Source organism: Triticum urartu, chromosome 2, assembly GCF_003073215.2.
Source record: "Triticum urartu cultivar G1812 chromosome 2, Tu2.1, whole genome shotgun sequence".
NCBI lineage: Eukaryota > Viridiplantae > Streptophyta > Magnoliopsida > Poales > Poaceae > Triticum > Triticum urartu.
In genome coordinates, this window is record NC_053023.1 from 385124300 (window position 1) to 385196388 (window position 72089).

Here is a 72089-nt window from a genome sequence, read left to right on the forward strand (position 1 = left end):
CTAGGCCTTGCATTGCCATACTTCGCCACACATTTTTGCCAAGCTTGCCTAAAGTTTTCAGAATGAAAAGGAGGTACACTTGCGCACGGCTGTCGCAGTCGCATCGCACCCTCACACAGTCGCTCTTGCATGCCGCAAACCCAACCAAGGGAACACAGCCTCACTGACACGTGCTATTGCATGTGATCAAACCAAACACAACCATCCTACTATTGACACATAATTTTCTTTCATACAGTATGTTTATCCAACCGCATGTTGAGGAAGATCCGTACGTCCCGTGCGGTGGTCTGTTGGGGAGAAGAAGAGGTGAAGAAGAAGAAGGGTTAGGAGACGTAGGATATTCATCCAACCGCCTAAAATGGTCAACTGACCCAAATGATGAAAGTCAGGAGACTTGCATAAATATATGTTTTTACACGGCAAAAGATCCCTAAAAACAACAACATAAATTAAAACTATCACTACTCGTAGAACGAGGCTGTCTCGTTGTCTTTGGCTGGCGGCGTGAACTAGTTGTAGCTGCTGACGTGTGTCTCTGCACCGTGGTTGTCCTTGGCCTCCAGCTACTCGTTCACGCGGAGCATGCGGGCGCTCTGCATAGACGCGGGCACCGCCTGGTTCAAGTCCAAGACATCTGGTTCCTCCTACAGGAGGGCCTCGATGGCAGCGGCATCTGCGCGCTCCGCGTCGAGTTGAGCCTCTTCCGCCAAGTTCAAGTCCAGGATGTCCCGTTCCGCCTGTAGGAGGGCCTCGATGGCAGCGGCATCCGCGCGCTCCGCGTCAAGTTGAGCCTCCACCACCTGGTTCACATCCACGACATCCGTTTCTGCCTGTAGGAGGGCCTCGATGGCAGCGGCATCCACACGCTCTGTGTCGAGTTGAGGCTCCGCCTCCCGGTCCTCCTTTAGGATCGCTAGGTTGAACCGCTGGGCCTAGAAAGTAGGCGTGTTCGGTCAACTAACAATCACACACAACGTTTGACAGAGAAATATTTGCGTTAGGCCACCCTGCACAAATGTTTCCACACAAAAAACTATGTGTGATATACATACGAACGGAAATATTTTTCTGGGATTCACTGTGTGGGATGTACGTACAAACAGAAACGATTGGGTTTCGATGCCTCGCCAGATCGCACACGAGCTCATTTTGCCCCAGCCTGTGTGCCAGGAGGGCCTATCCCCGACGGTTTCTGGGTCGTGTGGGAAGGACCCCCCTATCGCCCACACTCACTTGCGCCGGTTCCAAGCACCGTCATGGAAAGGGGTTAAAACCGTTTGTATAGCATGTCTTGGCACCAGTGTTGGGGGACCCGGACGCCAGCACGAAGTCGGCATCTAATGTCTCATACGCATCGGGGGCCTTCTGCGCCGCGACCTCCGCCAGGAACATTGGATCGGCTTCTTCCTCCTTGGAGCTTGGCTCCAGAGAACTCGAGGATTGGCCCGTCGCAAAGCGAGCTTGGGAACGGAGGTTTGTGGCACCGACCGCCGCTGTGATTTCTGCATGGCGCTCTGGCGTCAGCATCTTGTAATACGTGATCTTGCGGTGCACCATGGCTTTCCGGCAAACTAGGGGATGGTTGATGCGGGCTAGGGGATTGAAAGGTGGTGGAATGGCTTGGAGAGGAGGTGTGGTTCTGGGGAAGTGGTGACCGGCTGGCAAGTAGCTGGCGTAGGCCGAGCAGTGAAGGTTCTGGTGTGAATAGTGGTTCCGGTAACAACCGGTCAATCGGTTTTGAATGTGTGGAGTTTGCAAAGCCAGATGGCTGGAGCCTGGAGAGTTGTGGGGTGGGATGGGATGGAGTGGACCAAAGTTTCCGAGTTTCACGTGGCAGACATCCGGACCTCCCGACCATTGCTGTCGATGACGAGGCGCTGGCTTCGTAAATCTCAAGATGACTAGCAAGATGCCCGTGCATTGTACGAAACATCAGGATGCATTTTTATGACATCTCGAGAATTTCATCAAAAAATGATATCTCAAGAAAGATGAGAGATAAGGTGAGGAGGAGTGGGGCGCGGTGGTGATTGGTGGTCAGACTTAGCGGAGGCATGGGGATGGACGACACCGGCAGCAGGCACCATGCCAGATTGTTCTAGAGGCTTCCTTTTTTAATTACTCATCAATGAAGTTGTGGAGATAAGGATGAACGATTGAGGTGTAGGTATCCTTTTGCAAAATTGCCATGGTTTGCTTTCTATCCGTCAGATATAGATCAGACAGTTTATATTTCAAGATGGCAGGCACACCATCATCACTGAGAGCAGAGATAAGAGTAGAGATAGAGGTATGCCGGCCCAGTCTCTCGAAGGTGCTCACAGGGGTAGGGTGTGTGTGTGTGTACGCTTATAGGGGTGAGTGCATGTGTGCATGTATGAGCGCTTGCATCTGTACTGTGTTAAAAAAAGGAGTGCTCGAAGTATGCAAGTTCATAAGGAACGGGCGGTGTACATCACTCTTGTCGCGTTTGTCTTTCTCCCGTGCATGCTAGATCCTCCATGTCGCTCACCGAATGGAACGCACTTCGTCTTGCGTTTTCCCTTGTTTGTGGGACCGCAGTTGAGAGCAAACCGACACCCTCCCCCTCCCTGCCCGCGTCATTTATACTACTAGAAGAGAGAGAGGTCGGCTGAGTGTTACTAGTACTCCCTCCGTTTTATGCGGAGTAAATAAAAATGGAACGAGTATACTACTAGTACTATGAGCACAGCATACTCTACTGCATATGTTGTCAGTACTCCACTAGTACTACTAGTTCTACTACTATTGTACAGGGAGCTTAAAAAGTTACCATTGGACTGGCTATACATGGCAAAATCCTAGTAGGAAGATCATGCGCGAGAACAAGCATATTCACGTGTTTGAAAACCAATTGGAAACCATCTCTATTTGGATACAAATTTAGGAGTATGTACGAATCTAACAATATTGATTGGGCGTTGTTGAATGTTGATACTTTTTTCTGTAAGTTTGATCAAAGTAGAGATACTTTGACTACACATAAAACTTATATGTAAACTAGAAAGGATCAGAGGGAGGATATTGTACGTTCAAAAGCGAAACAAACATTGAATACCCTTTATATATGATTTGTTGATGCTATGATCACCGGTTCATTTTGAATCCGCCTTAGGTATCACACATGCACCCACTCGTTCTCTCTCGGTTTCATCTTGGGGTCCGGAGATCGATTGAAAGAGGACTAGGGTGGGTACAATACGTTCGTTTCGCTTTTGAACATACAATATACTCCCTCCGATCCACACAGACCCCTGGGTCATTTCTATAATAGAAACACACCAAACCTTTATCTCCTTGCATGAGACGGACTTGATCTCTCAACATCAATCGATCTCGTCAAGATGTGTCGGGGCATGAACCGAATAGAATGTCAAAACTAAGATGGGAAGCGACACGTAGTGGAGGCAGAGTGAAACTTTAAATGAACTGTTTATCTGTATGCAAAGAAAAAATATGAACATTTACAATAGCAAATCTATATAATGTGAAAGTATATTCAATAATGAATCTAATGGTATTGATTTGTTATTGTATATGTTACTATTTCTATCTAAAAACTTTGTCAAAGTTTACAAAGTTTGACTTTGAGAAAAGCTAAAATGCGTAGTAAATAAAAACAGAGGGAGTACGCGGGGACTAGTATATACTCCCTCTGTCCCAAAATATAAGAACGTTTTTGACACTAGTGTAGTGTTAAAGATGTTCTTATATTTTGGGACCGGGGGAGTAGTTACTACTGCCAGAACATGGTAAGTTGGACCCCTAAATGCGGGCAGAAACCACGCACACCTCGATTATTCCATCAAACAGTCTGACACCTACATTAGCACACCATCTGACTACTTAATCAAGTGTTATGCTTCACTAGTTGAAAAGGAAAAGGGTGGTACCGTACCCAAAACCACCACACTTGGGGCTAGTGTAACAACTCGGTACTGTACCACATTTGAACAAGGTCACAAAAACCACCTGTTCTGTACCTAATGCGTAAAGAGAAGCACTGACGCTCAAATTTGGCCGGGAAAACAGGGAAACCGACATGTGAGGCACACCTATCGGGATGACGCGGCGCAGACTAGTCCAATGGAGGAGCTGGCCCATGACCTCCTCACCACCAGCAACCGTTCATGTGGGTCATGGGGGCCAGCAACATGGCGCAGCTCCCACGCCGCCTCTGGACACGGCGACCGCGGTGAGTGACACGCTCATCGTCGCTGGACACACTCGGCTTCAGGGTGCCGAGGGTGGCGTTAGCGTTGTGGCACGCCCAGCAGATGAACACCCAGACCCGGCTCATCGAGAATGCACGCTGTGACGCGTCCGCAGAGTGTTCTAGCGCAGTCAACTGCATCCCCAGGACCTGAGACCATGTCGGGATGTCTTGCTTTTTTAATGACATGTGAGGATTGCATGTGCGCAAAGGGCATCTCCAACGTTGCCACGACCACAACTGACTACCCTGACACACCAAAAACCCTCGTCCCTCGCGCCGTCGCACGGTGAGTTCCGAGCCGGCGCCAGCAGCCCGCATTCATGCCGTCCACCGTATGTCGTCATTAAGAGGCTCGGTGCACGAGGAACCAACTCCGACGACTTAATGACGCACCCGGACACTTGGCCTCACCGGAATGCGCTACTTAAAGCGGCAACGCCTAGCTAAACTCCACATCATAGCGCATCCTCCTGCTACCTGGTACCACATCCACCATGACCGCGAGCGCGAACGCTCTGCGGGAGAGCTTGTCTTTGAGGATGAAGTTCGAGGTCGCCGCCCTTGCTGAGATCGCCGCTCGCAACGCAATAGTGGCTTAGTCGGATGCGGACGCGACCGCACAAGCGGTGGCCACGCTGGCGGCCGACGACGGGAGCACCATCAGCCACACGACTACTTGCCTCCATCCAACATTCGGTGGCACATGTGGCAGGTGAAGCAACGGACCTACCATATACATCATCATCGGCCTCACGTCCACCGGCACCTCCAAGGTCGGGGACTCCTCCGAGGATGAGTAGGGCATGGGAGGCGGCAGGGCATGGTGTGCCAACTGGCCGGCCGTCTCTCGTGTTCTACTCTTCCTCGCTGGAGACCGCACCTTCACTTCACGGGTCTTGAACCCCACCCCCGTACATGGAGATGGTAGATGGAGGACGTCAGTCGCCGCCGTAGAAAAGGTTTAGGCTCGGGTTTCTTTTATTTTTCTGTCCTATAAAAGTTCAAAATGTAATGCAAATCTGCCATGTTTGAATGAATCTCTTCCAGTGTATATGAACTTTCACAATAATTGTTAGATATATTGTAGGAGTATGAAAATATAAGGAATGATGATTCGTTTTTGTGTTTATAAACTTAGAAGGTTTGACCCGTGACAAAGCTAACATGCGAAGTAAATAAACACATAGGGTCTACATACACAATTTATCTTAGGCACTCCAATAGTACGTCCACTACACATTCACGCATTTCACATCTTTCTACATCTATGAGATGAAAGGGTTAACATAAATTGCCTCTCTCTCCCCCTGATTTTCATGGTGGTAGGCCCCTCCCTCCCCCCGATCTCCAATCAACAGCCCACACGTTTCACATTATGTTAATTATGTAAGTGGGATTACGTAGGTGTAGCATTAATTGTCCTAAAAAACCAACTAAACCAGCCTCCTAGCATATCACACGGGAAAAGACCCGTCCGCGCAGTTTTTAGTCAGGATTACCAGATTACTGGTAGTAGTATTGATGGATCGCACGAAGCACCAAGTTTGAAAGTAAAAAAAGACGGTACACTGACAACACGCCGGTCGCGGTCGCATTGCACCCCTCACATAGACGGTCCTGCCCACGGCTCACGCAAACGGAACGCGCTTCAGCTTGCCTCTTCACTGACACGTGGGACTGCACTTGGAGAAACCGACCATGCGCCAAACTCCCCCGCCCACCGCATGAAAATTCCCCCCAAATCCCAAATTCAACCGCCCTTCTGCCAACTAGCCAATAGTATTCCCCAAACCCCCCCCCCCCCCAGCCCCCTCCACTCCATTCGCTCCACCAAAGCCCCCGCCGCGCTGATACGTTAGCGTCGCGGTTTGTCGAGGGGACACACGGCGATCTTCTCGCTCCCACAAAACGCTCTCGTAGACTGTCGTCCTCTAGCCATGCTGCCACCGCTGGCGACAATCTTGTGGAGACGCATGGCGGCCAGCTTCTCCCACGGTACGCGCATTCTAGACCGAGGCCCCATGCATGTCGGAGTAGCGCTGAATGTTAGCTGATAGACGTTGTTAATCTCACTATTTGCTGAAATAGTTTACAGTAAATATGCTCTCCTTAAGAAGCTTCTTTGCCCTGTTCAGCACTCAATCTGCTTAGCTGAGATGGCATGCCATGCCCAATTAGTTGCTAAAATATCCTGCCATATATTTATTGTGATGTCGATTGCCATGGTCTAGTAGCCAATCTGTTAGGTGAAATAGCTCTACATAGTTTTATACTCGATCTTTGTTGCTGAGATGGCCTTCGATGGCTGTGTGCTCGGCCTCATTGACTGCTGAAACAACCTGCCATAATTTAGCACTCAAATATGTTTGCTGAATTAGCTTTACATATATTTCGTTACTTAGATCTACTTGTCCAAATATCTTGTCATAGCTTTAGACATCGACCTAGGTATTTTTTTCTGGACTTCATAAAAAAGCATATATGTTTTTCCCATAATATCTAGTAGAAGAACTAATTTGTATGTCTAACAGATGGACATGACTTGGATAACTTTTGCTCGAAGATTCTCTGTTGCATATGTCGAGGGGGTTGAAAACTTCATGAACTTTATCAGATCTAAGTACGATGGTCCGAAATCAGATGTGCTCTGCCCATGTAGTAGTTGTATGAATTCAATTATAAGACCCCAGTAAACTGTGCAAAATCATCTACACTTGTATGGGATGTCGATCACATATACTAGGTGGGTTTGTCACGATGAAGCTGTGAATGTCAATGTTACTGACAATGTGGAAGCAGCAGATCACCATCTTGATCGGCCTGATGCTCAGGTGGAAGAGGAGGAGGAGGTGGTGGTGGCAGAGCTAGTGAGTTTGACCAACATTGAAACAATGCTACGAAATACCCACACATTTCATGAACTTTCACCTGCAGCAGAAAAACGGTGGGCCCGCATGTTGGAACAATGAAACGTGGTTGTCACCCCAGGAAATAAGTTGTCAGTATTCTCAGCTATGGTCACCTTTCTTTAGGCGAAGACATTTGAGCGGATGACCAACAAATCATTAGATGCGATGTTGGCTGCTTTCCACAAATCTTTCCCAGATGCGTCTGAGCTGCCATACACCTACAGTAAAATGAAGATTTTCCTTCGTGAAGTTGGAATTGGATATGATATGATCCATGTTTGTAAGAATAATTGTGCTTTGTTCCGGAAGGATTGTGCCAACTTAAGTGAATGCCCAAAATGCAAATCATCAATATGGAAAGCTGGTGATGATGTGAAGAGGATTCCTCATAATATTCTGAGACATTTTCCAATTATACCAAGATTGCAGAGGTTGTTTCATGATGCTGAAACAAGAGAGGATGTACTATCGCATTCTAGGAACCAGGAGTACAGAGATCGGAATGTAATGAGCCATCCATCTCATGGTAGTGACTAGAAAAGCTTCATTCAGAAACACAAAAAGTTTGCTGCTGACCCGAGAAACATTAGACTTGGCTTAGCTTCAGATTGATTTAACCCATTTGGCCACCAGAGCGCCACATATAGCATGTGGCCAGTGCTTGTTATCCCTCCAAATGTCTACACCAAAGAATCAAACTACATGATGGCCTTGCTTATCCTAGGTCCAAAAAGTCCTAGAAAGGATTTTGATTTATTCATGGAGCCTCTTGTGGAGGAACTTCAACAGCTATGGAGGGGTGTTCTCACTCGAGAGCTATGGAGGGGTGTTCTTTCAGCGTGCGGTTATAATTTGGTGCATCCATGATTATACGGCTTTGGGCACTATGTCAGGGTGAACGACACATGGTTACAATATGATGTGTTCGCTGTGACAAGAATCCGCTGTCATACGCAATACTTAGCAATATTTGTTACATTGGACACCACCGTTTCCTTGCCAAGGACAAGCCATGTCCTACAAAATACCGAACACATGTGTTCAATGCAAAGCATGAAAACTGTGATGCGCCAAAGAGGCTCACCGCCGATGAGTTGCAAGTGGAATTAGAGAAGGTCAGGTGAAAGATTGAGGATGTCGCCTAGAGGGGGGTGAATAGGCGCTTTAAAATAATCACGGTTTAGGCTTGAACAAATGCGGAATAAACCTAGTGGTTAATTTGTCAAGCATAAAACCTACAACAACTAGGCTCACCTATGTGCACCAACAACTTATGCTAAGCAAGATAAATAACTAGGTGATAGCAATATATATAACAAGAAACAATATGGCTAGCACAAAGTAAAGTGCAGAAGTAAAGGGCTTTGGTAAGAGATAACCGCGGCGTGCGGAGACGGCAATGTATCCCGAAGTTCACACCCTTGCGGATGCTAATCTCTGTTTGGAGCGGTGTGGAGGCACAATGCTCCCCGAGAAGCCACTAGGGCCACCGTAATCTCCTCACACCCTCGCATAATGCAAGATCCGTGATTCCACTAAGGGACCCCTGAGGGCGGTCACCGAACCCGTACAAATGGAAACCCTTGAGGGCGGTCACCAAACCCGTACAAATGGCAACCCTTGGGGGCGGTCACCGAACCCGTACACTTTGGCATACCTTGAGGGCAGTCACCGGAACCCGTCAAATTGCTCGGGGTGATCACCACAACTTAATTGGAGACCCCGACGCTTGCCCAGAGCTTTACACAACAATGATTGAGCTCCGAAGACCACCAATCGTCTAGGGCACCCAAGCACCTAAGAGTAACAAGGTCAAGGGTACCAAGCACCCAAGAGTAATAAGATTCTCAACATATAACTTCCACGTATCACCGTGGAGAACTCAAACCGATGCACCACATGCAATGGCAAGGGCACAAGGAGTGCCCAAGTCCTTCTCTCTCAAATCCCACCAAAGCAACTAATGCTAGGGAGGGAAATGAGAGCAAGAACAAGAAGGAGAACACCAAGAACTCCAAGATCTAGATCCAAGGGGTTCCCCTCACATAGAGGATAAAGTGATTGGTGGAAACATGGATCTAGATCTCCTCTCTCTTTTCCCCAAAACTAGCAAGAATCCATGGAGGGATTGAGAGATAGCAAGCTCTAAGAGGGTCAACAATGGGGGAAAACACAAGCTCAAAGGATGAGGTCCAATGGGGAAGAAGAGCCCCTTTTATAGGTCCCCACGAATCTGCCCGTTATGTGCAGAAAACTGTAGGACCGGTACAACCGGTGCATGAACTGGTACAACTGGTCAAAGCAGAGGAAAAACCAACCTGTAGGAAAAATCCCTAAGCAGTACAACAGCCCGGGGAACTGGTAGTACCGGTCAAACTGAACTAACTGGTACAACCGCTCCACAACCGCCAAACAACCACTCCACAACAGAACACATACCGGTGGTAGAGCGGTACAGGGCCGGTACAACCTTCCGACCAATTCTGGAGCTGTACAACCGCTCCAAACACCGGTTGTACCGGTCAACTGGTACAACCTCTCTAAGGGGTGGTACAACCTCTCTATGTAAAACAGGTAAGATCAAAACAGCCACAACTTTCGCATATGAGCACCGAATTCGACGAAATCAAGTTTGTTGGAAAGCTAAAGACAAGAGAAAACGTAATCTTGATAGAAATATCAAGAAATAGCAATTTAGAAAATACCCAAACTAAAATGGTGAGAACCCTTTCTCAATTAAGACCGGTAAAAACTCCAACACCGAAAACACAAAAGAAGATGCATATGAAATCGGTTTTTGATGAACTCGATCTTGTCATGAAGATGAACATAAGATCCAAATCTCACAAGGAGAAGAACCAAAAAAGAACCAAGAGAGATGATGGAAGGATGCAATGGTTTGAGCTCTCGATGAACGATACGATCAAGCTACTCACTAGAGAGCCCCCTTGATAGTACGGCAATCAATCCTACAACTCGGTCTCCCAACTACCACTATGAGACCGTAAAACAGAAAACCTATGAAGGGCAAACCTTTGCCTTGCACATAGTCCACTTGAGCTACATGATGACGATCTTGACTTCCTCAAGTTGGACCACCTTTCTTGATTGTGTTGGCTTGATGAAGACTAGTTGATTGCTCCCCCATACTCCACTATGGGAGAGCCACTTATTGGTGTCAAAACCGGCGGATCTCAGGTAGGGGGTCCTAAACTGTGCGTCTAGGATCGATGGTAACAGGAGGCAGGGGACACGATGTTTACCCAGGTTCGGGCCCTCTTGATGGAGGTAATACCCTACGTTCTGCTTGATTGATATTGATGATATGTGTATTATAAGAGTTGATCTACCACGAGATTGCAGAGGCTAAACCCTAGAAGCTAGCCTATGGTATGATTGTTTGTATATGATCTATCGACTAGCCTGTCCTCAGTTTATATAATGCACCAGAGGCCTAGGATAACAAGAGTCCTAGCCGAATACGCCGGTGGGGAGGAGTCCTTGTCTTGATCACCAAGTCTTGTGGAATATTCCATGTAAGCGGCAGCTGTCTGAACTGGCCCATGAGTATACGGCCATGGGGGTCCTCGGCCCAATCTAACAGATTGGGAGACGATGTGGTGAGTACCCCCTAGTCCAGGACACCGTCAGTAGCCCCCTGAACCAGTCTTCAAGTTAGGGACGCTCCTCGATTCTTCTAAACTGTTCTTCATCTTCGGTTGTTGGTCTTGAAAACTGGTTCAACAAATCTTCTCATCTTCGATCTTGAGGATCGCCGAAATGCATTCAACAAGTTTACACGTCGGGTATCCGAGGAGCCCCTTTAAGTTTCCGGCCTTTATCAATGCCTTGTTATTTTTATGCCACACCTCGGGTTTGAAGTTGTTCCCGGGAGGCAGTGTCCTCTTGCGTCCGAGCTCTAACGCCGGAATGCATTTGAGGTATCTTTTGCAGCCGAGCACCAATGTTGAACTGCTTCTGAGCTCTAACGCTGAAATGTGTCCGAGCTCCAATACCGGACTATGTCCAAGCTCCAACGCCGGACTATATCCAAGATGTCATAGGTCATCTTGGTCCAAAAAAGTTGAAGGAGTTTAGCCGAGCTTAATGCTGGAAATGCCCTCTATGGAGCCAGCCACTAGCGCCCGAGCTTTATGCCGGACTACTTCCGAGGTGGTGCACCACCCCTACTGTGGGCCAATTTTTTGTCAATATTTTTTATTGGTGCAATTTATTCTCTGCTGAGATATATAGCCAGTAACCCTCAACGTGTGTATCAGTTTAAAACCCAAGATGCACTTGAAGGATAATGTAAGACCACTAATCCCAGCAGCCGCTGAGACTCAGGTTGATTTGCAAAATCGGCCTGAGAATCAAGTCCTATCACGGCAGAATACTTCGGGATACAAAAAGCGGCGTGCTCAGTCCTCGAGACTCAGGTTGGGTGCGGCCGACCAACCTGAGGATCATAATCTCCTCGGAAACTGTATTGCACTTAAAATTTTCTGCATTGGATAGGCAATGCAGTAGCCCCCGAGACACTGGTTGGGTGGCAACACTAGATCAGGGGATCGATGTGCCCCTTTAATATTTGTAAATAATAAGCCCAAAGCCCAGTAGCCCCCGAGCCTTAATGCGGACATGGGTGGCCGAATTAAGGATCGATATCCATAGTAAAATCACAAATTATGTGTAATGACTCTATGTATCCAAGTACTTTACGTCATTAATGCTCAGATCCGCATTGTACAAAACTTTGGTGACCGACCATCGGCTTCCACCTCCTCGGCTAGTAGCCGAGGAGTGTTTGTCCTACTTTATAAAGCCTATATGAGGGCAAAGATTTACAACAAACAAGGCAATCTGGCCATACGGTTTTATAAACAAAGATACGCAGAGAGATATGTTATATTACAGTTTAACATAAGAAATGTCTTCTAAAGAAAATAGTCCCGCTATCGGTTCCTTTCTTTGGGTTGTCATGCTAAGCATGATCATGAAACCTGAGCCCTAATGTAAAATCTCAATATTGAGGATTTAGTTTGGGAGGCCAGTTACTAGCCCCCGGTAGTGTTCGGCGACAGTCGAGGTCAAGCCATAAACACTTCAGCCAATGTTATGAATGGCCCGTCATTTAACACAGTCATCGGATCACTGACCAGTTTACGCTTATTATGACAGTCAGTTTTCAGCTTTCGCCACTAAGGTGCTTAACCATGTGAGCTGGAAGCACAATCGCAGTGGTTCTCCCTTTGCACACCTAGCCGAACAAAGCGGAACGTAGGAGGAAAGCACAGGAGCCGGGCAACCCAACTATTGACCGAAGACACAATTCGAAACCGATGCATATATAGCAATATCCGAGAATGTTTTTGCCGAATCTCTAAAGGTGTCCGGCGTTGCACTATGAGACTTGTGCTGAAAACACACAAATAGTTTGAGAGTGCCATAATCTTGGAAAACAAAAAAAACGTCAGTAAAAACTTGACGTCCGAACAAGATCAAGTGTCCGGTGCCAATCCAAAAATTGGAAAAAAAAATTGTGATTCTGTTGTGCTTTAACATGACACACCTGATCTCAAGATTTCACGCAGGTCAGCCTACGGCTTCAAGCTCCTCATCCCAAAGGCAGAGTACTTCTCCGAGGTCAGTTTAGCAAACTAAACTCAAGCGGCTTTCAGAGAGAAGACAGGCTATCCGGCTATTGACCATAAACTCGAGTCGAAAAAGGAGCGGTAGAAAAAGACTTTGCAACGACCAAGAAGAAAACACATTTACTATAAAATAGCTCATATAAATTTTAAGAGCCCCCAAGTAACTTGGGTAAAAGAATTTTATGTATAATGATTGTATGTACCGAAGTACTTATATCATATATGTGTTCACCCGAACTTTAAACGCGTCTTAACCGACCGTCGGCTTCTCCCTCTTCGGCTAGGGGCCGAAAAGTGTCATGTACTCCACCTCTCGAGAGTATCGACGGTGTTTACGATGACCAGGCAATCAGGCCATAAGGCTATAACAGACAAAGCGCGCTCAGGGAACTTATGCTATATTACTGACGAAGTGTAAGAAGCATCTTCAAAGAAAATAGTACCCCCACCGATACCTTTCTTTGGTGCTCATTATTATTATGAGACTTGTGCAATAGATTTTTGTACTCATGAGTTCCGTTGTGTGCCGACCATTATTGAAAACAATAAGAGTGCTAGCTTTTGGCTTCACCCAGTCTGAGGTCAGAGCTCGGATGACCCGGTCGTGACAATCGCAGAGGTGCTCCTTTTACTCCCTAGCTGAACAATCGGGAACGTAGGGGTAAGCACAGGAGCCAGGCAACCCAGCTTGCAAATCGCTTAAGTCAATATGGTGCATATTGTGGCGTAATACACGAACAAGGAACAAAGCCGTACAAGTATAATCATATGCAAGAGGAAAAGCTCCATGAAGGAAGCCCCCAAGTAAACGAGGTATTTGAATTTGCTTGCAACAAACAAGGCTTTGACAAAGAATTTTGTCACAAACAAATTTTTGCCAAAAAGTATAATGCTTGGTCGAACCGAACAAAAGTTAAAAATTTAAAACTTTGAGCATGAAGGCAACTTAGCTGGTTAATGTGTTCGGCATTGATGACGCGGTCCAAGCTTGATGCGGGACAAGGTTCCACCCCCCAAGCCGGTCCCGAGGTGGCGGAGCAAAGAGCTCGACACTCCGAAGTGGTGACATAGCACAGTCAATGCAGGCCGGCAGAGTGATGCTGAAGTCCCCGGCATGGGGTAATGAAGTGTTGACGAAGCCCCCCGTCCAGCCAAGGTGACGTGGTATGTCAGTACGCCGAGTTGACGATACTGCCCAACCCGGATTATTTTCCTGTGCACATAGAATAGTGCAAATCGGAGATAGTAGTAATAATAATAATTTAAAAAAAATAGTTGCATAATAAATAATTTATGCAAAGTGAGTAATAAAAGAAATACGGCCTGGCGCCGAAGTCAATGTCGATGCAGGGCGTCGGCGTGATGCGGTAAAGGCGTGGCAAAGCCTGAATTAATAGGTCGGTCCGAGTTCCGGATGCAGCGTTCGTCGGACCATGTACGGAAACTGACGGAACCACCATGCGACCCTCGTTAATGCGGCCACCATTTGATAGACCTGTGTACATATGATGGACAAACTAGAGTAATAATTCCTTGGGAAAAATGAACCCAAACAAGCAAAAAAATACTAGGATTAATAGCACCTGGTTTACTTGTTGTAGCAATCCGAAGAAAGGTGATTCCCAAAATTGGGACTCGATCCGCACACCCATTGCCTGATGGGCGATAAAGCGACGGCATGGCAATGCTGGCAAAGGTTGGCTCGCCGAGGCAAAGCCCTCGGTCCAGCTAACTTGACGGAGCTGGTCGGCTAGTGACACCGAAGTCTCCGGAGTAGGTTGATGAAGAGATGGTGAAGCCCCCGGTCCAGCCGAGATGTCGAAGCCTCGATGTCAGCCGATGAGTCGAAGTAGGTAGGCGTGATGGACACCGGTTTGAAGAAGCAACAGTGCGGCCCTATCGATGCAGGTCGTGACGTGGTCAATGTCGGCTTGATGAAGTGACCGTGCGGTGATGCCGGTGTGCCCGCTCCGTGTAATCCATGGGGCGGCGATGTTGGTGATGATTTATCCTTCGCGATGCCGGACTCCTGTTCGGCTTGCCGAGATGATGATCCGAAGAAGTTGAGCTTGGCTCAACGAAGTGACGACCTGTCTAGCGCAGGTCGGCAGCCGTGGAGCAATATTGCCGGACTGGTTTGACACCAGCATGATGGTGAAGATCATGTTCAAAAGATTTTAAAGTTAATGGGATGTGTTCGGGAACAAAACACAATACCCCATACAAAACTTCCTTCAAAAAGGATGTCCGAAATCCCGTTCATAAAAAAGACGAAGTCGGGTCGGATTCGTTTTCGCGCAGAAAACAGATCCGAAAAGTGATGCACTAATCGGAAGGTTCCCGAAGTTTGGACGGTCCGATCGAGCTGAAATTTAGAGGGGTGGTAGATATGGGAATTCCGCAGCCGTTCAACGGTTGGATCTTCCAAAGGACGTCCAAGCTAGAAGCTGGACACCACGCCCTAAACTCGTCCAGATTCCCGTCCATATTTGACAGGGCTCCGGTATATCGCGGATTGCCAGAGATTCCTCCATCGGAACTGGAGAATTTTTCCAGGGTTGTTGTAGACTCAATTCTGCACAATTCCACCAAAAGAATCATTAAAACGACACTTGAGGGGGTGGTGGCAGCGGATACAAGTTCGTTGTCCAGAACAGCACAGTCGCCCGAGGGCAATGTTGACGTTGAGCCCCCGAGCTTCATGGACGATTCCTCCATGATCTTGATAGATATCGGAGTTGGTGTTGATGAAGGCCCTCATCCGAACATGACGATCGAAGGCAGGGCACAGTCCTCGGTCAAGCCAAGGTGACCGGCCGAGCCGGTGACAAAGAAGTCGGCGTCACAGTTGACCTACGGGCGAGCCATTGATCCTTTTGCCAATCACACAGCGGAACTCTCAATGAAAGTACCAATGTCGGTGTCAAAACCGGCGAATCTCGGGTAGGGGGTCCCGAACTGTGCGTCTAGGATCGATGGTAACAGGAGGCAGGGGACATGATGTTTACCCAGGTTCGGGCCCTCTTGATGGAGGTAATACCCTACGTCCTGCTTGATTGATATTGATGATATGTGTATTACAAGAGTTGATCTACCATGAGATCGTAGAGGCTAAACCCTAGGAGCTAGCCTATGGTATGATTGTTTGTATATGATCTATCGACTAGTCTGGCCTCGGTTTATATAATGCACCAGAGGCCTAGGATAACAAGAGTCCTAGCCGAATACGCCGGTGGGGAGGAGTCCTTGCCTTGATCACCAAGTCTTGTGGAATCTTCCATGTATGCGGCAGCTGTCCAAACTGGCCCATGAGTATACGGCCATGGGGGGTCCTCGGCCCAATCTAACAGATCGGGAGACGACGTGGTGAGTACTCCCTAGTCCAGGACACCGTCACCACTCTTCAGCACATCTTCACAATTCCATTGACACCACAATGGATGACAAGTTTCAAGCTTGATTGCTCCCCATACTCCATTATGGGTGATCCACTCTTTGTGTTGCTCGACTTGAACTTGCACACTACAAACTTGATGACGATCACCACTTGATGTAATACTCCATGGGTTGTATGAGATCTTCCTCTTGACGCAAGACCATGGAAACATACCTAACCCCACACAGAACTTTGACGTAGACCATGCGTTAGTACACAAAGCGTAATCGACAATGCTTACCATCCCATGGGATCACTTGGTCCCTCTCGGTACAACTTGTGTGCTTTGTGTGTTGATAAACTTGAATCACTCTCGGTAGTTAGTCTTGATCAACCTTAAATCTTTCCAACTATCTTCATTAGGACGATGTCTTGAAGGTAAACTTGAATGTTCACACAATCTTTTCTTCTTCAAGACATGCTTGCAATAATCTCAACTCTCACTTGACCAATCTTTGGATAATTCCTTGAAAAGCATTTTGGACATCTCATAAACTCCTTGAAACCAACACATGGACTTCAAGACAATCCCATGGACAAATCCTTCAAATATAACTCAATGCAACCATTAGTCCATAGAGAATGTCATCAATTACCAAAACCACACATGGGGGCACCACCTTTTCTTTCAATCTTGCCCATTTTGGTAATTGATGACAATCACTTTCAAGAGAGTTTATATAAGGAATTATGCATCACCATGCAATGCATCAATTCACCAACTAATAATGAATGCGTATGAGATGCAAATGCTTAGGAACAAAACCAAGGCAAGAAATAACTCACTAAACTTATCCACAAAACTCTCTGAAACTTCTCCCCCATTGGCATCGATTGCCAAAATGGGCGAAAAGCTTAGAAGGCCAATATAAAAAGTGTTCCTCCATAAATTGTGTATTTATCAACAAAAGAGTGGAATGAATACACATATATATCCAACGGTAAATACTTGGAGAAGATAGACTATATTGAGGAGATTGATATGCCACAAAGACATAGCAAAGAGAGAAACAAGCAATCATGCAATCATGCAATCAAAAGATACCAATTGAAGCAAGCAATCAAAGGATAGCAATTGAACCAACTAGACCAAAGATCCTATGAGCCACAAGAACAAAGAATATTACGATATGAGAAAAGGAGTGTTCTAAAGAAACTAGAGAAGCTCCCCATGATTTGTGCACACATAAGAATTTTTGTATTTGGATACACAGTACACAAAATAGGATCATAGCTCCCCCAAAATCAATAGAAACTCGCAACAAGTGCAAGTGAGCATATAGGAAACAAAGCCTAGCACTTGCAACAAACAAATGGTTGGGCAACATGTAAAAGAGGCAACTTAAGAATAGGCTCAACCAAAATGATGTGTGAGAGTCATGACAAAGCACTCGAGAAGACTAATATAAGGATGAGCATAAAGCATCAACATAGTCTTGGATAAATGAGATACACGGTGCATGACATGTCCTCCCCACACACACCCAACAATCAAATGGGTTCACAAGCTCACTAAAATGTGAATTAACAATAAGGCTTGCGACAACCCATGGTGAAGATAGAAGATGATAGCCTCATCAAGACGAGGGATACCAATTAAGATGGGAAAAGCCTCATAAGGACAAGCATGAGAAAAATAATCTTCACCACACAAGAGTGTAACCAGATGAAAAGATATAAGATCCACACTCAAGACAAATCCTTTCATGGAGCCACCACAGAAATACAAAGGAAAGAAAGGTGGACGTGAAAGAATAAGGAAATCCACTAAAGATGTAACTTCTATCAAGTGTATAAGATTCTAGGTAGATGAAATGATATCAATCCAGAAAGAAGGATGCAGACAAGAAATGGTTACTCAAGGGAAGAATAGGATACCCAAACGGAAGTCATAAAATATACTGATAAGATCTTTGCTTGAAAAGCATATCACAAGGCTAAATATTGTCTTATTGTATATCAAAGAATTCCTCACACGAATATCAAAGACATCACAACTAGCAAGAAGAGATCATTGTTGGGATGCTTTGAGAAAGGAAACATGTATCACAAGATGGAATGAATATCATGCCAAGATGCAATCTGCACAAGGTTGAATGCAAGAAAAGAGTGCATGGATAAATACTTGTTACCGAGATATCATTGGAAGGACATAGAAGAAACTAATTGAAGGTAGTAGATAGTAGTTCATTGAGCATCCTAGCTTGACTCCAATAAGCACATGGTGACACCACCTTCCTTGTGAGTGAGCCGAGCATCCAATGCATCTCCAATTGTTCCTAGACCAACAACACAAACAAAATGGTACCCAAACTCATTGGGACCAAAGAGTTAGTGAACCAACAATACATAAGACAAACTCCACATAAATATGTGCATATAGATATGCAAAAGAATTTCATGCACATCTCATCCAATTTGTGACTTGGTGGAGTTTGCGCTATATATTGAGTCAAAGAAAGAAAGCATACCAAATAAAATACATGAAGTAAATATGCATGATCGAAACTTTCAAGGACCGAAACAAAATGAAAAAGAAATAACAGGTGAAAATAGGATACCAAAAGGAGAAATAATCACTTGGAAGATATCAAAGAAAGATACAACAAGGAATGAGATATCCATTGATACATACAAAAAGAAAGATATCAAACTCTCAAAATATAGAATGGTTGCAACCAAACCAAGCCCTCTACAAAGTTTCATGATGGCACAAAGTACCCAAAAAACCGACTTGCCTTCCACCAACACAAACTTGATAAGGATCATAAGATGAGTGTTTTATTGCAAATAGGATAGCTCCCCCAAGAGTAGTGCATTATAGAGAATTTGCATTTGAATAAAAAATGCACAACATGGGATCACCACTTTCACTATCTCTAGAAAACACTAGACAAGATCAAGAAATTAACAAGATCCACAAGTGGTATGGAAGACAACGGGAGTTGACCCAATCCTTGGCAAGAGATAAGGAAAATAAAGGCAAAAGCCAATCTAAAGATGATCAACAATTTCTACCACACAAGTGAGTACCAATTGTCAAAAGACAAGAAGTATTTGGAATAATTCCCGGTGGTTGATAGCAAGGATATCCAATATCATCTTTACAACAAACACAAGAAAATTTGCAACTTCTAGAGCTAACATGCCACCTAGGAATAAGATAATCTACAATATCAACTCTAGGTGACAATATCTCAAATGTGTACATTTTCTAGGCTAGTAATATACACATAGCATATTACTCCCCCATAATGTGATACAAATTAAAGGTAAACAAGAGTCAAATAAAATGATCCAACAAGAGATAATTAATATTTAGAATTTGAACTTATCATGAGAAGACATACCACATAGCGACCATATAATCTTGAAATATCAAAACTAGATGGTATTCCTCATGTACACACATTTATAAGATTGTGACGTGCACAAAGCACATCACTCTCCCAAAATGGGATGTTCCATTAATCTCTCACAAGAGCCAAAAGGATACAAACAAGATGCAAAAGGCTCAACACAACTCTCACATGTACATGATGTGCAAACCAACATACACATACTTGATTACTCAAGACAAGCAAATTGGAAGCACAACATATACAAACACATGCAAGGTACAAACGAAAACATGCAATAGGGGCAAGTAACTTTCAATGTAAACAATTTAAGTACAAGTTACCCCAAGGAGGCACATTGGATATAAGATAGAAACTTGATAACCAAGTTGACTTGGCTTGAGACAATATGAATGATGAAGATCCCTTAATTATTCATGATGTAGCTAGCCAAGTCTCCAATGCCCCCCCAAAAACACCTATTGATCAAGTTTGAGCTAGTTGGTCCCCAACCAAGTTGGGTCCTAAGAGGGTAGTCACAATTGGCTTGGAAACCCAAATGGTTGTTTGCTTGAAACCACTTTGAGTACCAAGAAACTTGGAAAACACGTTGCCAACATTCCTTCCCAAGAGAATAGATATCATCAATAATAATTGGGTTGGATAAGTTACAACTAGTGCATGAGGAAGCAAGGTGACCTTTCTCACGACATAGATAGAAACGTCTACTCTTCACTTTATTCTCACTTGATTTCTAAACTTGAGAAGCATTAACTTGAGTCTTCTTGGGAAGTGGCCTTTCTTCAACTTGAGGTTGCGCATGAGAATGAACTTTTGGCCGCTTCCCTTGTTGCTTGTCACTAATGGCCTTCTTCTTCAATGGCCAAGATCTAACATGATGCCCTTCAATTTTGCACTTGAAGCAAATAATCTTGGCCAAATTCTTGACTTGTTTTTGGCCCTTCTTTTTGTTCATCTTGGACTTGTTCTTCTTATTGGAGTTGAATTCAAGTCCACCTTTAACATTTGGGGGATTTTTGTACACTCAAGATATTGTTGAGTATGGATTACGCTTCATGACACTTCTGCAAGTCTTTATTCAAAGAAGTGACTTGGGACTTGAGCTCTTTGATTTCCTCTACATAGTTAGTTTCAACACAAGTACTAGAGGAAGTATAAGCTTCATCGTTAGAGCAACAAGGCAAGGAAAGAAATTCATCACAAGATGTACCAACATTGTGAGTAGATGAATTAGAAGGACTAGCACATGGCAATATAGCATTTTGACTTGAAGTAGTGCTAGTATCCACATGAGGCTCACTAGATGTTACCTTAGCAATCATTTCCTCATGAGCTATCTTTAGCACATTATGGGATACTAGAAGATCATCATAAGAGCTTGAGAGCTTTTCATGACTTTCTTCCAACTTCCCATAATCGCTAGATAGCAGCTCAAGTTGAGCCCGTAGCTCAACATTCTCCTTCAAAATGGATGCTTCACAAGTAATAGAGTTAGTAGCACAAGCATCATCATTAACAACAGGAGGAGAAGAAAACGTGGCAAGCTCTTTTAAATAAGAAGCTTCAAGTTGAGCATGAGACTTGGTGAGTTTGATGAGCTCACCCTTGATGACCCTTGAGGAATTTTCGAGGTGCTCAAAATTCTCAAGGAGTTTAGCATGAGCAACTTCAAGCTTAGCATTTTTAGTTTTGAAATCATTGGCCACCTCAAGTGCTCTATCATGAGGTTCCTTTATTCTAGATAATTCTAGAGCAAAGGTCTCCTCAAGAGATTCCTTGGTGGTTCATTCAAGTTCAAGAGCTTGAGAGAGGTCCGCGATCTCATTAGCGTAATCACGCTCATGACCTTCCATTTTATCAATGGTGACATCTTGCTCCTCGAGATGAGATTCCAACTCCTCAATGTTTTTCTTGCCCTCAATGGCAATAGACATGATTTCCATGAAGTTGGAACGAGCAATTCTATTCTTATGAAGAGCTTTAAAAATCATTTCTCCCTTAATTTTGAAGGAAGCAACATTATCATTCTCTTCATCATTATCCTCATCATCACCATTCTTATCATCATCAATATCATCACAAGCTACATTGGCATTCAAAGTGGGAGATACCTTTGAAGCCTTAGCCATAAGGCAAAATGCAATAGATGATGATGTAGGATCCCTTGAAGCACCATTCAAGGCTACATCTTGTTCCATGGGGTGTTGGGACAATTCTTCAGGGAACTCTGCAATAGAAATATCAGGATAGATGCTTTGGAGCGTCTTAGAGACAAGATACCAATTATCCTATGTGACATTGAGAAGATATATTGTCTAGCCTTCTTTGATGTGATGGTGCATTTGGCTCTTCATCTACCTGATGAGGAACTACTTAGAGGTCCAGTACAGTATTGTTGGATGTACTGTATTGAAAGGCGGCTAGGAACTTTCAAAGGCTATGTTAGGAACAGAGCTAGACCTAAGGGTTCCATTGCAGAGGCCTAGATTGCTACAGAAGCGTTGACATTCTGCTCAAAATACATTGAAACAGCTGATGAGCTTAGCAAGGAGGTGGGTGAAGACAATCCCGAGCTCAATGTTTTTGATTGTTCTGTTTGAGTTACAGGGAAGAGTCGACAAGACGACAAACCTAAAGATTTGGACAAAATAGTTTGGTATGTGTTGTATAACTGTCTGAGATTCTACCTTATATCGAGTAAGTGCTAAGTACTAGAGCTTATACATCGTAATCTACTAAACTTGCAGCACATTCTTATATATTTAGACGTTTGACGCAATCACTATGTTGTGCATCATCTACAAAAAGGAGTTACTACCGCAAAATCCAAGAAACATTGACAAACTGGTTATGGCAGGATTTGCAAAACGGTTCAAGAGCCATGTAAGATGTTGAATTGCACTATCAATTTTTTTTAATATATTGAGTACATAAGATGATCAGCTTGTCTATTTTCTAACCATAGGTTAAGAAGATGCGGGAGGATGGGCACGCAGTTAATGATGCCTTTTACGCACTAGCAATGGGTCCTGATACTCGGGTAAGACATTGTGAATCTTGCGTTGTTGGAGATGTGTGCTACAACACCCTTGCACGTGATGAAGGCAGGAAGACACAAAATAGTGCCATCATGAGCATGGATAAGTACATCCAAGTGGCAACTGAAATGTATGCTAACATAAAAGACATTGTTCAGTTGAAGTATATCTCCAGTTTCGAGGTTCATTGGTATGTGGTTCTGTTGTGCGTCATTGTTATAACCTATTTTCCAGGATCGCAAAACCCAAAGCTAATGATTATTTCAAATCCATCAATGTCAAGGCGGTGTACCAGACCTACGAGCATTTAATTTTGGCAAATCAAGCAACACATATATTTTTCTTGAAAGACACATTTGCACGTAGCGATGACTGGAGAGTATTGCAAAGGTTTGAGCAGACGAATTCGTTTAATGAAGTTGCACAACAAGATGATGCTTACACTGCTCCTGATATAGAAGATTCCATAGATTTTCCTAATATCTTTGAGAACCATCACGTCAATGATTCTGGCGAAAAGATTGCCTATCGGGCTATGGACATACGAGAGTTGATCAATAAGAAGCCAACTTTCGAGGACATCGAGGATGAAGAAGAAGATGACATGGGGGGAATTATGATTCAAACTGATATACATGCTGAAGATGTTGACCTTGCTGCTGCGAATGATGATCAGATTGCTTTTGTTGTATTTGCCTATCAGAAGATGTTTTTTATCTACTTTGTGAAATTGTGGTTGCTAATGACAACTGAAACCTGATGAAGTTGTTGTTTAGTATTTTTTTGTGAGAACATCACTTATTATGTATGTTGATTTGTGTGGTGATTGTATGAGGACTAAAACATGATGACATTGTTGTTTAGTTGTACTCATATTTGGCTATGAAACTTGTATTTGATGACATGGTTTGTTGTTGAACTGCAATTTGCTCGACGTCTTCAAATGGAACAAAGCTGACCCGACACGGCCTCTGCTAATTTATTTATTTATTAGCAAAACGGCCTCTGATATTTATCTATTTATGAGAAAAGGGGGATACCCCCCGCTTTTCGTTAATAGGAATCATTAGATGTTCACAACACTACGCCCAACCTGCTAAATAGGTTTCATTCATTACTAGTTTCAGCAAAGTGCTCATGTCATAGCCACTGAATACATCACGAGTGCTACATACACTTCAAATAAAGAGACAATCATCCTACAGAGCACATTGATTTTTCCCATTATCTTCACAAGCTCTTTCATCTCCTCATTACTGTCATGGCCGTTCAGCAGCTGTTGCTTGGCCATGATCAAAGGAACCGCATATTTCACCTTCTGCTCTGCATCTTCCTCTTCTGCCGTTCCTTCAATTACTTGTCCAACACCACAACCTGTCAGTATTGGGATTCCTCGGCTAACCATATAATCAGCATATTTGCATTCCCCCACATCAGCAACTTCCTAGAAATACATATCACACGAATCTTCCCTTTTCTACACGATTCAAATTGGAAGATCATCAACCAAACTGTTAAAAAATCAGTAACTAAAAGCAGCGGAACAACACTTAAACATATTATTACCCCATGATTCGGGCATTTGTGGAAGACTCGGCCAGGGTTGAGGATTGTGATTGAGACGCTACAGATGACTCTGCATGATTTGCAGCAGTGGCACCGAACCAACGGTAGCGGGTTGCTTTGAGCAACCGGCTGCAGTGCATGTGCCAACGAGGGTGTGATGAGACCGACAGGCGATGGTACAGGTGGAGACTTGGCGCATATCTGGTTGTTTCCTACTAAAGAGCAGGTGGACGAGCTGCCAGCGGACATGGTTACTGTGGCGAGAGCTTCTGATGCTAGGCAGAGTAAGTAGAGAAGAGGAGAAGCGAATGTGGGACATGTCAGTTTCATTACTTGAGTAGAATAACACCATATATAGTTATAGTCTAGGTTTGGATCGAACTAGCTACAGGAGCACATCTCTCTTTTTTTCTAAAACTTAGCATCGTCTCTTTGCGGGTACACTAGCTTGTTCTGTACGCCTTCTCAAGTCTTTAATTTTTTTTGCGAGGATGGAATTAGGAGAAAATAGAGGGTTCGTGGCACTCGAACCCAAGACCTCTCGGTTGGAAACCAAGGGTGCTAGTCACTTATGTGGTGAATGTTCCCTGTGAGGAGGACGGCAGATGAACGCATTTTCCCTGCAGTTTTAGTTCTGACGCAAGATCAAACGATCGCAGTTTCCGGAATGTTATCTGGCGAACGAGCCCAGTTTTTCTTTTCTTCCTATATATAAAAAGTATGCTACTTGGTGTCGGCTTAGTTAACAAACGATTATGCGAACCTTGACTGTTAGATTGACATTCAACGTCTGTCATGTTTCTTCAGTCTCTTCTTCCTCCAGCCGCCAAAGCCAAACCAGCGCTGGCGGGACCGCCTACTCCCACCTCCCACGGCTGGCTGTGCTGTCGCGCATGCATCGTGGCCACATCACACCCTAAAACTCTGTGCATCTTCCCCGGCTCTTGTTCATTCCCGTCCGAAGCCTCACCGTCGTCCTCCGCCTTGGTTCGCTCATCGTTGCGCCGCCCTCCAGTGTTGTCAACATGGTCAACAACCGAGAGGAATAAGGACATGACTGTACATGGTGAGGATGACTGTAGGGACCCACCAGGATCATGGCAGTAGGCATGCAAGTGCCTCCTTTATTACAAGAAAAAAAGGGTTCCTCCTGATGGTTTCCTGACATTTGGGTCGCATGGCACTATCAACATAGTCAATAAGCGAGATAACTACACAAGGAGCGGCACACACCCGGGACCCAGCATCGCGCAGTATTTTATTTTTTATTTTTTGTTTTCAGGGCAGAGAAGGGTATCAATTGGGTTGTGCGGGAGCTGTGGCCCATCTAGCCCAGGCTTTTATTTCATATGTTTACCAGATGACCAGCCCAGTTTTTTTTCCTTTTTGAAAATAGCTAGCCCAGCTATTTTGTTTTTTGCAGAATAACCAACGTAGGCCTACTTGCTTTTCTATGCCCTGCTGGGCCGGAAATCTTTCAAGACGAGGAGGGATGCATTCGGGCTTGCCCAGAAAATGGGCTATATGTAATAAGAAATGGTCTATAAGTAATGAGAAATGGGCTGTAAAATGAAAAAATATAGCAAACACGCAATTAGTTCCAAAATACTTTTTTCTTTCGAATTTTGATATTTTAAATTTCATTGTTTCTATGTGGGTAAAATTTCATTGGATTTAAATTAAGGTTTTAGTTTTTAAATTAATTTGAATCTGGTTAGAAATTTTTGGATGTATGTTGTTTGGGACAAATTTGGAGGCTGACTTGTGGGTCTACTAGGTTGATGTCTACAAAAGGATTTGTCAACTTAGTCCACAAACGATTCTAGTAGCAGTGACCGTTGGATGTTAATCCAACGGCCGTGCTGCTTCTTCAATATCTAATCTTGTTGCTCCAGCCACCCAAACCAGTGCCGGTGCCACTGGCTGCTCCCGCCTCCTGTGGCTGGTTGTGCTGCCGCACAGGCCACACCGCCTCACCCTACTTCATCCCTGGCCAGGCCATTTCTCTACTCACCCACACCTCCTGTTATTTTCCAGCGACGGCAGCCGAACCAGTAAACCCTCGTACTCCCCACCGTGTGCGAAACCACTGCCAAGTCTTCCCCGGCTCCGGGTCATTCCCTTCCTAGGCTGACAGCTGGGTCCATGGCTGCACACAAGGAAGTGCCCCCTCATTACGCACAAAATAATGATTCCTCCACCTGACGGGAGGGACCCACCAGAACGGCCTCTGTGTTTTGCGAAAAAAATGTTCCTACCGCTGACAACCAGGACCCACCAGCTATATCTTCGCACGGAAGGAAGTGCCTCCTTATTACGCACAAAAAAATGAATACTCCCCCTGCTATCTGGGGCCCACCATAGTTGGAGGCTGACTTGTGGGCCTACTAAGTTGATGTGGATGGAGTGCTTTGTCAACTTAGTCAATATGAATGATTCTAGCTCCAGTGACCGTATGATGTTCATCCAACGGCCGTAGTGCTTCTTCAACCTCTGGTCTTCTTGCTCTAGCCACCCAAACCAGCGCCCATCCTGCCACCTGCTCCAGCCTCCCGTGGTCGGCTTTGCTGTTGCGCAGGCCTCACTGCCCCACCCCACTCCCATCGCTGGCCTAGCCATCCTGTACTCACCCAGACCTGTTGTTATTCTCCGGCGACGACAGCCTCACACTACAGCTTAACCAGTAAACCCTCGTACGCCCCTCCGCATGGGAAACAACTACCGAGTCTTCCCCGACTCCGGGTCATTCCCTTCCTAGGCCTCGTCGCCGTCCGCCTCCTTGGTGCTCTCGGCGCGGCGTGGTCAACGTGGTCAAGGAACGACTTACATCACAAGAGGACTATACGTGGAGAGGCTGATAGGTGGGTCCATGGCTGCAGCAAGGAAGTGCATCCTCATTACGCGCAAAATAATGATTCCTCCACCTGACAGCAGGGACCTTCCGGAAGGGCCTCTGTACTTTGGCTTCGCTGTATTTTGCAAAAAAAACATCCCCCCTAATAGCTGGGACCCAGCAGCTACATCTTTGGACGCACGGAAAGTGCCTCCATATTAGGTGTGAAAGAAATGAATCCTCCCCCTGACAGCTCGGACCCACCATCAATATCTTCGCACGCAAGGAAGTGCCTCCTTATCCTCCCTGACAACCGGGACCAACCTGGTCGAAGCGTACATAGCGTTGTCACGAACGTCTACGTACATACTCGTCGATCGGTCTCTGCAATGATGAACTATGGCTGAGCAAGCAGCAACACGTGTATTAGTAGAGCCCCCCACATAGCAGTTCAAGCATTCCCTTCTAAACCGTGTACACGTACGTACAGTGACACGCCAAAAAATACGGCCATGTACGTACATACAGGCAGGATCTCGAACGTGTACTCGCGCATAGGTACGGCCAGGGCTCGTGTACATGGAGAGGCAACGGATGGCAGCAACGGCGTCCTGTTCATAGGGCAGCCAACCGGCTGGGTCGGAACAGAGAAACAGCGTCATGTTCATCGAGAGGCAACAGACTGGGTCGGAATGCATCCTGTTCAACGAGAGCCAACCGGCTTGGACGGAATAGCCGAAACGGGGTCAAGCGTACCGCAGTATGGAGGAAACGGCCTTCTGTTCGACTGGTTATGGTCGAAACAACATCCAGTTCATCGGGAGGGGTGTGGCGTACCACAGTACGGAGGAAACAGCCTTCTATTCGACCGGCTGCGGTCAAAACGGGGGTCCTGATCATCGGGAGGGGTGTGGTGTACCACAAAACGGAGGAAATGGACTTGTCTTGGAGCACTACAGTCGAAATGAGAGTCATGTTCATCGAAAGGGTGTGGCGTACCACAAAACGGGACTCCATGGCCTACTGTTCACCCATCGCCGACTTCCTTCAGCCTCCACATGCACTGTTCGTCCGCCACGTCTTCCTCCTTCCTCCACCAGCTACTGTTCATCCACGGGCTACTATTCATCCAGCCCTCAACCGACTACTGTTCAACCAGCCCTTCATGGGGTCTGCTACCTCTTGAGCATGCGTTGGTTTTCCCTTGAAGAGGAAAGGGTGATGCAGCAAAGTAGCGTAAGTATTTCCCTCAGTTTTTGAGAACCAAGGTATCAATCCAGTAGGAGACTACACGCAAGTCACCTAGTACCTGCACAAACAAACAAGAACCTCGCAACCAACGCGATAAAGGGGTTGTCAATCCCTTCACGGTCACTTATGAAAGTGAGATCTGATAGAGATAATAAGACAAATATTTTTGGTATTTTTTGTTGTATAGATTGAAAAGTAAAGATTGCAAAAAAAAACGGCGACTGAAATAGCTATTTCACTAGTGGCTTCCCTCAAGATAGCATATATTACGGAGGGTGAACAAATTACTGCTGAGCTTGATAGAAAAGCGCATAGTTATGATGCTATCTAGGCATCATGAACATAGGCATCACGTCCGTGTCAAGTAGACCGAAACGATTCTGCATCTACTACTATTACTCCACACATCGACCGCTATCCAGCATGCATCTAGAGTATTAAGTTCAAAGGAACAGTGTAACGCATTAGGCAAGATGACATGATGTAGAGGGATAAACTCAAGCAATATGATATAAACCACATCTTTTTATCCTCGATGGCAACAATACAATACGTGCCTTGCTTCCCCTACTGTCACTGGGAAAGGACACTGCAAGATTGAACCCAAAGCTAAGCACTTCTCCCATTGCAAGAAAGATCAATATAGTAGGCCAAACCAAACTGATAATTCGAAGAGACTTGCAAAGATATCAAATCATGCATATAAGAATTCAGAGAAGAATCAAATATTGTTCATAGATAATCTTAATCATAAACCAACAATTCACCGGATCTCGGCAAACACACCGCAAAAAGAATTACATCGAATAGATCTCCAAGAACATCGAGGAGAACTTTGTATTGAGATCCAAAGAGAGAGAAGAATCCATCTAGCTAATAACTACGGACCCGAAGGTCTGTGGTAAACTACTCACACATCATCAGAGAGGCTATGCTGTTGATGTAGAAGCCCTCCGTGATCGAATCCCCCTCCAGCAGATTGCCGGAAAAGGTGCCCTGATGGGATCTCATGGGTACAGAAGGTTGCGGCGATGGAAAAGTGGTTTTGTGGCTCCCCTGGATGTTTTCAGGGTATAAGAGTATATATATATATAGGCGAAAGAAGTAGGTCGGTGGAGCTGGAGGGGCCCACGAGGGTGGGGGCGCGCTTGCCCCTTGGGCGCGCCACCCTACCTCGTGGCCGCCTCGCTGCTTCCTTGACATACACTCCAAGTCTCCTGGATCACGTTTGTTCCAAAAAAATCCTCGTGAAGGTTTCATTCCGTTTGGATTCCGTTTGATATTCCTTTTCTGCGAAACACTAAAATAGGCAAAAAACAGCATTTTGCACTGGGCCTTCGGTTAATAGGTTAGTCCCAAAAATAATATAAAAGTGCATAATAAAGCCCATAAACATCCAAAACAGATAATATAATAGCATGGAACAATAAAAAATTATAGATACGTTGGAGATGTATCAAGCATCCCCAAGCTTAATTCCTGCTCGTCCTCGAGTAGGTAAATGATAAAAACAGAATGTTTGATGTGGAATGGTACCTAACATAATTTTCAATGTATTCTCTTTATTGCGACATGAATGTTTAGATCCGAAAGATTCTAGACAGAAGTTTAATATTGACACAAAAATAATAATACTTCAAGCGATGCTAACCAAGAAATCATGTCTTATCAAAATAACATAGCCAAAGAAAGCTTATCCCTACAAAATCATATAGTTTGGCCATGCTTCATTTTCATCACACAAAATGCTCCCATCATGCACAACCCCGATGACAATCCAGGCAATTGTTTTATACTTTAGTCTTTTCAAACTCTTTCAACTTTCACGCAATATATGAGCGCGAGCCATGGATATAGCACTATGGGTGGAATAGGTAGAAATGCAAGGAGTAGGGATTTCCATGCAACGGATGCACTAGAGCTATAAATATATGAAAGCTCAACAAAAGTAACTAAGTGGGTGTGCATCCAACTTGCTTGCTCACGAAGACCTAGGGAATTTTGAGGAAGCCCATTGTTAGAATATACAAGCCAAGTTCTATAATGAAAAATTCCCACTAGTATATGAAAGTGACAACATAAGAGACTCTCTATCATGAAGATCATGGTGCTACTTTTGAAGCACATGTGTGGAAAAAGGATACTAACATTGCTCCTTCTCTCTTTTTCTCTCATTTTTTGGGCCTCTCCTTTTTTGGCCTTTCTTTTTTTTAGAAGAACTTTGCTCACATGGGACAATGCTCTAATAATGAAAATCATCACACTTTTATTTACTTTACAACTCAAGAATTACAACTCGATACTTAGAACAAAATATGACTCTATGTGAATGCCTCCGACGGTGTACCAGGATAATGAATCAAGAGTGACATGTATGAAAGAATTATGGAAGTGGCTTTGACACAAATACGATGTCAACTACATGATCATGCAAGGCAATATGACAATGGTGGAGCGTATCATAATAAACGGAACAGTGGAAAGTTGCATGGCAATATATCTCGGAATGGCTATGGAAATGCCATAATAGGTATGGTGGTTGTTTTGAGGAAGATATAAGGAGCCTTATGTGTGATAGAGCGTATCATATCACGGGGTTTGGATGCGCCGGCAAAGTTTGCACCAACTCTGTAGGTGAGAAAGGGCAATGAACGGTACCGAAGAGGCTATCAATGTTGGAAGGGTGAGAGTGCATATAATCCATGGACTCAACATTAGTCATAAAGAACTCATATAATTATTGCAAAAATCTACAAGTTATCCAAACCAAGCACTACGCGCATGCTCCTAGGGGGATAGATTGGTACGAGACAACCATCGCTCGTCCCCGGCCGCCACTCATAAGGAAAGCAACCCAAGAACACCCCATGCTTCAAATTTGTCACACAACGTTTACCATATGTGCATGCTACGGGACTTGCCAACTTCAACACAAGTATTTCTCAATTCCATAATTACTCAACTAGCACAACTTTAATATTACCACCTTTGTATCTCAAAACAACTATCAAGAATCAAACTTCTCATAACATTTAATGCACTCTATATGAAAGTTTTTATTACACCCATCCCGGATGTCTATTATATTAGGACTAATTTCATAACCAAAGCAAATTACCATGCCGTTCTAAAATACTCTCAAAATAATATAAGTGAAGCATGAGAGATCAATAATTTCTATAAAATAAAACCACCACCGTTCTCTAAAAAGATATAAGTGAAGCACTTGAGCAAAATTATCTAGCTCAAAAGATATAAGTGAAGCACATAGAGTATTCTAATAAATTCGGATTCATGTGTGTCTCTCCCAAAAGGTGTGTACAGCAAGGATAATTTTGGTAGACTAAAAAACAAAGACTCAAATCATACAAGACGCTCAAAGCAAAACACATATCATGTGGTGAATAAAAATATAGCCTCAAGTAAAGTTACCGGTAGATGAAGACGAAAGAGGGGATGCCTTCCGGGGCATCCCCAAGTTTAGGCTTTTGATTGTCCTTTAATTTGACCTTGGGGTGCCTTGGGAATCCCCAAGCTTAGGCTCTTGCCACTCCTTGTCCCGAAATCTATCAAATCTTTACCAAAAAACTTGAAAACTTCACAACACAAAACTCAACAGAAAATCTCATGAGCTCCGTTAGTATATGAAAACAAACCACCACTTTAAGGTAATGTAATAAACTCATTATTTATTTATATTGGTGTTAAACCTACTGTATTCCAACTTCTCTATGGTTCATACCCCCCCCCCCCCGATACTAGCCATAGATTCATCAAATTAAGCAAACAACACACGAAAAACAGAACAATCTGTAGTAATCTGTAGGTTTCAAATACTTCTGTAACTCCAAAAATCCTGAGAAATTAGGACAACCTAAATAATTTGTTGATCTACTGCAGATGGAATCAGTATTTATCACTCTCCGGTTAAAAATCAAAATTATTCTCGTGAGCGCATACTTTCTGTTTTTCAGCAAGATCAAATAACAATCATCCAAGAAGATCCTAAAGGCTTTACTTGGCACAAACACTAATTAAAACATAAAAAACACAATCATAACAGAGGATAGATGATTTATTTATTACCAAACAGGAACACTAAGTAAGGAACAAAAATAAAATTGGGTTGCCTCCCAACAAGCGCTATCGTTTAATGCCCCTAGCTAGGCATAAAAACGAGAATAGATCTATGTATTGTCATCTTTGGTATGCAATCCATATGTAGCTCTCATAATAGATTCATAAGGTAATTTAATTTTCTTTGTAGGAAAGTGTTCCATGCCTTTCCTTACCGGAAACTGGAATGTAGTATTTCCTTCTTTCATGTCAATAATTGCACCAATCGTTCTAAGGAAAGGTCTACCTAGAATAATAGGACATGTAGGATTGCAATCTATATACCAAGAATAATGAAATCTATGGGCACACAATTCCTATTTGCAACAATAAGAACATCATTAATCCTTACCATAGGTTTCTTAATGGTGGAATCCCCGAGATGCAAATTTAAAGAACAATCATCAAATTCACGGAAACTTAACACATCACACAAAGTTTTCGGAATCGTGGAAACACTAGCACCCAAATCACATAAAGCATAGCATTCATGATATTTAATCTTAATTTTAATAGTAGGTTCCCTCTCATCATAAAGTTTTCTAGGAATAGAAACTTCAAGTTCAAGCTTTTCTTTATGGGATTGCATCAAAGCATCAACGATGTGTTTAGTAAAAGCTTTGTTTTCATCATAAGCATGAGGAGAATTTAGCACAGATTGCAACAAGGGAATACAATCTATCAAAGAGCAATTATCATAATTAAATTCCTTGAAATCCAAAATAATGGGTTCAAGTTTTGACCTCTTCAATCCCACTTTTACCAAATTTTGCATCAAGATCTAAAAACTCCGAATCATTGGGACGCCTTCTAACTAAAGTTGACTCATCTCCAGTCCCATCTTTATTAAGATTCATATTGGCAAACAAAGATTTAAAAGGAGACACACCAATCACTTTTAGATCTTCATCATTATTATCATGAAAACTAGAAGAACACGCTTTCACAAAGCAATCCATTTTAGCACGCATCCTAGCGGTTCTTTCTTTGCACTCATCAATGGAAATTCTCATGGCTTTGAGAGGCTCATTGATATCATTCTTAGGTGGGATAGATCTAAGTTTCAAAGAATCAACATCAAGAGAAATTCTATCCACGTTCCTAGCCAACTCATCAATCTTAAGCAATTTTTCTACAAGCAAAGCATTGAAATTCTTTTGCGAATTCATAAATTCTTTAACACTAGTCTCAAAATCAGAGGGCGTCTTATTAAAATTTCCATAAGATTTGTTGTAGGAATTACCATAATTATTAGAGGAATTACTAGGAAACTGCCTAGAATTGAAATTTCCTCTATACGCGTTGTTACCAAAATTGTTCCTACCAACAAAACTCACATCCATAGATTCATTATTATTCTCAATCAAAGTGGACAAAGGCATATCATTAGGATCAGAAGAAGCACTCTTATTAGCAAACAATTTCATAAGTTCATCCATCTTTCCACTCAAAACATTAATCTCTTCTATCGCATGAACCTTTTTATTAGTAGATCTTTCGGTGTGCCATTGAGAATAATTAACCATAATATTATCTAGGAGTTTTGTAGCTTCTCCTAAAGTGATTTCCATAAAAGTGCCTCCCGTGGACGAATCTAAAAGATTTCTAGAAGCAAAATTCAATCCAGCATATTTTTTTTGTATAATCATCCATAAATTCAAACCATGTGTAGGGCAATTACGTGGCATTAATTTCATCCTCTCCCAAACTTGTGCAAGATGCTCATGATCAAGTTTCTTAAAGTTCATAATATCATTTCTAAGAGAGATGATCTTAGCGGGAGGAAAATACTTAGAGATAAAAGCATCTTTGCACTTATTCCATGAATCAGTACTATTTTTAGGCAAAGAAGAGAACCAAGTTTTAGCACAATCTCTAAGCGAAAACGGAAATAGCTTTAATTTAACAATATCATTATCCACATCTTTCTTCTTTTGCATATCACATAAATCAACAAAGCTGTTAAGATGGGTAGCAACATCTTCACTAGGAAGGCCAGCAAATTGATCTTTCATGACAAGATTCAGTAAAGCAGTATTAATTTCACAAGATTCAGCATCGGTAAGAGGAGCAATCGGAGTGCTAATAAAATCATTATTGTTGGTACTGGAAAAGTCACATAATTTAGTATTATCTTGAGCCATCATGACAAACAATCAATCCAACAAACAATCACACAAGAGGCAAGCGAAAAGAGACGAACGGAAAAAGGGCGAACAGAAAAGAGGCGAATAAAACGGTAAGGGTGACGTGGGGGAGAGGAAAACAAGAGGCAAATGGAAAATAATGTAGTGCGAGGGACAAGAGTTTGTGATGGGTACTTGGTATGTCTTGACTTGGCATAGATCTCCCCAGCAACGGCGCCAGAAATCCTTCTTGCTACCTCTTGAGCATGTGTTGGTTTTCCCTTGAAGAGGAAAAGGTGATGCAGCAAAGTAGCGTAAGTATTTCGCTTAGTTTTTGAGAACCAAGGTATCAATCCAGTAGGAGACTGCACGCAAGTCACCTAGTACCTGCACAAACAAACAAGAACCTCACAACCAACACGATAAAGGGGTTGTCAATCCCTTCACGGTCACTTACGAAAGTGAGACCTGATAGAGATAATTAGATAAATATTTTTGGTATTTTTGTTGTAGAGATTGAAAAGTAAAAATTGCAAAATAAACGGCGACAGAAATAGCTAGTTGACGGGAAAATAATATGATTAAAGTAGACACGGGGGCCATAGGTCTCACTAGTGGCTTCTCTCAAGATAGCATATATTACGAAGGGTGAACAAATTACTACCGAGCAATTGATTGAAAAGCGCATAGTTATGATGATATCTAGGCATGATCATGAACATAGGCATCACGTCCATGTCAAGTAGACCGAAACGATTCTGCATCTACTACTATTACTCCACACATCGACCGCTATCCAGCATGCATCTAGAGTATTAAGTTCAAAGGAAGAGAGTAACGCATTAGGCAAGATGACATGATGTAGAGGGATAAACTCAAGCAATATGACATAAACCCCATCTTTTTATCCTCGATGGCAACAATACAATACGTGCCTTGCTGCCCCTACTGTCAGTGGAAAAGGACACCGCAAGATTGAACCCAAAGCTAAACACTTCTCCCATTGCAAGAAAGATAAATCTAGTAGACCAAACCAAACTAATAATTTGAAGAGACTTGCAAAGATATCAAATCATGCATATAAGAATTCAGAGAAGACTCAAATATTGTTCATAGCTAATCTTAATCATAAACCCACAATTCATCAGATCTCGGCAAACACACCACAAAAAGAATTACGTCGAATAGATCTCGAAGAACATCGAGGAGAACTTTGTATTGAGATCCAAAGAGAGAGAAGAAGCCATCTAGATAATAACCATGGACCCGAAGGTCTATGGTAAACTACTCACACATCATCGGAGAGGCTATGGTGTTGATGAGAAGTCATTCGTGATCGAATCCCCCTCCGGCAGATCGCTGGAAAAGGTCCCCAGATGGGATCTCACGGGTACAGAAGGTTGCGGTGGTGGAAAAGTGGTTCCGTGCCTCCCCTGGATGTTTTCAGGGTATAAGAGTATATATAGGTGAAAGAAGTAGGTCGGTGGAGTTGCAAGGGGCCCACGAGGGTGGGGTCGCGCCGTGCTACCTCGTGGCCGCCTCGCTGCTTCCTTGATGTCAACTCCAAGTCTCCTGGATCATGTTTGTTCCAAAAAAATCCTCACGAAGGTTTCATTCCATTTGATATTCCTTTTCTACGAAACACTGAAATAGGCACACAAAAACAGCAATTTGCACTGGGCCTTCGGTTAATAGGTTAGTCCCAAAATAATATAAAAGTGCATAATAAATCCCATAAACATCCAAAAAATAATATAATAGCATGGAACAATCAAAAATTATAGATACATTGGAGATGTATCAGGGTCCTGTTCAGCCACCCCCAACCAGCTCGGCTGTGGTGGCCTCCTCTCGGGGTCTTGTTCATCTAGCGATAATGGCCTACTACTACTACCACAGGGTCCTGTTCATCCAACCCGCCCAGGATCTGTTCATCCAACCCCAACCACGTACATCTCGACTCGTTCAACCAACCCCCACATTCACTCTCTGTCAAGAGGCAGCAGGTTCGATCGGCTTCAGTTAGCAGCAGTAGCGAAGGAATCCCTCGATCGGGTTCCGTTAACAGTGATGGATCAATTGATTGCTTGGGTTTAGTAATGTAGCTAGTGCAATCGCTCAGGTTTAGTAAGTGAACGCCTCACTCGGGTTTGGTTAGATCCCAACGCCTCGCACACACGCGCGTATGTGTATGAGAGAAACGCACAATCCCTACATGCATCATTCAGCCCCGACCACCCACCGTAACCGGGAACTCTCCGAAATTTTCCTCGCCCTCGCTTCTACCATGATTTTTTCTGTCATAGACGGCCCAAAGAATGTCATGCAGCTGCGTCTCTGCCCCGTCCAGGACGAAAAACTGATTTTCTGTCATGAATTTTTGTCATAGAAGTAGGAGCCCACCACATCTATGATGATACCGGGTTTTGTCATAATTGTCGCCATAGAATTGTCATAAGCATGACAGAAGAAAAAAATTCGTTCGGCCCAAAATGTCACGGATGTGTCTTTTTTTGTAGTGAAGGTTGTTAGAACAAAATGAGCAAGGTCAAGGAGTACCTTGCTCTGATACAAATTGTAGCAACAAAGTATGTCTAGCAGAGGGGGTTGAATGGGATTTTTAAAATTTCTTTCAGAAACTTTAAAACTCTCATAATCCAGCAGCGAATGAAACATGATAGATATTAGTGAGTGAAAGTAAACTACCGAACTAAAACTTGATGCAGTCATCGATGAAAATCATATTGTTATATTCAGTCATGCAAAGCAATCTGAATGAAAAGGTGCGAAGAAATAACCAGGGACGCTCAATGGCGACAGAGAATTTGGTAGACCAGTTCGTCCTTCTGCACAAGGACTACATCTAGTTGGAGGGGTATTGATTTAACATAGAAGATAAACTCTCTTCACCCTATTCTCCTCAACAATTGGTTCGTCGACCAATGCCGATTACTCATGGTAGATACTTGAGGTGATCTCTGAACCTTTATAGATTTCTTCTTCGAGATCCACAATCACTCTTGGTCTCTGAAGGAAATAGCACCTAACCATCCAAAGAGTTTGCAGCTCTCAAGAGTAATAGGTGGAGCGTACTAGACTCAGATTTGAGTGATGCTAAACCATTATCTAATTCTTTGTCTCTAGGGTTTTTCTCTCAGTGGATTTTAAACTCAAATCACTCTGGAGAGAGGGTTGTTCAACAATCTTCTCAGAATCAAACGAAGCGGCCACCAGACAAAGTCGGTGTGGGGTGGCTATATATAGCCAGCCTTCTCTGATGGGAAATGACCATTTTGGACATGTGGTCCAGCCAATGGCCATCCAACACATCTACAACGGTCGGATTTTGAAGCTACATTAACATTACTTGAGGAACAGGTAATGCTAACTCTTCGGTCAGAGTCAAATCTCTCGCAACAAGGAAGACCACAGTCTCTTGCTGGAAAGTATTTGCTCGGGACACAAAGAGATTTCTCTCACAACTTTCATGGGATTGAGTTTAGCATCAGAGAACCAAAGCTTCAAACACTATAACCCTCTTAATAGTATGGTGGTCCTATGACTGAATGAAGGAAAAGAAGAAGAACGGAAAGAATAAGACCCAGGGTGTAATCTGTGGAGGGGGGCACCGCACACGGCTAACATATGTTGTTGTGTGTTCTAGCGGTGCCCCCCCCCCCCCGCATATATATAGGTTGGAGGGGAGGAGAGGCAGCCAAGGGGCGCCCCAAGTAGGAGGAATCCTAGTTGGGGTCCTCCCAATTCGGCCTTCCCCCTTTTCTTTTTACCGGAGGGGGAAAAGGGAAGGCAGAAGAGAGAAAGGAAGGGGGTGAATCCCCCTTTTCCTTTTCCAATTCGGCCAGCTTTCATAGGGGGGCACCACCCCTTGTGGGCTAGTGTGCTCCCCTCTCATGGCCCATATCTTTCCCTTGGGGGTTCCGGTAACCCCCCAGTACACCGGTAAATACCCAATACACTCCGGAACACTTCCGGTGTACGAATACTATCATCCTATATAATCTTTACCTCTCGCCCATTTTGAGACTCCTCTCATGTCCGTGATCTCATCTGGGACTCCGAACAACATTCGGTCACCAAATCACATAACTCATATAACACTAAATCGTCACCGAACGTTAAGCGTGCGGACCCTACGGGTTCGAGAACTATGTAGACATGACCGAGACACCTCTCAGGTCAATAACCAATAGCGGAACTTGGATGCTCATATTGGATCCTACATATTCTACGAAGATCTTTATCGGTCGAACCATTATGACAACATATGTTATTCCCTTTGTCTATCGGTATGTTACTTGCCCGAGATTCGATCATCGGTATCTTCATAGCTAGTTCAATCTCGTTACCGGCAAGTCTCTTTACTCGTTCCGTAATACATCATCCTGTAACTAACTCATTAGTCAGTTTTCTTGCAAGGCTTCTTATGATGTGCATTACTAAGAGGGCCCGGAGATACCTCTCCGATACTCAGAGTGACAGATCCTAATCTCGATCTTTGACAACCCAACAAACACCTTCGAAGATACCTATAGAGCATCTTTATAATCAACCAGTTACGTTGTGATGTTTGATAGAACACAAGGCATTCCTCCGGTATCCGGGAGTTGCATAATCTCATAGTCGAAGGAATATTTATTTGACATGAAGAAAGCAATAGCAATAAAACTGAACAATCAATATGCTATGCTAACGGATGGGTCTTGTCCGTCACATCATTCTCCTAATGATGTGATCCCGTTCATGAAATGACAACACATGTCTATGGTTAGGAAACTTAACCATCTTTGATGAATGAGCTAGTCTAGTAGAGGCTTACTAGGGACACAGTGTTTTGTCTATGTATCCACACATGTATCAAGTTTCCGGTCAATACAATTCTAGCATGAATAATAAACATTTATCATGATATAAGGAAATATAAAATAACAACTTTATTATTGCCTCTAGGGCATATTTCCCTCAGTCTCCCACTTGCGCTAGAGTCAATAATCTAGTTCACATCGCCATGTGATTTAACACCAATAGTTCACATCGTTATGTGATTAACACCCATAGTTCACATCGCCATGTGACCAACATTGTCGTGGTTTTGTCACGGCAGATGTCCTCGTGAAAGGACTTAGTCGTGGAGCCATCGCTACGGGTTAGCTTAAAGGGGTTAAAGCGGACAAGGGACGCGACAGCTTTATACTGGTTTGGCCCCTTACGATGAAGGTAAAAGCCTACTCCGGTTGTGATGGAATTGCTAGGGTTTCGATGATCAGGGAGCGAATCCGCTTTCCCTGGGTCTCGAGTTGTTGTTTGCCCTCGCTAAACCGCCGCCGGGTCGTCCCTTTATATACATAGGTCGACGCCCGTCGGTTTACAGAGTCTCGAGGCCGGATCATCAACGTGTCCAACTCTGTCTCTATTCCTCCTATCTTACAATACAAGTTACATGATAATGTCAGTTTACAGGCCTTAACCCGCCTTTGGGCCTTGGGCCTTCATAAAGCGCCACCATCCTTGTCTTCATGGGCTCTGAATAGAATAACCATCACGGGGATAATCCGGCCTCTTCTAGCCGGTTTACGTCCAATAGTAATATCCCCAACATTAGGCCCCAGATTGATTTGAACTTGTTCATGTCAATCTTCAACACTTAGAAAAATTCTTCCCCTTGGACCTTCGCATAAATCTTGTAAACAGCCGTGACGTCATCCACCAGATCTGCAGTAAACCGCCGTGACGTCACCTATTTATTGAAGCCGAATATACCCTTTATTAATGAGCATCCAACCATCGAGGCAAAAACTTTATTAAACATCCATTTTTTGAGCTCCTCGATTTCCGCGCATGTTGCTTATCTCTTTGCCTTATAAATAGGGTTGAATATCTCTTTCTTTTTCCTTCCGTTGCCTCTTCATCTCTTCTTCCTCCTCGCGACGACTCTGCACCCGAGCACCGCCGCCGTCGTCGAGCTTTACCTCTGCCTCATCGCCGGCCGTTGCATCAACCTGACTAGATCAGAAAAATGTGGCGCACCTCCTCTGCTTCAACAACTTCGGTAAGTCTTCCCCCTTTTCTTTGTAGATCCACTTAGGGTTTCAGTGTTTATCGGAGTTCATCGAAGCTCCAGTGCTGTTCTTCTCTTTCCTTCCTAGTAGCAAAAAAGACTAGTTAGATCTATTAGCTCTTTGTGCGACCGTAGCCATAATCTCACTTTTCCTTTTCAGACCATCCCCTTCATATAGGAAAAACTCATCTGAACCTGACGAACTGGTATCTGAAATTTAAGTCTGAATATATTCTAGTTTTCTGTCGTACCATAGATCTGAAGTCATCATATAACTCTTGTGAAACTTGTTTTCCTTCACTTAGGCATTTGTAGATATGTACTCTTCATGCCAATATAGGCGGTTTAACTTTTGGAAGTATGATAATCCGGCATATACCATTAGTCCCCTCCTAAACCGCCGATTCATTTATTCTTTCACTTCTTCCATCGCTAAACTCCGGTTTAACAATATGCATATACCTCTACTTCTACTTACCGGTTTACCATTCATAACTGCATCGGCTTCTGATTTAACCATTTTATCTGCTTAAATTTCTTTCTCTTTACCATGTTACGCTTTATGCCTTGTCAATTACGAATCGTAAACCGGCAGTAATCTTTTTCAGCTCTTCATTTGCAATGGCCAAACAATTTTATTCCTGTAACTGGGTCCCCTCCCAGGTTACTGAGGCGCAATTGGAAGGATGTGTCAAGATTGACACTCTACCGAAGCGGAGTGAAATCAAGTGGCGTGTCCCCGGTCCAGAAAACTGTCCTACCCCCAGAGATGGCGAAGTGGTAGTGTTTGTTGACCACATAGGTCGCGGCTTTAAACCGCCTGGATACAAATTCTTCCATGACGTACTTGCCAATTTCCAGATTCACCCTCAAGACATTGGACCAAATTCGGTGTCCAAAATTTGCAATTTTCAAGTATTTTGTGAAGCGTACCTGCAGGAGGAGCCAACTGTTGAGCTATTTCGGGACTTCTTCTACTTGAACCGTCATACTGAATTTGTGGATGGGCCCAATACCGAACTGGGCGGCGTTTCAATTCAGAAGAGGAAAGACGTCAGTTTCCCTCATGCCAAACTCCATAGCCATTCGAAAGAATGGAACCATACTTGGTTTTATTGTAATGACACTTCCCCTAATGAAGAAAATCATCTACCAGGTTACCGTCCCCACCGGCTTACGAACACTCATCCATTTCCGTAGCGATTGAGTACTCAAGAACGGGCTACTTATGCTCCACAGCTCTCCAAGCTCAGGGCCTTTATGGCTAACGGTCTGACAGGAGTTGATTTTATTCGCTGCTGGATCTCATGGAGCATATTACCCTTAAGCCATCTGTCGGATGTGGGGCTCCGGCAAACCCTTAAGGTTCGAACACTGGGGTGCGCGCGAAGTCTTTCCTTCCCACCGATCTACGCCCTAGCTCACTAAGATCTCGCGGACGAACTCGATGAACTCGCAACACAGAAAGACACAAGATTTATACTGGTTCGGGCCACCGTTGTGGTGTAATACCCTACTCCAGTGTGGTGGTGGTGGATTACCTCTAGGGCTGATGATGAACAGTACAAGGGAAGAATAGCCTCCTGAGGTTGAGGTGTTCTTGAGCTCGGTGATCTTGAGTGTGTGTGTGGTCTGAATCCTCCATCTCTTTCTAAGGTGGTGGCTAGCCCTATTTATACTAGCCCTGGTCCTCTTCCCAAATATCGAGCGGGAAGGAGCCAACAATGGCGGGCTAATTTGAAGGGGGACAGCCAGTACAAGCTATCCTGACAAAGGTGGTCTTCACCTGCCAAAAGCTCTGCTGGTGACGCCGTCTTGGGCTCCATGATGACCACCATCTTGCCGTCCTCCTGGTCTTGGTCTCGTTGCACCAATATAGCAACCTTTGCCTGATGCCTCAGTACTCCTCGCCCGCGCTGGCCTCCTTAGCACCAAAGAGGAAACAAGGACGCTGCGCGCGCTGGCGCCCGCCTGGTGTCGTGCGTCATGGCTCACGTCATGAGTGTCTCGTGAGGTTTACCCCGCCTTGATATCTCCGCTCCTCGTGAGCCTGCTTGGCTAGGCCACTCCTGAGGAGGCCTTGCGTCGTCCGCCTCGCGAGGCTTGGACCCTCTCGAGGGTCTTGGATGCTTTGCTGGTGAAGATGGGTCGTACGGCCTACAGGCTCAGCCACACCGCGGGCCGCAGGCAGGCAAGTCTGGGGACCCCCGTTCCCAGAACACTGACAGTAGCCCCCGGGCCCAAGGTGCACTCGGGCTTGGCTTCGCGGCGAAGCCAAGGGCCAAGTACGGAGCGCCGCGGGCCCCAAAAGCCTGCGGCCTTGATTGACGCGTGGCGGTTGATTGGACGTGGGCGTCTTCGCTTCCCCATGTTGGCTCGGCAACTGCTTGACTTGATAAGTCCCTGCGACATGCAAGGAAACCATCATTACCTGCGATCGTGGGAGACGTCGGTTGGCCTTCTCTTACTATAAATGGGGAGGGGGCGGCGCCCCCGTTGCCCATCTCTTCCTTGCTTGCTTGCTCCTTCCTCTTCGCTCCATCACTTGCAGTGACACCTATGGCACTAGGAAGGAAGTTCTCCACCGCCAAGAAGGGGAAGGCTCCCTGAGAGGGACCCGGCTCCCCGGCACCCAAGCGCGGCCGCGGCCGCCTGCGCAAGCATGCCGCGACCCCCGTCGTGGCCCATTGTCGAGACGGCGCCACAGCACGCGAAGCGGGTCATCCCAGTCGTGGCGGTCCAATTGACGAGGGGAGGCGTGCCATGGTGGTGCGGCCCCCGCGTCCGCACTTCCACACGGCAGAGATGTCGCCGGAGTTCGTCGTTTGGTCGGAGAACCCGGCAGGCAACTGGCTCCAACTCCCGCGCTTCTTCGCCGGTGAACTACCGACCTCTGGTCTGGGTGGACTCTGGCTGCAGGCAGATGACTGCTGCAGCAAGGCCTCTTGGGTTGCGGTCGAGACTTCCGCCACGGGCAACATGGCCCTGGCCCGCGGCTGGCAGACATTCGCCCGTGTGCGCGGCCTGGGCAGGCGGTGCACCCTCCACTTCAGGTACGATGGTGGATCGACTCTTTATGTGAGGGTGTTTGGGGAAGATGGTCGTCGCGCCGGGTGCTGTCCCGAGGCGAACGACGGTGAGGAGTTACTCGGCCTTGGGGACGGCCGCGATGACGACGGGGGCGAGCCTGCCCTCATCGGTGATCGTGTCTCGTCCAGCTACGATGGTTCTTCCTCCGGCTACAGTTCCAGCAGTGGCGGCTATGCCCAGCCACCACGCCCCCGCGCCCGTGTTGAAGGCAGTAGCGGGTCGTCTCGTCGCTGCTCCTCCGTGAAGCATGAGGAAGGATCTGGCTAGGCTCGAGGTAGCGCTAGATGCCTGTCTTCGCGGATCGCCGCGATGCTACTTTTGTTTTGCTCTTTTCCTGCATCAAGAATGAAACCAGCATGGGCCCAACATGGGCGTGTATCGAACAATGGTTCCTTGGTTGTATCAGTATGCGTGCTGTTCTCGTGCTGTGTCATTATTTTGCGCAAAGATAACCTAACCTGGTGTACTCAGGACGTCCTCTTCCTTGTGAAGCGCTTATTTCCCCGCATCCATCTTGCCTTGGTGGCCTGCATTCGCTCAGGAACTGCGAAAAACTCGTTAGGGAGTGCGTCAAAGATTTTCCGTTTATCCTGGCCCTGACCTGGCACTTTGCGTCGCGGTACCCGAGGGGCACGGACTAGGAGAGGTGCGCCAGCTTTTGGGCTCGAACAAGGGTGGCTCGTGAGTAGGCAGAAAGGAGACGAAAAGCTCGCGATGGCACCTACCTAGCCCCCTTGTGGGGCATGCGAGAGAGAGAGCATGAGCAAATTTGAGCCGGAAAAAATCTAGTGAGAGCCGAGGGAATCAAATCAGCAAGGAACGCCAAAGGCAAGCTTCTATTAAGAAAAAGCGAGTCAACAACGGAAAGCAAATGAAAAGCCGCATCCAGCACCTAATCTAGTCTTCAAGTCTTCTCACCAGCGCGGAGCTAAGTGTTGTCCACTAGGCGTGGGAGGGAGCCCCGGGCCTGAGCCCGGCGCTCCTGAGACTCCGGGGCGTGTATAGCCCCACTCATTATTACGTGAGAGTGTCACGGGCGGCGATTCTTCACAGGCACCGAGCCTTCTTCACAGGCTCTGGGCCTTCTTCTCAGGCTCTGGGCCTTGCTTCTCAGGCTCTGGGCCTTACTTCATGGATAGAACTTCCGGAGGTGCTGGATATTCCAGGCGTTCTGGATAGGTATCCCGTACCGCGTCTCCAGGCACGCTGCACCCGGCCTGGAGACATGGACGACCCTGAACGGGCCCTCCCACATGGGCGAAAGCTTGTGTAGCCCTTCCCTGGAGAGGACCTGCCTCAGGACGAGGTCGCCCACCTCGAGCATCCTAGAGCGGATGTTGCGGCAGTGGTATCGCCACAACGCTTGTTGGTACCTTGCTGCCCTCAACGCGGCTTCGCGACAGCGTTCCTCCCCCAACACGAGATCCACCCCCGCATGGCGTCCGGCTGCGTTTCGTCAAACGCTAGGACCCGTGCGGAGTGATGCTTGACCTCGTGAGGAAGGACTGCTTCAGCTCCGTAGACGAGGAAGAATGGAGTCTCACCCGTTGGCTTGGTGGCGGTGGTTCGGATGGACCATAGTACGGACTGGAGCTCGTCGTGCCAGCCCCTGCTGCAGGCCTCCAGCTTCTTCTTGAAGGTCCTAGTCTTGAGGCCCCTCTGGACGTCCACGTTGGCGCGCTCGTCCTGACCGTTACTCCTGGGGTGGGCCACCGAAGAGTAGCAGATCTGCGTTCCAAGGTTAGCACAGTAGGTTTTGAAGAGGTTTCTAGTAAACTGCGAACCGTTATCTGTGATGATGCGGTTAGGGACCCCGAAGCGGCTCACAAGGCCCTTGATGAACTTGACAGCAGAGCTGGCGGGAATGGTACGAACGGCTTCCACTTCCGCCCACTTGGTGAACTTGTCGATGGCAACATAGAGATAGCGGTAGCCCCCTAGAGCCCGGGGAAACGGGACTAGGATGTCCAGCCCCCAGACCGCAAACGGCCATGTGAGAGGGATGGTTTGGAGGCCTTGAGCAGGCTAATGGATTTGCTTGGCATGGAATTGGCAAGCTTCACAGGACTTCACCAGCTCGGCCGCGTCGTTGAGTGCTGTAGGCCAATAGAACCCACTGCGGAACACCTTGCCGACGAGAGTCCGCGACGACGAGTGATGTCCGCAGTCACCGCCGTGTATGTCAATCAGCAACTCCCTTCCTTGATCGCTGGAGATGCAGCATAGCGTGACGTCGTTTGGTCGTTTCCTGTATAGCTCGCCGTCTTGGATACAGTATGTTGTGGCTTGCCAGGCCACGCGCTCCGCGTCCTCTTCCTTCTCCGACAGCGTTCCGTGCATCAGGTACTCCTTGAATTCCTTGGTCCAGCATTTCTCCTGGGGCTCGAGCGCCAAGAGAAGCCAAGCTCCTGAGGTCGGGCCACAGGCTGGGGCTCCAGTGGCTGGGGGTTGTGGGAGTTCCTCCCGAGGCTGAATCATGCTTGAAAGAGGTGGTGAAGCCGATGGCTTGAAAAGCCGCTCTTCGAAGACGCCGGGCTCTTGCAGTTGTCGGTTGGATGCTCTCCTGGCGATGTCATTGGCTTCCTTGTTGGTGCCCCGAGGCACGTGCTGCAGCTCTAGGCCCAAGACCTGCTTCTCCATCTTGCGCACCTCCGCGAGGTAGACCTCCATGTGCTCGTCCTTCGGCTCGTACACCTTGTTGGAAAAGTTGACGAGGAGTTGCGAGTCGCCTTTTTACAGCGGGGCGCTTCACCCCTAGAGCCATCGCAGCCCTTAGGCCATCTATGAAGCCTTCGTATTCTGCAATGTTGTTTGAGACCTTCTCACCGTGCTGAAAACAGAGTTGCACGGCGTAGTAGAGCTTGTCCTGAGTGGGCGAGATGAGCGCCGCTCCAGCCCCCGCGCCCTGGTGCGCGAAGGCTCCATCAAAATACATGACCCAGCCGTCTGGTGCCTTGCTTCCTAGGGAGGTGGGCCGGTCTTCTCCTTCCTCAAGAGCCGGGGCATCTGTCCATTCTACCACAAAATCCGCGAGCGCGGCTCCCTTGATGACCCTGGTAGTGCTGAACTCTAACTGGAATGCTTGCAACTCGATGTTCCACTCAACGACCCTTCCGGCTGAGTTAGGGCTCTTGAGCACCCTCTCCAATGGGTAGGCTGAGACGACCTTGATGGGGTGGCCTTGGAAGTAGTGCCGCAGCTTGCGCGAGGCCATCAAGAGCGCGAGTAGGAGCTTTTGTGGCATGGGGTAGCACGCACTTGCGTCTCGCAATACGGTGCTGACGAAGTACACCGGGTGCTCGACGAGGGCTAGCACACTGTCGAGGCTCGGGTCCTACGGAGGTTGTGGCATATCCCGAGGTGGTGGGTTTCCTGCGACCTGGCCGTCTTCAGGAGCTTCTGCGATGTTCCCATGCTGAGCTTGGCCTTCCACCACTGATGGCTTTGTTGCGCCTTCCTGATCCCATGCTACATCAGTTCTGGCTAGGCGCAGCACACCCTTGTCTTGGCGCTCCTCCCGAACCGCCACCAGCACCGCGCTAGCGGAGTACGGGGTGGCGGCGAGGTAGAGCACCAGAGGCTCGAGAGGCCGCGGTGCTACCATCACTGGGGGGCTGGTGAGATATTTCTTGAGATCTTGGAAGGCCCGGTCGGCCTCCGGGGTCCACTCGAACGGGCCCTTCTTCTTCATGAGCTTAAAGAAGGGTAAGGCGCGCTCGCCTAGCTTGGAGATGAAACGCCCTAACGCGGTCACTCGCCCTACTAGCTTCTGCATTTCCTTGAGGGTTTGTGGCGGGCTCATGTCCTCGATGGCCTTGATCTTCTCCGAGTTCGCCTCGATCCCTCTGTGGGATACGAGGAACCTAGTAGCTTGCCAGAGGGGACGCCAAACACGCACTTCTCTGGGTTAAGCCTCAAGTTCACTTGGTGCAAGCTCTCAAAGGTCTCCTCCAAGTCTTGAATCAATGTCCTCGCCTCGCGAGATTTGACCACTATGTCATCAATGTAGGCCTCTGTGTTTCTGCCGAGCTGCCGCCCCAAGGCGATTTGCATCAACCGCTGAAGGGCATGCAAGTGTAGCAATACACCCCGCTTGGTGTCAAGAAGGCTGTCTTCTCCACATCCTCCACCGCCATCTTGATTTGGTGGTATCCTGAGAATGCATCCAGGAAACATAGCAAGTCGCACTCGGCGGTGGAATCGATGATTTGATCAATGCGTGGAAGCGGGAATGGATCCTGGGGGCACGCTTTGCTAAGGTTGGTGAAGTCGACGCACATCCGCTCCTTCCCTCCTTTCTTCGGTACTACGACGGGGTTCGCCAGACATTCTGGGTATCGAACTTCTCGGATGGTACCTGCCACCTCCAGCTTGCGTGTTTCTTGGACGATGAAGGCCTACTTCTCGGTGGACTACCGTCTTGCTCACTGCTTCACAGGGTGCACCTTGGGGCACACCCTCAGATGATGTTGGATTACCTCTCTCGGGACCCCTACCAGCTGATCGGGCTCCCACACGAATATCTCCTTGTTCGCGCACAAAAATCTCACCAAAGCTTCCTCTTGTCCCAGGTCAAGGCCGGTTCCTATGGTGTAGGTGGCTCTTGAAGACCCATCCTCGTCGACCAGCACCTGCTTGGTCTCCGCCTTGTCTTGAGTGAACAGCTGCTTCTTCTTGGTGGGTGCGGTTTCCTTGGCCTCGGGTGTACCAACGCCGGCTGGCTGTGTTGCTGCCGCGGTCTTGAAGGCGAGCCTGAGCGCCGCCACGGCCTCCCTAGCGTCCCCCTTGATTGTGAGGACGCCCTTGCTCCCTGGCATCTTCATTAGGTTGTAGGCCAGGTGAGTCGCCTCCATGAACTGAGCGAGAGCCGGGTACCCGAGGATGGCATTGTAGGGGAGACCGATGCGGGCGATGTCAAAGTCCACCAGCTCGGTGCGATAGTTGTCTCGCGTGCCAAAGGTGACAGGGAGGCGGATCTACCCCAGAGGGTGAGCAGCTCCACCACCCACTCCTGTGAAGGGCTTGCTGAGGCCGAGCCGCTCGAGCGGCACATGAAGAAGGCTGAAGGCTTCCATGGAGAGCAAGTTGAGGCCGGCGCCGCCGTCGATGAGGGTCTTGGTGACGGCCACGTTGCAGATGGTGGGCATGCAGAGCATCGGGAGCATCCCGGAGCCGGCGGTGGAGCCGGGGTGGTCTTTCGAGTCGAAGGTGAGGTCGGCCTCCGGTGCAGCCCAACCCGGCGGAGCCCCCGGGCGCTTGCAGGCTGCCCCAACCTGGCGGAAGAAAGGTTTGACGTGGCGATCTGAGGGAGGTTCTTGGGAGCCACCCAGTAGTGCCGCAACTGCGTGGTGTGCCGGCGCCGCATAGCGCGCAGTGAAGAGGTTGCAGAGTTCCCCCCAGGATGTCACCGTGGATCCCGGGAGGTTGAGCAGCCAAGCGCACGGCTCGCCGGCGAGAGCCAGGGGGAACAAGTTTGCCATGATCTTGTTGTCGCCTCTGGCCTCGAGGACGGACTCCTCGTACGCCAGCAGGAACAGCGTCGGGTCTGTCGCGCCATCGTAACACGGCGGCATCTTCGGCCTGAACCTGGCCGGCCACTGCACTCGCCGCAGAGCGAGGGCCAGGGCTCGGTACCCGGACTCCCTGCTGCTAGTGTCAGCCGCAGAGGTTGGTAGCGGGGCACCTGCCATGGGAGCGTAGTGCGGTGGTGCGAGGCGCTGGTTGGTGGAGAGAAACCCCGGCACACCCCCTACCCGCGCGCCAAATGTCGGATGTGGGGTTCCGGCAAACCCTTAAGGTTCGAACACTGGGGTGCGTGTGAAGTCTTTCCTTCCCACCGATCTACGCCCTAGCTCACTAAGATCTCGCAGACGAACTCGACGAACTCGCAACACAGAAAGACACAAGATTTATACTAGTTCGGGCCACCGTTGTGGTGTAATACCCTACTCTAGTGTGGTGGTGGTGGATTGCCTCTAGGGCTGATGATGAACAGTACAAGGGAAGAACAGCCTCCTGAGGTTGAGGTGTTCTTGAGCTCGGTGAGCTTGAGTGTGTGTGTGGTCTGAACCCTCCGTCTCTTTCTAAGGTGGTGGCTAGCCCTATTTATACTGGCCCTGGTCCTCTTCCCAAATATCGAGCGGGAAGGGAGCCAACAATGGTGGGCTAATTTGAAGGGGGACAGCCAGTACAAGCTATCCTGACAAAGGTTGTCTTCGCCTGCCAAAAGCTCTGGTGGTGACGCCGTCTTGGGCTCCACGATGACCTCCATCTTGCTGTCCTCCTGGTCTTGGTCTCGTTGCACCAATATAGCAATCTTTGCCTGATGCCTCGGTACTCCTCGCCTGCGCTAGCCTCCTTAGCACCAAAGAGGAAACAAGGACGCTGCGCACGCTGGCGCCCGCCTGGCGCCCGCCTGGTGTTGTGCGTCATGGCTCACGTCACGGGTGTCTCATGAGGTTTACCCCGCCTTGATATCTCCGCTCCTCGTGAGCCTGCCTGGCTAGGCCACTCCTGAGGAGGCCTTGCGTCGTTCGCCTTGCGAGGCTTGGACCCTCACGAGGGTCTTGGATGCTTTGCTGGTGAAGATGGGTCGTACGGCCTACAGGCTCAACCACGCCACGGGCCGCAGGCAGGCAAGTCTGGGGACCCCCGTTCCCAGAACGTCGACACCGTCGCTCTGGTTTGATGTGCGAGTATACCGATGATGAAAATGACCCTCAACGTCACATTAATATCCAGCTGGAAGAAGCTGAAGTTACTGAGGCTATGAAGAAGATACTGAATGAATCAGAGGCTGTCTGCAGTCGGACCGGGTTAAGTCCCTTCTACACCAAGAACAAACCGCCAGCTGTAAGCATTGCATTGGCTCTGCTTTATACCTGATATTCTTAACTGTGCAATCTTTAATACTTTTTTCCATCTTTTGACAGGGCAATGATCCATTTTGGAAAAAGCAACCTAAAGACAAACCGGCGAAAACCCCTCGGCTCAAGACGAAGGCGGTCAAGAAGCCTGCCAAGAAGAAGGCAAATGAACCCATCGATTTTGACCTTGACGACGATCCTGATGATCTGGACATAGAGGTAGAACTTGACTCTCTCGGTTCATTTTTTATACACCTCATTGAGAACGATTATTATCAGGATGGCGCGGAAGGTAGCCAGGCTAATGACGCGGAGGTAATTACTCCTTCCTCTGGTTTAAACAGTCGATCAACACAGAAAGTCAGTCAAACAATCTAGAAAATAAAATTTTCTCATCCTCTTGCTCATTTGGACCCAAAATTTCTTTTGAAGAAGCAGCAACACGGAGCTCGCCATACAACCCAGCACAGCGGCCAAGTAGTCACCTCAGCCGGTTTACCGGATACTCCAGTTCGGAAACGTCGACCTAAGGTCTCACCCACTTCTAATACCTCTTATCCCAAGGCAGGTTATTATCAACAACCTCTTAATCCGTCTGATTCAAATTATTAGGGAACGCCTCATTCATCCTCTGGCGAATCGACGGCCACAAAACTCCCTCCTCTTAAGACCATTGCTGGGTAAGTTTTAACAGAATCTTTTGACGCTTTATATTTGCATGCTGTTTTCATCCTTGCATCTTTTCCTTTTCAGAGCCAAGGCTAGACCCAGCAAGAAATCTCGGGTGAATAAACCGTCTGATGATTTGGTTGTTGACCCGGAGCAAACTGCAAAACCGGAAGGTCCCCATGCAGACACTGTGTTTGATGAACCACCCCCTCCAGATCATGATTTGAATGAGCAAGCAGAAACTGAAGAAGCAGACCTTGCTGATAAACCGACGAGTCCGGTCCATAATGATGATGGGCCGTCTACTCTGGCTAAGGCTACTGATATCCCAAGAACTCCAACGAAGACTGCTGGTGACAAGGAAGATGATGTTGTCATCACTGGTGTTGGCCATACCTCTCCTGGCAACCCTATTGTTTTATCCAAACATAGCGCTAAGGAAGAACGTGTTGCAATGGAAAAAGGCAAATGGAGCTCCGATTTATCAAGCTATGTCCACCTCAGTGCTCAAGAACTCCACTTTGGCTTTCTAAACCGTCTGCACTCAAACCGTGACCATGAAGCCGGGTTAGTGAATCTGATGAAGGAGCTCTATGAGGTACTTTCATCACTTTTCCTTTCTTAAATCCAATTTGTAAGTACTAGCCCCCAAGGGCCGGTTAATGATGGCAATCATAAATCAGGACTGTGTAATATCTTAACCATTGCATGCTTATCTTTCACATGTCAAGTGGTCTTTAAAATAAACCGGTACTCTATCATTGTGTTCCTATACTTTTCGCCTGTGTAGTCCCCAAGGGCCGGTTTATCTTTCCAAGGTAAACCGAATTTTTAACCAATGCTTCAATTTGAATAGATGTACATTAGCCCCCCAAGTGTCAAGGATAATGCTTGCATTGTACTTGGGACTTGCAAAAATTTCTGAGAACAGAGCAAATAGGCATTAGCCCCCAAGTACAAAGTGCATAACTTGTTATATGCTTGGTACTTCAAATATACATAGCCCATTGATGATATATCTTGTCTTTGTAGGCCGAGCTGAGTAAGAAGGATGCTCAAACCACTGACCTTCAGGAGAACATTAAATCTCAGCAAGAGGAGGCTTCCAAAGCCAAGGAAGAACTGACTAATGCCTTAGCAGCCATGGAGAAGCTGAAGGAAACCTTTAAGAAGGAGCGTGCAGATTGGGACACAGAGAAGGCAGCTTTAGCAAAGAAGGCCGAAGACGCAGAAGCAGCCCTGAAGCCGGTGGTTGAAGAACTGACTGGCTTAAAGCAGCAGATTAATGCCATGACCTCTGCTGTATTTGGTAAGTATCCTCATATGAATTTTTTTCAATTCATACTATCTCATCAATGGTCGGTTTACTGATGCTTCCCATGACAGGGGCCCGCATTACTCATCTGGGCTCCGACATGCAGATGAAGCTCAAGGCGGCCTATACTTTGATAGAACAGCTGTATTCCGGATCCCAACGAGGTATTTGCACTGCAGCTTATAATAGGCTCCTCCAACGCTGATAAAAGAAACCATCGAAAAGCTGTCCATGTTGCCTGCCCAGTTGGATGAACTTAAGAGATCAGCTACAAGGTCAGGCGCGCTGACTGCGCTAATCCTGGCCAAGGCATGGATTCCAGATCTTGAACCGGCAGATATTGGCCAAGGCTATCCCGTCGTAAAAGAAGATGGTTCAGAATTCAACAACGATGATCTCCGAAGGCTGACAAGGGAACTGTGGCCCATTGCAAGCAAATTGGCGGATGAAACGGATATGTCTCATTACCATCCGGTTTATGATGCTGATCAGAAGAGATATCCTGTGGCAACACATGACATAGAAGATCATGTTCTGCCAATTCGTAAGCACACTTATGCCCATATCATTGATCCTTCCAACCTTATAAGTGAAGAGGTCATGTTCCAAGCTTTAACTGGAATCGATTGGACGGCGATTGATTTCCAGCCATTGGGTAGAGAGGAGGAGGATGCGCCAACTCAATATGATCCTCAATCTTGAAGTCGTCCAGATGCTGAATCCTAAACCGGAGGCCGGTTTATCTATCGTTGTCTGCCACTTGTTATTGAAACAATTATTCTGTGTGGGCTTTTAAAGCACCTTGTAATAGGCTAGGTTAAACACTTATCTGTTATGCCATCGAGCATGTTTATTTTGCTTGATACTGATAACTCGCCATGCCCTTGGGATCTATTATATGCATAGTCCATTGCGGCTTTATTTAATTTGTTCCTGCATATAAGAACTTGAAAGTGTCCTAGTGGTTTACCACTGGACGGATCATGATGCCCAAAATATATACATAGCTTGAATGTATAACCAAGACTGTAATAACCAGATATAAAATAGATGATACCTGTGATATATCTCGTTGGCTGACCAACTATTGTTATAATAAGGGTGATAACACCAATCTGGAGTATTGATGACTCCTTTCATCCTTGCCGGTTCATATCAAAACCATACCGGGTTATGATAAAACACCGGTTTGTTCATATAATTCTGGTGACTTCTAGCCAAAACCAGACCGGATCAAATTAATGCCGGATTGTAATTGATCATGTCCTAACAACTTAGCGTTGAAAGACATGCCGGGTTGCAATAGACACCGGTTTATCAAAAAATGTTCATAAATCCTTTATCAAAAGAGGTTAAATATTGCAAAAAATACCAGAAAAATATGCAAGGTTTTCATGGGCTGCCAGGCCCTAAATCAAGGCTTTTCATGGGCTGCCAGGCCACTGAGTTAACCATTTTTCAAAGCCTTTTAAGATGGACCTCAATCTTTAACCAATCATCATTTTAACTTTGACAACTTCATGGTCTATGAGATTGACTTGTCAAACGTTCGATGGGTCATACCAGGTTTACCTGGACGGAGTGGCTTACTTAAAGAGGCAGGATAACCCGGGGTTTTAGGTGAATACACCTAGCTTCCAAGCCTGGCTCGATAGCCTATTGCAAGGGTACAAACTCTTTGTTCTTTGAGAAGCAAGGAGCCCCCAAGCAATATTTGAGCTGTGCTTAGTGGTACCTATGTTTGAGTTGTGCTTTTGCAACAAACTCTCTTTGGTCCACATAATTTCCTTTTGGCTTTTAGCCTATCAAGAGGTATAGCTATGGTGTGAATACAACAACCCCCTAGTGATTTCCCTTTTTGGCTTTAAGCCAATCAAGAGGCGTAGCTATGGTTCGAATACGACCAAGCCCCCTAGTGATCTCCTTTATATATGCATGTCATTATAAGCCGAGTTAAAAGAACTCCACTTTATAAGTAGAAGCCCCCATGTAACCACACATTATGTAAAAAGAAAAGAGACCCCGCTTTAGCTGAGGCTCCGGTTTATAATATATACATTGTCATAAATATGTACATAAGAAGAGCCTGTGGCTCAAGTATAATAAGGCCGAAGAAGAGCTATATTCCATGGCCGCTGGGTCTCCTCCTCCGATTTACGTGAGTCTTTGTGCTCTCGAACATCGATAAGGTAGTATGGCCCGTTGTGCAGATTTTTGGTGACCACAAAAGGTCCTTCCCAAGGTGGGGATAACTTGTGCATATCAGTCTGATCCTAGATGAGCCGGAGAACCAGATCACCCTCTTGAAAAGTTCTGGTCTTAACCCGGCGGCTGTGATAACGTTGGAGATCTTGTTGATAAATCGCCGAACGCGCCGCTGCCAAATCACGCTCCTCATCTAATAGGTCCAGTGAGTCCTGACGTGCCTTCTCATTATCAGTTTCAACATGAGCCGCCACACAGGGCGAGTCATGACGGATGTCACTAGGGAGAACCGCCTCTGCTCCGTGAACCATAAATAAAGGCGTGTAACCCGTAGATCTGTTCGGTGTGGTGTTGATACTCCATAACACGGAAGGTAACTCCTCCACCCAACAACCCGGCGTCTGCTTTAAAGGAACCGTAAGCTGGGGTTTAATAACTCTCAAAATATCCTGATTTACCCTTTCTGCTTGACCATTAGATTGGGGGTGAGCCACTGATGACACGTCAAGCCAGATGTGCTCGCGTTGACAAAATTCTTCCATAGCGCCCTTGGACAGATTAGTACCATTATCAGTTATAATGCTATGTGGAAAACCAAACCGGAATATCACCTTTTTGATGAATTGAACGGTCGTGGCTGCATCACACTTACTGACTGGCTCTGCCTCCACCCATTTGGTAAACTTATCAACCGCCACCAGCAGGTGAGTCTTCTTATCTTTGGACCTTTTAAAGGGTCCAACCATGTCTAGCCCCCAAGTTGCAAACGGCTAAGTGATTGGAATCATTCTCAACTCCTGGGCCGGAATTTGAGCGCGGCGTGCAAACTTCTGACAACCGTTACACCTCTTCACCAAATCCTCAGCATCAGCATGAGCCGTCAACCAATAGAAGCCATGACGAAAAGCCTTAGCCATCAAGGATTTTGAACCGGTGTGGTGACCACAATCACCTTCGTGGATCTCTCGCAAGATCTCACAACCTTCTTGAGGAGACACACAACGCTGAATCGCCCCTGTGACGCTGTAATGATGTAACTCCCCATTGATAATGGTCATTGACTTGGATCACCGAATTATCTGTCGGGCCAAGGTTCCATCGCCTGGTAACTCGCCCTGGTTCATGTAGGCTAGGTATGGGACTGTCCAATCCGGTATAACATGAAGAGCCGCTACCAATTGAGCCTCCGGATCAGGAATAGCCAACTCCTCCTTTGTGGGAAACTTGACCGACGGATTATGAAGTACATCCAGGAAGACATTGGGTGGCACCGGTTTACGCTGAGAGCCTAGGCAACTTAAAGCGTCCGCCGCTTCATTCTTTCGCCGGTCTATATGGTCAACCTGATAACCCTTAAAATGACCAGCCACTATGTCCACCTCTCGTCGATACGCTGCCATGAGCGGATCATTGGAATCCCACATACCAGACACCTGCTGAGCCACCAGATCTGAGTCACCGAAGTACTTAACCCGGCTTAAATTCATCTCCTTAGCCATCCGATGACCATGGAGCAAGGCTTCGTATTCAGCTGCATTGTTAGTACAAGGGAACATTAAGCGGAGAACATAACAAAACTTATCACCTCGTGGGGAAGTTAGTATGACTCCAGCCCCCGAGCCCTCCAGTTGTCTGGACCCATCAAAATGAATAGTCCAATACGTGTTATCTGGCTTTTCCTCTGGTGCCTGCAACTCTGTCCAATCATTAATGAAGTCCACAAGTGCTTGGGATTTGATTTCTGTGCGAGGCGTATATTTTATCCCGTGAGGTCCAAGCTCAATAGCCCACTTGGCAATCCGGTCAGTTGCTTCTCTGTTTTGGATGATATCTCCCAGGGGGGCTGAACTAACCACTGTGATAGGATGACCTTGAAAATAATGCTTGAGCTTCCGGCTTGCCATGAAAACTCCATACACCAGCTTCTGCCAATGTGGGTACCTCTGTTTTGATTCAATAAGCACCTCGCTAATGTAATAAACCGGCCGTTGAACCGGACACTCCTTTCCGGCCTCCTTGCTCTCAACCACAATAGCCACACTAACAGCCCGGGCATTAGCAGCCACATATAGCAATAAGGGCTCTTTATTGACCGGAGCCGCAAGGACGGGCGGCTCGGCTAACTGTCTCTTCAAATCCTCAAACGCTTTATCAGTCGCATCACTCCAGACGAAGTTGTAACACCCTCGATGCGACTATATCTCCCACGTGTCGAGGCACGACTTAGAGGCATAATCGCATTGAAGGCATATGTCGCAAGTTAGGCAATCTTCACAACATCCCAGGTAATATAAATAATAAAGGGGAGATAACATAGTTGGCTTACACTCGCCATGTCAATCAAGTACATAAATAACATTACATCATCCAAACACTCATGGCCCGACTACGGCGCCAAAATAAAAGATAACCCAACATGCGACAACGGTCCCGTTCACCCCCAACTGAGCACCACTACTGATCATCGAGAAAAGAAACATAGTAACGCTGAGAGTCTTCGTCGAACTCCCACTTGAGCTCATACGCGTCTCCTGGAGCGGAATCATCAGGCCCTGCATCTGGTGTAATAGTAATTTGTGAGCCACAGGGACTCAGCAATCTCGCACCCTCGCGATCAAGACTATTTAAGCTCATAGGTATGTCAAGGTAAAAATATGTGGAGCTGCAGCAAGCGACTAGCAAGTATGGTGGCTAACTTATTCACAAAAGAGAGCGAGAAGAGGAGGCAAAGCGCGAACGAGAAACTAGAGAGCAACCTGTGCAGACATTACTCCAACACCGTGTCCACTTCCTGGACTCGCGAGAAGAGGCCATCACGGTAACACACTCGGTTGATTCATTTTAATTAATTTAAGGTTCAAGTTATCTACAACCGGACATTAACAAATTCCCATCTGCCCATAACCGCGGGCACGGCTTTCGAAAGTTCAAATCCCTGCAGGGGAGTCCCAACTTAGCCCATGACAAGCTCTCACAGTCAACGAAGGAATAGACCTCCTCCCAAGACGTTCCGATCAGACTCAGTATCTCGGTAATTCAAGACACTTCGACAGGTTAAAACAAGACCAGCAACACCGCCCGAATGTGCCGACAAATCCCGGTAGGAGCTGCACATATCTCGTTCTCAGGGCACACTCAGATGAGCTCTCCATACAACTAAAACCAAACCTCGAGTTTCCCGGAGGGGGCGCTGCACAGGACTCTAGTTTGGACCAACACTCAGAGGAGCACTGGCCCGGGGGGGTTCAAAATAAGTGACCCTCGGGCTCCGGAAACCCAAGGGAAAAAGAGGCTAGGTGGAAAATGGTAAGACCAAGGTTGGGAATTGCTGGAAAAGCTTTAATCAAGGCGAACTATCAAGGGGTTCCCATTATAACCCAACTGCGTAAGGAACGCAAAAATCCGGGAACATAACACCGATATGACGGAAACTAGGGCGGCAAGAGTGGAACAAAACACTAGGCGAGAGGCCGAGCCTTTCACCCTTTACCAATTATATAGATGCATTAAGATAACAAGGCAATATAGTGATATCCCAACAAGTAAATAAATGTTCCAACAAGGAACGGCCTCCAATCTTCACCTGCAACTAGCAACGCTATAAGAGGGGCTGAGCAAAGCGGTAACATAGCCAATCAACGGTTTGCTAGGACAAGGTGGGTTAGAGGTTTGACATGGCAATTTGGGAGGCTTGAAAGGAAGTGGTAGGCATCATGCAATGGCATAACAAAAGAGCGAGCAAACTAGCATAGCAAAGATAGTAGTGATATCGAGGGTATGATCATCTTGCCTGCAAAGTTGTCAGAGTTGACTGGATCCTCGAAAGCAAATTCAATGGGCTCCTCGTTAGCGAACTTGTCTCCCGGCTCTACCCAAACAAGACAAACAAGCAACAAGGATACAATCAACCACGTGCAAGGATCAAGCAATATGATGCAATAATGATAGGCTATGCGGGATGCGATGCGGGATGCAAAATGCAAGATATGACAGGAAATGCATGAACCTGGCCTCAACTTGGAAAACCAAGTGTGCCACTGGAAAGATGAGATGAAATCGTTTGAAAACGATATAAAGAACACCGGAATCGGAGTTACGGTTTGGAAATGGCAAGAGATTCAAATATGACACCGGTCTGCGATTTACAGCAAGTAGGCATCTAAATGCAATGAGATGAACATGCTACAGCACCCGAACAAGACAACAAAATACATGACAGGGATGCACACAAGATGCTTAACAAAAGTCTAGCACTGAGCTACGTCCAATTCATCCATTAACAGGTTCAAACAAGCATGGCAAAAATGCATATGGCAAACATATCTCAGACTTAGTGAAATTAACACTTGTCTGGAATTTCAGATCAGGTAGCACTCTTCGGAGCAACAAAACTACTTGCTACAGGACCTGAACATGGCAAAGTAAAGCATGGCATGGAGCTACTCAAAGAGCTTAACAAAACTCCCTTAGTGACCTTGAGCCAAAAGGGATCAGAAAATACAATTGCAAGCATGTGAACATAGCAAAAACATAATCAGCTTTCAGACTTAGTGAAAAACTGACACATGCTGAAATATAACTCAAGTAGGCATGTTTACGAGCTCGATGCACTCACTACGGTGCAAGTCATGGCAAGACAAGCATACACCCATCAAGAAGGCACAAAATACAAGCTAGACATGGCAAGAACAATAGCATAGCATGCACGTATCAACTACAACATCATCGGCAAAATTGCAAACAAGTTGACAATCTGCCCAGATTCACAAAGTAGCAAAAGTAGAGCTTGATTGACTCAAGCTAGGGTGCTCCATAATTGCAAAAAAGACATGGATGGATAGATTACTACAAGATTAACAAAACTCCCTTACTTATCATCCTCAAAAGAGGCACGGATCACTAGTAAACAATAAGAACATATGGCATCATGAGGCAAACAGCTGCAGGACTTGGTGAAAAACTAAGTCCCTGAAAACAGAATTAGCAGGTGCACCACTTTGCAAACTTGCACAAGTCACCACACACATCACAAAAATACATGGGCTGCACCTCTGGAAAGATGACAAAACCCTTAACAAAACACATGTAGAGCTCAAGGGCATAGCATGCACACATTAATCATGGCAAAAATGACAAAAACCCAAATGGAGCAGCAGATCTGACAATTAACGCAAGTAGCCTTCTTCTAACAGCATTTCAGGCATCAAGATGAACTCAAATGAAAATGATGCAATGAAATGAAATGATGTAATCTCTGAGATGAACATTTTGATATGCTATATGCATGAATCGGAGTTACGGATGCAAAGTTACGGAGCCGAGAACATGAGCACATGGATCTACAAATCCGAGGACTTAGACGAAAAATTGAACCTCTCCGGGACAGATCTAGGGTTTCGCCGGGTGCGGAATCCGAGGTTCGCCGGGATCCCGCCGGAGCTCTGGCCGGACGACGAGGGAGAGGACGGGCCGGCGCTTGGGGGCGACGCCGGCGCGCTCCGGCGGCGGCGCACGAGGCGGGGGCTCGGGGCGGCGAGCTCGCCGGGCGGCGGGACACGCGGCCGGGCGGCGCGATCCGGGCGGCGGCGACCGGAGAAGGAGGCGAGGCGGCGCCGGGCTGCCGTGGCCGAGGAAGAAGGAGGCGCGAGCGGCGGCTTCACCGGGCGGCGGGGCGGGGCGAGGTGGGCCTCGGGGGCCGGCCACGGGCCTCCCGGGCCTGGCGGCGGCGTGGAACGGCGGTGGAGGCGGGGCCAATGGTGGTGTGACACATGGCGGCGGGGGGGCAGACCGGACGTGTCCGTCGGTGGCGAGATGTGTCCGGTGCGCGCGAAGATGAATGGATCTAGGGTTTCGGAGGGGAAGGAGAAGGAGACTTTCGGGGGATCTTTAAATAGGCATAGGAGGAGCTAGGAGAGTCCAAATGAGGTGCGGTTTTCGGCCACGCGATCATGATCGAACGCTCTAGATGATGGAGCATAGTTATTTGGGTTTTGGGCCAAATTGGAGGGGTTTTGGGCTGCAACACCCACGAGGCCTTTTCGGTCCCTCGGTTAACCGTTGGAGTATCAAAGGAAGTCCAAATGATATGAAACTTGACAGGCGGTCTACCGGTAGTAAACCAAGGCCGCTTGGCAAGTCTCGGTCCAATCCGGAAATGTTTAATCCCCACACACGAAAGAAAGCTAGAAATGACCACCGGAGGAGAACGAAGCGCCGGAATGCAAAACGGACAACGGGGAAAATGCTCGAATGCATGAGATGAACACGTATGCAAATGCAATGCACATGATGACATGATATGAGATGCATGACAACAACAACAACACACGGAGACAAAAACCCGAACCCGAGGAAATAGATATAACTTAACACCGGAAATGGCAAGAGTTGGAGTACAAATTGGGAAAGTTACATCCGGGGTGTTACAGAAGTCATCCGTTTTCTTTAGCATCTGATACAAAGGGATAGCTTTCTCCCCAAGGCGACTGATAAACCGGCTTAATGCTGCAATTCGGCCCACCAAACACTGAACATCATTGATACATGTTGGTTTAGCCAGAGAGGTGATAGTTGTGATCTTCTCCGGATTAGCCTCAGTGCCCCTGTTAAACACCACGAAACCCAAGAGCTTGCCTGCCGGAACACCAAAGACACATTGGGCCGGATTAAGCATCATCTTATAGACTCGGAGGTTTTCAAAAGTCTCTCAGGTCATCTATCAATGTTTCCTCCTTCCTAGACTTCACCACAATATCATCCACATAAGCATGGACATTGCGCCCAATCTGTTTATGAAGACAATTCTGAAAACAACGTTGATGTGTCGCCTGGGCACTCTTGAGCCCAAAAGGCATAGATACATAGCAGAAGGCTCCAAAGGGAGTTATGAAAGATGTCTTCTCCTGGTCCTTAACTGCCATTTTGATCTGATGATAACCAGAATAAGCATCCAAAAAACACAAACGGTCACAACCCATCGTAACATCAACAATCTGATCAATACGAGGGAGAGCAAAGGGATCAGCTGGATAGGCCTTGTTCAAGTCTGTGTAATCCACACACATACGCCAAGTGTCGTTTTTCTTAAGTACCAGCACCAGATTAGCTAGCCACTCAGGGTGAAAGACCTCCACAATAAACCCTGCTGCCAAAAGCCGGGCTACCTCCTCACCAATAGCCTTATGCCTCTCTTCATTGAAGCGGCAAAGAAACTGTCGAACCGGTTTAAACTTGGGATCTGTATTAAGGGTGTGCTCAGCGAGTTCCCTCGGTACACCTGGCATGTCGGAAGGCTTCCATGCAAAGATGTCCCGGTTCTCATGGATGAACTCGATGAGTGCGCTTTCCTATTTTGGATCTAGGTTAGCACTAATGCTGAACTGCTGGGATGAATCGCCAGGAACAAAATCAACCATCTTAGTATCTGCAGCCGATTTAAATTTCAGTGCCGGATCATGTTCTGTAGTTGGTTTTTTTAGAGAAGTCATATCTGCCGGATCAACATTGTCTTTATAAAACTTCAGCTCCTCTGTGGCACAAACCGACTCAGCATAAGCCACATCACCTTCTTCACACTCTAATGCTATCTTCCTGATCCCATGTACTGTGATGGTCCCCTTATGACCCGGCATCTTAAGCTGCAGATAAACACAACACGGCCTTGCCATGAACTTAGCATAAGCCGGCCATCCGAACAGGGCATGATATGGACTCTTGATTTTCACTACTTCAAAAGTCAATGTCTCTGATCTGGAATCATGATCATCTCCAAAAGCCACCTCTAAAGCTATCTTGCCAACTGGATATGCCGATTTACCAGGCACCACACCATGAAAAACGGTGTTCGACGGTTTAAGACTCTTATCTGTCAGCCCCATGCGTCGGAAAGTATCATAGTAAAGGATATTGATACTGCTCCCTCCATCCATAAGCACCTTGGTGAACTTGTAACCCCCAACTTGAGGTGCCACTAGTAAGGCCAGATGACCCGGATTATCAACCCGGGGCGGATGATCTTCTCGACTCCATAAAATGGGTTATTCAGACCAGCGCAAATACTGAGGCACCGCCGGTTCAACGGAGTTCACGACCCTTTTGTGAAGCTTCTGATCGCGCTTACACAAGCTAGTGGTAAAGACATGATACTCCCCACTATTCAACTGCTTCGGATTGCTCTGATACCCCGATTACTGCTGCTACTGATTCCCCTGATGGTTATAACCTCCCTGATTGCCCTGATTACCTTGATTGCCATGTCCGGTCTGATTGCCTTGGAATCCTGAACCAGAGTTGCCGCCTCCATAACCCGTCCCATGAAAACCACCTCCTGAACCGCCAGGCGGGCCATTGTCGTATTGAAACATATTGGAATTTTTGAACTCTCGCATGGTGAAACAATCCTTCCAAAGATGCGAAGCTGGCTTCTCCTTCGATCCGTGCTTTGGACAAGGTTGATTTAACAGGCGCTCCAGATTGGGGCCTGACCCTCCGCCCCGCTGGGGTGGTTTACCCTTGCGACGCTGACCGTTATCCTGGGCGTTGGTGTTAGCCACAAAGTCCAAGCTATTATCCGCTTTGCGCTTACCATTGTCCCCATGACCTGCCAGGTTATGTTGCTGCCCCTTGGCACTGCCGTTCTTTTTCCCCTTCTCGGATTTGTCCTCCTCAGACTCAGGATCATTGGTACTATCCGAATTGGCATACTTAACCAAAGCGGCCATAAGCGTTGACATGTCGTTGCAGTGACGTTTGAGTCTTCCCAACTTTAGTTTCAATGGCATAAACCGGCAATTGCCTTCCAACGTCAAGACTGCTATATCAGCATTGATGCGGTTTGATGAATGCAAAATAGGTGAGACTCGCTTCACCCAATGGGTTGTAGACTCTCCATCCTCTTGAACGCAGGTGGCTAGGTCCACAATTGACATAGGCTGCTTACACATGTCCTTAAAATTTTGGATAAACCGGTTTTTTAACTCGGCCCAGGACCCAATGGAGTTAGCTGGCAAACTTTTTAACCAAGTACGAGCTGTTCCTTCCAACATCATGGTGAAATACTTAGCACATACCGCTTCATCCACATCCATCATCTTCATCGCCATCTCATAACTCTCAACCCATGACTCAGGGGGCAAATCGGCAGTATAATTGGGCACCTTATGAGGGCCCTTAAAATCCTTGGGCAGTCACACATTACGCAAGGCTGGGGTGAGGCACGGTACCCCCAAAGAACTAAAGACCACACCTGGCTCCACTGAGGTGGCTGGACGAACCAGAGTAGGCTGACGAGCTGCGTGCTATGCTGCTAACTCGGCCTCTCGACGTGCTCGGCCGTGATCCACCACATCTTGTGCATTAGCACCACCACCCGCTGGGTTACGGTGCCGTGCACTGCTTGACACAGCCGGTTCATCAATATGCCTGTTGTAGCTCCGACTTGGACAGGGGGTGGAATGAATCTGCTCGCGACTATGCGAATAAACCTGCTGCTGGGTTAAAGCGGTTTGAAGGAGCTCTCTAGCCCGTCGTGTCTCAACTACCACCGGTGACTCACCTTCGATTGGGAGAGCTGCCAATCATGAAGCGGCGGCCACAATGTTATCCAACGGGTTGGAGTAATGACCCGGGGTTGTTGGAACGTGCTGTGACAAGATGTTATTCTGACGAAGCGGGTCCATCGTGCGCGGCTGAACCGACGCTCCTGTTACCGGTGCTTCTGCCCGGTTTACCATTGGTTGGTTACTGGTTCCTGCTCCTCGCATATTGAAGAGATTTCTTGGCTCATAAACCGGCGGAAGGTGCGACCGGCATCTCCTTCTCACGACATCATCTGAGGCATTCTGATCCAGCCTAAGTCGGTAGGCTGAGCCTCTAACTCGGCCCGCCCTATAGCCATCCTGCCATTCTCCGCCGCCAGGTCTGCTTTAGCCTGAGTTATCTGATCCTTCACCTTTGCCACCTCCACGTTATGCTGATCCTGATCTGCTGGGTTAACCACCGCCGCCAGTAACGTTGTCAATGCGTCAAATAGATCGGATAAAACTTGAGCCGGCGGGGGTGCCGTCCCTCCTTCCCTAGCTGGTGTTGCAGCTACTGATCCGGAGACTATTGCTGCCGCGGTAGATGAGTATTGTACTGATTGCGTTCCGGCCATGAAGATCGCAACCCGACTCGGCGGATCATGGGGGTCCGGAATACTGTCTCCATCGGAACCACCACTAATCCGGCCATCCTGCAGTTGATACAGTGACTCAGTCTCTCCGGTTGAAGACTCGTCGTCAGAGCAGACAATGGTTTCTCCACCAGATACAGATCCATCCTCATATTTCCGCTCCATGGATGACACCTACAAAGGCGCGCTTTACGGCGGGCTGAACCTGGGCAGACCTCGCACGCTGAGCCGTCTCGACGATGTCGGTGCAGATATCCGGCTCAGGGCCCGGTTCGCCGATCTTGTCGATGAAGACGTGTATTCTGCCAAAGGGGACCCGGTACCCATACTCAATTGAACCGGCCTCGGGACCCCATCCTGCGTCGTCGATGTAGAGCTTGTCACGACAACTCTTAGTCATCCGGCCCACGGCGTATCCCTTGAGTCCTTCGAAGCTGCCCTTCAAGAACTCGAAACCATCGTGCGATAGCCCCACGGTGGGCGCCAACTGTCGTGGTTTTGTCACGGCAGATGTCCTCGTGAAAGGACTTAGTCATGGAGCCATCGCTACGGGTTAGCTTAAAGGGGTTAAAGCGGACAAGGGACGCGAGAGTTTTATACTGGTTTGGCCCCTTACGATGAAGGTAAAGCCTACTCCAGTTGTGATGGAATTGCTAGGGTTTCGATGACCAGGGAGCAAATCCGCTTTGCCTGGCTCTCAAGTTGTTGTATGTCCTCGCTAAACCGCCGTCGGGTCATCCCTTTATATACATAGGTCGACGCCCGTCGGTTTACAGAGTCCCGAGGCCGGATCATCAACGTGTCCAACTCGGTCTCTATTCCTCCTATCTAAGAATACAAGTTACATGATAATGTCGGTTTATATCTATAGGCCTTAACCCGCCTTTGGGACTTGGGCCTTCATAAAGCGCCACCATCCTTGTCTTCATGGGCTCTGAATAGAATAATCATCATGGGGATAATTCAGCCTCTTCTAGCCGGTTTACGTCCAATAGTAATATCCCCAACAAACACCCAAAGGGTTTACTAGAGTCAATAATCTAGTTCACATCGCTACGTGATTAGCACCCAAAGAGTACTAAGGTGTGATTATTTTTTGCTTGTGAGAGAGGTTTAGTCAACGGGTCTGCCACATTCAGATCCGTATGTATTTTGCAAATTTCTATGTCTGCAATGCTCTGCATGGAGCTACTCAAGCTAATTGCTCCCACATTCAATATGTATCTAGATTCAAACTTAGAGTCATCTAGATCAGTGTCAAAGTTTGCACACTTTGTTAGCACCTTTTAGGATTGACAAAACCTTCCGGTTGCATCATATACAAGTCTTTTTTAATATCCACTAAGGGATGAAGTTTTTGACATCCATTTGCCAAATTTCATAATCATAAAATGTCGCAATTGCTAACATGATTCAGACAGATACTTAAGCATCGCTACGGGTGAGAAAGTCTCATTATAGTCAACTCCTTGAACTTTGTCTAAAAACTTTTGCGACAAGTCGAGCTTTGTAGATAGTTACATTACAATCAACGTTAGTCTTCTTCTTGAAGATCCATTTATTCTCAATGGCTTGCCAATCATCGGGCGGTCCACCAAAGTCCACACTTTGTTCTCATACATGGATCATATCTTAGATTTCATGGCCTCAAGCCATCTTTCTGAATTTGGGCTCATCATAGCTTCTTCATAGTTCATCGGTTCACCGTGGTCTAATAAAATGACTTCCAGGACAGGACTACCGTACCACTCTGGTGCGGAACGTGTTATGATCGACCTACGAAGTTCTGTAGTAAGTTGATCTGAAGTTTCATGATCATCATCATTAGCTTCCTCTCTAGTTGGTGTAGGCATCATGGGAACGGATTTCTTCGATGATCAGCTACTTTCCAATCTGAGAGAAGGTACAACTACCTTATCAAGTTCTACTTTCCTCCCACTCACTTCTTTCGAGAGAAACTCCTTCTCTAGAAATGACCATTCTTAGCAACAAAGATCTTGCCTTCGGATCTATGCTAGAAGGTGTACCCAATAGTTAATTTTGGCTATCCTATGAAGATGCACTTCTTCAATTTGGGTTCGAGTTTATCAGGCTGATGCTTTTTCACAATAGCATCACAACCCCAATCTTTAAGAAACGATAGCTTTGGTTTATTGCCAAACCATAGTTCATATAGTGTCGTCTCAACAGATTTAGACGGTGCCCTATTTAACGTGAATGCAGCTTGTCTCTAATGCATAACCCCAAAACTACAGTGGTAAATCGGTAAGGGACATCATAGATCACACCATATCTAATAAAGTGTGGTTACGGCGTTCAGACACACCGTTATGCTGTATTGTTCTAGGTGGCATGAGTTTTGAAACTATTCCACATTGTTTTAGATGAAGGCCAAACTCGTAATTCAAATATCTGCCTCTGCGATCAGATCGTAGAAACTTTATTTTCTTGTTACGATGATTCTCCACTTCACTCTGAAATTCTTTGAACTTTTCAAATGTTTCAAACTTGTGTTTCATCTAGTAGATATACCCGTATCTGCTCAAATCATCTGTGAAGGTCAGAAAATAACGATACCTGCCGCGTGCCTCAACACTCATCGGACCACATACATCGGTATGTATTATTTATAATAAGTCATTGGCTCGCTCCATTGTTCTGGAGAATAGAGTTTCAGTCATCTTGCCCATGAGGCATGGTTCGCAAGTATCAAATGATTCATAATCAAGTGATTCCAAAAGCCCATCTGTATGGAGTTTCTTCATGCCCTTTACACCAATATGACCTAAACAGCAGTGCCAAAAATATGTTGCACTATCATTATCTACTTTGCATCTTTTGGCATCAATATTATCAATATGTGTATCACTACGATCGAGATTCGACAAACCATTGACATTGAGTGCATGACCATAGCAGGTTTTATTCATTTAAACAGAACAAGAATTATTCTCCGACTTAAATTAATAACCGTTGAAATAAACATGATCCAATCATATTCATGCTCAACGCAAACACCAAATAACATTTATTTAGGTTCAACACTAATCCCGAATGTAGAGGGAGTGTGCGATGGCGATCGTATCAACCTTGAAATCACTTCCAACACACATAATCACCTCGTCCTTAACTAGTCTCTGTTCATTCTGCAACTCCTATTTCGAGTTACTAATCTTAGCAACTAAACCAGTATCGGATATCCAGGGGTTGCTATGAACACTAGTAAAGTACACGTCTGTAGCACCCAAGATGCGATTCTATCCTAATCACGTGATGAATTCATGATTGAGGCACAATCGCATTTCGAGCGCATAGCAAGGTGGAGATCATTACAACATACCATGTACTGAATAGATGAGAATACAAGATAAAGGCTTACACTCGCCACAAGCTACATCATGAATACAACAATTCATCAATACATAGCAATCATCATACAGAAGAGAAGGATCCGTCTAAGGATGAAATCAAACAAAAAAGAAGAACGACATCCACCCTGCTAATCCCAGGCTCCCCGACCCGGAACCTATCCCTTGATCGAAGAAGAACTCCAAAAGAAATCAAGCATTGCTCTCACATCGGGTCATCCCATTACCTGTACCTGCAACTGTTGTTGTAGTAACCTATGATCCATGAGGACTCAGCAATCCCATCACCATGTGTAACAAGGCTAGTAAAGATTAATGTGTATGGAATGGATTAGTGGTGAGGTTGCAGCAAGCGACTAAGCACTGTATGGTGGCTAACTTACAAGTACAAGAATAAGATGATAAACTACGCAATGGTCGCAAACTAGTAATGATCAAGAAGTGATCCTGAACTACTTACGTTCAAACATAACTCCATCATGTTCTCTTCTAGAACTCACTCAAAAAGAGACGCTCACGGTTACACACGTGGTTGGTGTATTTTAACTGAATTTACTTCAAGTTCACTATGACCGGATATTAACAAATTCCCATCTGCCACATAACCACGAGCACGGCTCTCGAAAGTTTAAACCCTGCAGGGGTGTCCCAACTTAGCCCATGACAAGCTCACGATCCACGGAGACAATCCTCCATCTTGGGACCCTCCAATCAGACTCGGAATCCTGGTGCACAAGACATTTCGACAATGGTAAAACAAAACCAGCAAGTCCTCCTAACGTGCCGACACCTTGATAGTAGCCGCGCGTATCTCGTCTTAGGCCACGACTAGATGAGCAGTCCATACAACTAAAACCAGTCCTCGAGTTTCCCGGTGGCGGCGTTGCAAGGTGCTCTCGTTTGGACCAACACTCAGGAGGAGCACTGGCCCGGGGGTTGATTAATTAAGTCCTCGGGTGCTAGCCGGTCCCTATGCAAGTTTTACTTGTTATTAGGCAAATGGTAAAACCAATTATGGGCCTTGCTAGAAGAGTTTTATTCAAAGCAAACTGTCAAGAGGGGCCCATAAACCCTCATCGTGTTAGGGACGCAAAATCAAGGAACATAACACTCGTATGACAGAAACTAGGGCAGCAAGAGTGGAACAAAACACCAGGCAAAAGGCCGAGCCTTCCACCCTTTACCAAGTATATAGATGCATTAATTAAATAAGAGATATTGTGATATCCCAAGAAATCCATGATATCCATGTCTCAACATGGAACAACCTACAACTGCACCTGCAACTAGAAACACTATAAGAGGGGCTGAGCAAAGCGGTAACATAGACAAACAACGGCTGAGAGGGTGAAAAGGTTGGAGGCTGTTTCATGGCATATTGGGAGGCTTGATAAATAAGTGGTGGGTAGCGCAACATAGTGATAGCATCGAGACAACTAGCACAGAAAAGATAGTAGTGAGACCCAAGGTGACGGTCATCTTGCCTGAAATCCTGCTAGGAAGAAGACCGAATCCATGAAGAAGACGAACCAACATAGTTGAACGGATCCTCACAGTCGCAACATAACCAGAACTACCAAGGAGAAGCACAACCGAAAAGAAGCAAACATCATGGTCAACACACAAGCATAAACATGGCATGATGCACAAACAAGTATGATGCATGCCCAGTTTAAATAGCATGGCACGGCAAAGTGCAACAAGCAATACTACAAATTAAGTGGAGCTCAAAATGCAACGAGTTGCCTATTGACGAAACACCACATTTAATTATTTAGTTCGCTCTCGTTAAAGCTACTCAACAATATTAAATGTTTGCTAACATGGCAAGAGGTGAAGCATAATTGAACTACATATCTAGGCAAGTTTACGTGAGGCCGGAAATAACAAACAACAATTCTGGTAAATCCCCACATGTCATTTAGCAATTTAATGCAAACAACAATTTTAAACATGTTAAATGTTGTTATCATGATGCGGATGACATATACAAGTTTTATGCAATTTTAAGAACACTACTAGGAAAAGGTCTGTTAGTGGCGCACCTGTTTTAGCCATTAATGGTGCACTACAGGTGCGCCATTATCATCACGCCATTAGTAACTAATACTAATGGCGCACCCCTGGTGTGCCATTAGTATATCAGACAGTAGTGGCGCACCAGGCAGTGCGCCATTAGTATGTCCCATGGTGCGCCATTAGTATGTCCCATGGTGCGCCATTAGTATGCCTCCCAGGGGGCCATATTTACCTTCTGCTCTGGGTTACTAATGGTGCACTAACAGACAATGCGCCACTAGTATTTTTACAGCAGTGCGCCACTAATGTGCTGTAGGGTGCGCCACTAGTATGAATATTAGATTTTTTTTCTTTTATGATATTTGCACAGGTTAGAAAATATATTACTGCACAGAATATAGACAGCACCACACAGCAACAACAGATTTATCGAATACAATAGAAGATTAGTCTCCGAATACAATTCATCATATTAGCTAGTCTCCCAATTCAAAGTACCGAACAAAGCTAGAACATTACAAGTCTCGAGACCGTGAGTAGTGAGTTTGTCTTCACATTACAAGTCGATATCGATCATCTAAACTACCATCACATTGAAGAGAGTTGCGGTCATCACGATTAGCATCATCGCGATGAAACTGGTCTTCATCCGGTTCCTCCTCCACTCCCTCCTCTCTCCTGCTAGATAGCGGCGTATCTAGCTTCCGCCTCCGCGCTAGTGATGTACCCTTTGTAACTGTTACCGCTGAAACGGTGAACCTGTCTCTGACACTCCTCCCAGTCGTCGTAGACTCCGGGAACCTTACCCTTGTACACGACATACGACGGCATCTCTATGCACTAGCCAAACAAAACGTTAGTAGCAATTCACAGACAATACATAAGCAATATATAAGTATGCAACAAAAGGATCGGAAGAGAAAAGCAAGACATTAATAGCACGATTCATGGTCCTACTAATAAATAGCATAGATTACATATAAGTTGAGAGACTGTCCAAACCAAAGAGACATACAAGTTCATTAAAGTTTAATTACAACATGAGCTAATCGATATTTCAGAACTACACATAGCATCACTACTTTCGACTCGACTCAGGGACCGGAACGTGGATGAAGTCACCGTCTGTCGTGATGATCAGGAAATCGCGGGCGTTGTCAGCCTGCATTTGTAGCGTTGTTTCTATCTCACTATTGGACGGTTGATATCTGAGGTAGAACTGCCCCAAGGTATGAAGGACATCTTGATGGATGATTTCCGCAAACTCCGACTGGATGCAAAAGAATTCTTGTCTGATATCCGCGTCCTGGATTGTCGACAAGCTTGCGGCCCAATCTTTGAGATTATTTGGTAGCAGAAGGTGATTATGGTCCGGTACGATCGCCCGCATGTGATGGAGGGCGTAGTAGGCATCCTTCTGACCGCCAGGCGCATTCTTGACGCAGGGGAACGTCGTTTTGTGGGTGAACACGTGCTTGCCGTACCGACGAAGTGGCCTGCTGAAGGTGCCTCCAGATCTGGCGTAGTCGGGGAGAACATCATCAAGAACTTTCTTGATATTTGTGTAGTCTTTCTTCGACTGACGGTCCGAGTCGAAATACGTGGCCATGGAATATTTCGGGCTTAAGAGGATGAGTGTGCAACGTGTGTCACTGCACAAAACATGGAATGTTAGAAAAAAAGAACGATCGAAATCTAAGAAATCATATGTTACGGGGTGGTGAGGGGATGACTTACTCGGGAAAGTAAGGCACGAGGAAGTTATCCTTACCTGGGTTTGCC